The sequence below is a fragment of the Notolabrus celidotus genome, chromosome 3 (assembly GCF_009762535.1).
Source record: "Notolabrus celidotus isolate fNotCel1 chromosome 3, fNotCel1.pri, whole genome shotgun sequence".
NCBI classification, from domain to species: domain Eukaryota; kingdom Metazoa; phylum Chordata; class Actinopteri; order Labriformes; family Labridae; genus Notolabrus; species Notolabrus celidotus.
The window spans coordinates 1,363,385-1,435,008 of record NC_048274.1 but is presented as its reverse complement, the minus strand read 5'-3'; the positions used below and the strand labels follow the sequence as shown (position 1 = coordinate 1,435,008).

Below are 71,624 nucleotides of genomic sequence, written 5' to 3'. Positions count from 1 at the left end.
AATGTATTGTGAAAGGAAAACTCAAAGAAGAGCTGTAGAAAGACAAAGATGAGAACCGTACAACTCTGCAGCCACTTAAAGGCACAATAAGGAGATTTTATCTGTAAAATGAGATCAAAAGCAACAAGATTAGTTATTATTTCGTTTTGCTGAATTTTAGTGTCTGTGTTTGATATTCATCACTCACCCTGAAGTGTTTCTGTTTAGAGCTCTGCTGGTAAAGTTTGTAAGAAGTTATCTAGCAGGAGGAGTTTTCTCTCTTTAGATAATTCTCTTTTGACATCATGTTTTATCCTCATGGCTGATACTGCTGCAGATTATCAAACAGACGTATTCTGTTGAAGTTTAAGACAGAGAAACTCTACAACCTGGGCCCGTATGCACGTCCAGCCATTACACAAACAGGACCGTTAGTCTTAATGTACCGTTTTGGAACGGCCCATTTGGCCGTAGCGTTAGCCGCATGCACGACTGCAAATAATTGTCCAAGTAACTAATTGCACCATTAAAGCGAGGCTGGTGCAAAACGTCATATGTCCAGGGAACCTCCTGGAAAACCCAGATTCAACAAATTCAAACTGAGCATGCCTACTACGCGTAAACAACAATAAACATGGCGAGCGGTCCCACTGTGACTGAGAGAAGATCAAGAAGAAATGGACATTTGGTTTTTAGAATATAGAATGAACAAACATCTGTTATCAGCAAATCAATCCTCAAAGAGAACAAACAAGGAGAAAGGGAAAGTCTGGATTCAGATCTTGAACCGGGTCAATGCGTGTGGTGTTTCTGAGTAGAAGACCTACAAAATAAAATCAGCAACATGAAAGCGGCTTTGAGCAACAAGCACCGCCACCAACGTGGTCCAGGTGGAGGACTACCTGTCCCCCCCATTGAAGGATGAGGACTTGTTAAAGGAGTTGTTTGTGAAGGATTCACTTCACGGTGTTGCTGGTAGGTTACCTCAGAATTATGTGGCGTCTCCTAAATCTAAATTTGTTGTATATTTCAGCATCGTCAGACTTTTCCAAAGGATTCGTTCGATCCCTAAATATCCGTTGTCTTCGTATATTTCCTCTTAAACGGTAACGCATAAGCACGATGTCCTCCATCCTTTAAACAGCCTAACAGGTGAGGTACTCCTGCTGTTAGCACCTGTAATGGTGGGGTCTACCGCCATTAAAGTTAATGCTTTGTTGGGGCGTTAACCTGGCTCATGCAGACTGCAGGGTTCCCACGCGTCCTGGAAAAACTGGAAAACCTGGAAAACAGTTGTCTAGTTTTCCAGTCCTGGAAAATGGGAGAAAAAGTAAAAAGTCCTGGAAAATCACAGATTGTCCTGGAAAATTATTCCAACATGACTGCATGCGACCTGACAGGGTTAAAAAAACACATCCCCATTCAACATTTGTGGCCATTTTTGTCATTCAGGTCTATATAGGTCAATTTATGCACTGATCCTCTGATTATTAATATTTATTTATTTCAGTAAGGCAGCTCCCAGATTCCTTTGCTGGCTCTTTAGTTTTTTATTTAGCTCATTTTATATATTTTGAGAAAAGAGAAAGCTGAGATGAGAGTTGCCCATCATTGTTACTTGGTTGCACTAATAAAGTGAAGTGCTGTACATCTATGGTTGCATTATTCTATAATCAATTTGCCATCATTTTTAAGCATGTAAGAGATGATTTCATGGATAGCCATAGACTGCACGTCTTTCAATGTAGACTTCCACTGAGAGGAACATATTAGACTATTTAGGAACTAAATTAGGAACTACATTTAGACTGTCATACCAGCTTGATCATCACTGATCTCTGAAAAAGAGTGGGAACCCTGAGACTGCTAAGCTTTTCTTTTTTTCACCATTAGTACAAACGGCCCGTTTTCATCGCTAATGGCTGGACGTGCAGACGGGCGCAGGGCTTTGCTAGCTAAAAGAGCTAAACGGCTAAGAACAGAATTGAATTTTTAGTGAATGCTTCACTGCTCTTTGAGGACTAAAGAGTTAAACTGTGTGCATATTTACGTTATTCAGACAATTATTCGGACACCGCAGCTCACGTCATGACACCGTGGCTGTGACGGGTAACATTAAACCGATTTGTCTGCTCACCTTTTGTAAGCTAGCTAACATGACCTCATCACTCCGAATCCTGCAAAAAGTTGTCCTCAACAAATGCATGCTTCAGATAGAGACACATGTTCACCACAGAGGGTGATGCTGCTCATGGGAAATGCACTCTTTATTCTGGAACAAAAACTGTACCGTCTTTGTCCAGAGGGGGCATGAAAGTGTCTCCCTGTGCCTTTAAATTCTACAAGGACATGTAGTCTTTGGAGTTTTTCTTCTTCAACAGAAAAGAGAGTTTTTTTTGTTCACTGATGCTGCAATATGTGCAAGAGGGATGTTGTTTGGTAATGTACTGTAAGGAGAATTGTGATGATGAATTTAAGGGAGAAAAGGCACCTCTCTTGAGCCATGACCACCTTCCCCACGTCTCATCAAAAAAAACACCGGAGCAGTGACCCGAATCAAATATTCAGGACCTCAAACTCCCCCGAAAAGAAAAGAAAAGAAAAGAAAAGAGAAAACGAGCCTCAACAGTTTTCTTTATCCAGGTCACGGCATCGAGGCTCTCTGTTAGTCCGCCTCACTTGAGTCCTGCTTCAGTTTGAAACACTTCCTCTCTGGAGAGACTGAAACAGGATCAATGTGCTGCTTGTTGACGTACCTGTGACAGGTGTTTCTGCTCCCGGAGACAGATCTTCTGATGTGATTTTCCTGAGTGACTCTGTAGTGAGTTAGAGTTAATTATAACATTTAAAGAGTGAATAACAAGCCGCAGACTTTATGCTGCAATTATTTTTAACAAGTCCCGTCACGTATCCCACACACAGCCTCCGTCTGCCTCATGCAGAGCTTGGAATTACTGAAGCTTCACTTTAACACAGTTAATTCTATTACCACATGCAAGAGGGTGCAGACCAAATCTTAATGATGAGTGTTAATCCTCTGTGAGAACTCAGCTCCTGGAAAGGTCCTGAACTTGATGTTGTGGAGTAAAGATTCACAGCTGTCTCGTGGTTGAGATATTTTTGGTTTGACGTGAAATGTTAGAAAGCTTCAACCAAAGTCTGGAGGCTTGACCTGAATATATTTATTAGATTACTACCATCCACACATCCAACATGAGTCTGGTCCTGCTGGAGGTTTCTGCCTGTTAAAGGAAGTTTGTCCTTGCCACTGTAACTTGCTAAATGCTGCAAAGTGCTCTGCTCATGGTGGATTAAGATGAGATCAGACTGAGTCCTGTCTGTAAGATGGGACTGGATCTGATCCTGTCTTGATGTTGGGTCTTTGTTAATAATAGAACATAGAGTACGGTCTAGACCGGCTCTGTTTGGAAAGAGTCTGAGGAGAGCGTTTGTTGGGATTTGGTGCTTTATAAATAAAGATTGATGGATTTCAAAGTCTTGAAAGTGGAAACTCGTCACTTGTAAAAGTAGTTCTACCCCAACCAGGAGAAATGATCAGATCAATTCTTCACATGGCTGATGATGTGGATATCAAATGGCTTAAACTAACCCTCTCTATCGCTTTCCAAATGGGCCACATTGGACTAATCTTCTCTGGATGAGGTGTTCACATGAAGCATTTGTGCATACGCAGAAAGTTTGCACATGTGAACTAAAGAAGCTCTCTGTTCATGTTTGTACGAAGGTGCACTACAAAAAAAACATCTAAATGGTGAAGCTGCGGTATTTCTGGCTCCCATCTTGCAGGGTTTGATGAACACAAAGCAATCCTAAATTCACCAAAGTCTGGAGGCTTGACCTGAATATATTTATTAGATTATGGTAGGGTGGGGGATTTAGATGTCTTAATCTAGAAATCAAATGAATGCAATGAATCGTACTTTATGATCTTAACGTTTAGATTTATTATTCTAATAACTGCTGAAGTGCTGCACCTGTGTGGTCTCAAACCATGACTTAGAGGGAGGAGACAGCTGCAGAGTGCTTCTTCTGTTAAGTGCAAGGTTTCACTAGGAGGATCACGCCACACAAGGATATAAGTTTGAAACTTTTTATGAATTATTTGTGCGTAGTGTGGCCCAGCAGAAGGAGAATCAAGATGGGGGTTCCGTCTCAGCATTATCCTGTTGAGCTGATCTTGACCCAGGTTGTACCTGGAAGTAGACAAGGGCATAGAAGAAGCTAGCACAAGTTGAGTAGAAGGGGGTAAGGAAAAAGGGTAATTGAAGTAGAGAAAGGTGAGGGAGGGAGGGTTGAAGAATCAGAGACAAACAGTTGGAGTAGGCTGGCTGCGTTTAAGTAGGCTTGTCAGTGAGGGTGTGGTTTAGGCGTGGTCCTGCTCCCCAATTTAAGTTAACACCTTAACTTCATTTATTTTTAGTTATTTAAATGATAGCACTGTTAGACATTATAAAAAGCACAGGGATGCATGCACAAAATGTCAATATGGTGTGCAGTTTTTGGCGTCCAGCGATCCCCCGTTAATGCAACAGCATTTGCCCTTTTCAGGAGTTCCACTTTGTTTGCTTTCTCTGCTTCATACTGGTCCTTTATGAAAGTATAGATCCCAGTGATGGGGATGTCCCCTTGTATCAGAGCCACTGGTCTCTTAAGTAGCGCTCTGCCTTGTTGTGTGACGTGGCTGTTATCAGTCTGATTAGCTGCACCTGTACGCTTCGCTCGTTTGTGGAAGCTCAAACTCTTTAGTGATGTTTTGATTTCGTTTGACTCAAAGTGCAGATTACTTCAGAGACACACTGTTGTCGCTGCGTCATTGTACATGTGTGTGTGTTTCACATCAAGTAAAAAAAAGACGCAGCTGTCACGACGAACCTCTACATATTGCTCCTCTGCTTCCCCCTGCATCACAGATTGCATTCTCCTCCTCTCTCGTGTGACTTTGAATGTCTGTATTTAATTCATTAATGCATTTATTTATTTATCTACCATCCACACATCCAACATGAGTCTGGTCCTGCTGGAGGTTTCTGCCTGTTAAAGGAAGTTTGTCCTTGCCACTGTAACTTGCTAAATGCTGCAAAGTGCTCTGCTCATGGTGGATTAAGATGAGATCAGACTGAGTCCTGTCTGTAAGATGGGACTGGATCTGATCCTGTCTTGATGTTGGGTCTTTGTTAATAATAGAACATAGAGTACGGTCTAGACCGGCTCTGTTTGGAAAGAGTCTGAGGAGAACGTTTGTTGGGATTTGGTGCTTTATAAATAAAGATTGATGGATTTCAAGGTCTTGAAAGTGGAAACTCGTCACTTGTAAAAGTAGTTTAACCCCAACCAGGAGAAATCAATTCTTCACATGGCTGATGATGTGGATATCAAATGGCTTAAACTAACCCTCTCTATCGCTTTCCAAATGGGCCACATTGGACTAATCTTCTCTGGATGAGGTGTTCACATGAAGCATTTGTGCATACGCAGAAAGTTTGCACATGTGAACTAAAGAAGCTCTCTGTTCATGTTTGTACGAAGGTGCACTACAAAAAAAACATCTAAATGGTGAAGCTGCGGTATTTCTGGCTCACATCTTGCAGGGTTTGATGAACACAAAGCAATCCTAAATTCACCAAAGTTTGAAATCAATTCAGTAACAGAGCGGCTGCAGAGATCTTTGCACTGAAATTGATTTCTCCTTCATTTTGCACCACAGCGGAGCCTTGCTGATATTCTGAAAAAGACTCCAGAGTGAGGCGGGAGAAACTAATTGCATGAAAGACCTTCCATAAATCAGCTGAGGATAGCAGCAGTTTGATCTCTGAAATATTTCTAAGACCCAAGAAGATTTGCCACACAACAGTTATGGTGTGTTTTCCTGAAAACAAGATGAATATTTAAGAAGAATCGTTTCTTAGCCACAAGAGGAATCCAGTCTTTAATTTCAAAGAGTTTGGAGGTGTTGTTGATTTTTCCTGAGGAGACTCAGTCAGAAATTGAACGTTCGTGACCTTACCTCTGCTGTAAAATCGCCAGTTTGCTCCATATGAATCTAAATGTGGGCCATTTGCAAAGGCAGTTTATAGCTGGTGTCGAGTCCACCTCTGCAAACAAGCAGAACGCTCAAAGCAGATGGAGGTCTGTTTGTTCTGAGCCTGCCTGTCTTATAACCACAACATGCAGCCCACACAGGACCCAGATACCACGGGACATTACTGAACGACTGCAGGTGAGTGTGTTTAAAAAAGCAGGGACTGCTGTGTGGAACTTCAAGAGAAACAGAGTCAGACTGTTTCAGCATTTACTTCACACCTCCAGGTTTGGATTACTGCGAGTGTCTGATATGAATAAGCTCCGAGTGGAAAAATCATGACAGCTCTGCAGCACAGGATGACTTTGAGTTACACAGGGAGTCATCTGATAATCCCTCTGTTGCATCACTTATCTGTCTCCTGCAACACCCTGGAAATCTCACAAACATGCACACATTGCACTCCTCTTGGCTTGACTCTGAATCCTTCCTTCTGTGTGCCAAAATTAACCTTCACTTAATCCTCCTGAACTTCTTGACCTGGAGGTGTGACTGAGGGCACGGTTTCTGCGTGCAGACTCAGACTAAAGCATTTCAAAGTAATTAGGCTTGTTAAATTGGAAGGCTTTAGGATGTTTCTTCCAGGTACACTATTAAACAGCAGCAGGGAGTGCAAAGTTAGCATGGCCAATCAGTAAAAATGTCTAGTTCAAGGTGAAAAAGTGCCAGAATAATCTCTTTTAGGTGGTTTTCTTACGGTGTGCTCACATGGAATTGAGATCAGTTTTCACCCCAGTACAACTGCAGAGAGAATCAATGGAATTATATTAAGGTTTGGATTTATGCAACGATATATTTGCATTTTTAGGAGTTGAAAAAAAAAGATGTGGTGCATTGTTTCAGGTGACATTACACACACATTGCAGTGATGCAGTTAAGCTTAAAGCAGAAGGCAAGACGCTTACATTTTGCAATTCTGCAAGAGCCCTCTAATGAAGTTTTTGCCATCACTCCACCTTTATATTTACACACTGAACTGTGCAACAGTGTGATATTAGTGTCCCGGCATGTTGGTGTCCACATCCCCAACTGTCTTTCCCCCCATTCTGCCTGCTATGACCTCTGACAGAGGTTCAGGGGAAGAACAACCTCACCTCACCTATCTGCCATCAGGTGGATTGCAGACGAGGCCAACTCGTCCAACTGGGGTGGGAATATCTCGCTTTTAACTGGCAATGTGTCACTGTAATGAATTTCTAGCTATTCCTGGTTTGGGGAAGCTTATTAGGGGACCGGCCGTAGCTCCTGGGATCAATGACGAACCCCCCTTAAAGGTGACATATCATGCAAAATCGACTTTTTAATGGTTCTCTACCTGAAATATGTGTCCCTGTCTACAAACCCCCCGAGAATGAAAAGAATCCATTCTGCCCCTGTTCTGATTTCTCCACCTTTCTGTAAATGTGTGCTGAAACCAGCCGTTTCAGTTTTCAGTGTTTTTCATACGTCACAACGCCATCCGGTCTGTAACAGGAAGTCAGAGCTCGGAGCTTGTTCAGCCCATAGACTGTATAAAATACAACTCAACCCCTCCTCCGTTTTTCATTCCCTGCACACATGTGTGCTAACAAGGAGCTTAGGAGGGAGGCATGCTAGTTGTAGGCTGTCTTAATAAACACAAAGGTTGGTTTGACTCCCCACGTCTGCAGATTTGAAGATCTAGTGGATTATTTTTTTATTTATCATGAAAAAGTGCTAGCGCTAGTTAGCATAGCCACATAGCTACATGTGTAGCTGTGTACCAAGACACACGTCGACATACTGACAAATAAAACAACAAGAAACACTAAATCTGTGACCAATGGTTCAGAAAGGTCCTGCTGCAGGCGCCTCTCCGTCAGGATCAGATTCTGGATCAGATTCAGAGGGTTGAAGTAACGCGGGTCTGTGAGCAGCCGTGTATATTCAGCCAACATGTAAACATTAGATCAACGTGCTGGAGAGCCGAGGCCACACCCACTTCCTGAGGGGGCGTGGTCAGAGGGAAAACAGAGTGTTCTGAGGAGGACTGAAGAAGAGGGTTTTACAGGCAGACCAAAATCTGATTTCAAAGTGTTTTTTTGAGCATAAACTTTAAAGACATGTTTTGGGGACCTCTTAGACCAATATATGTTGATGAAAAATGCGTAAGAGCCCTGTGTATAGTAGGATAGGATAAAAGGTGAGAGGGCGGGGTCATGGAATCTGGGAACCAAGGGGAAGAGAGGTATAGGTTTGAATTTATAAGAGAGCCAGAAGAGGCGTAGTTGAGGTGTGGTCCTGCTCCTGAAACTCTGCTGTCATCACTTAGATATCTGATATCCAGCGAGTCATTCTTGTCACAATGTTCGATCAGCGTGAAGATCCCCTGGTGGTTGCGTATGATGTGATGAACAACAGACCGAGGTTCATTCATCTGGACACGGAGAAGGATCTCAAGCTGTCAGAAATATAGTCAGGGTCCAGACACTTCAGTACAATCAACAAATAAACTCTAAAACTTACAGGAAAACAATGCAGGTGTGCTGGAACAGGAGCCATATCATCTCTATGTTTTGAGTGAGCTGGTGTCGTTGGAGGGGTTTCTGTCTGAGACAGGTCTACAGAGAGAAACAGGATGAAATAAAAGCATGAATGACCTTTTTCCAGATCCACATAATATCAAAGTGACTTGATTGTGGTAATAGTTCTCTCTCTTCCATTCTCCTGTCCAAACACTGAATTTTGTGCTTTGTTCTTATGTAACTGGAGAACGTTTGTTGAGATCCAGCTTTTGACCTGACTATATTTCTAACTGGTAACATTCAGCGCAAAGTAGCTCCATGCAGCCCCTCTCATGTTAGCTTGTTACCTTCAGAACATCCTGTTCACAGAAAGTGGAGCAGGGCAGAGGAGTCATAAATGGGACAAAGATAAAAGCAGATTATTTTTAAGGCATGATAAATGGATTAAGTATGAGTAAGTGGACCCTGCTCTTCCTCTGGTGGATTCGTCCCTGTGTGATCTGTGCTGGAAAATGGCGGCTCCGAGAAGAGGCTCTTATTTCTAAGAAAGCGACTGACTAAGAGGCAGGTATTGATTACTGCAGATCACACAAACATGTCTTTGCTTCTCCAGCAGAAGAAGAAGAAGAAGAGTGTGGAGGCCTGTGATGAGAGAGGTTGTTTACATTGTCAGAGCATTTTTACTGCACTCACACTTTTAATCCCAAAGCGGCCGAGCCGCCGTCGCTGACTGACGTTTGTGTATTTGGTTGTTACAATCAGACGCATAATGAGCTCAGTGTGCCGCCTCTCTCGTCTCTCGGCTGTCACTTGTGGATCGAACCCTGCCGGCTCAGACATCAGGTTGCTGCCAGAGCTGTTACTCTTCCTCGTCTCTCTTTCTCTTTCCATCTCTATCTCTCTGCAGTCGTTTCAGGTGAGTTGACAGGATTCTGCTCCGGCTTTTCTTTGTGCTCAGACTCGTGGCAGGGAGAAGACGTTTACAGGACGGATTAGAGTTCAGAGGGATGGATCTCCTCTGTTGTGTGCTTCAGTTGACAAGGCCGGTTTACACCTCAAAATCTCTCTCTCTTTTGTGTCTCTTCTTTATTTCTCTCCATCCATCCATCCATCCATCCATCCATCCATCCATCCATCCGGTCCCCCAGGCTGGTCCTGTGTGTCCACAGCTGAGCGGGCAGCTGACAGCACGGTGACAAGTGTTGAGGATGGGAGGATGAGGAGCAGTGGAGGGAGGGTGGCTAATGAGAGGGATGGCAGCAGCAGGGGTCTGTCACTGCACCTCCAGATAACAGCTCCCCCCGTCACACTTTGATACCAGTCCCCAGTGACCCGCTCTCTATCTTCTGCTTGTACCAGGAGGCGGGCGTGGGGGGGCTTATTAGCCACATGTGATTTATTTTTTTCTTTGAGCTCTTGTGACGAGAGGAAGAAGAGGAGGAAGAGGAGGAGGAGCAGAGGAGGGTGTTGTCAGGCCAGGAGTGGATCAAAAATAGAAAAGCAGAAACACGAAAACAATCCAATGAGGAGAATCTGACGGCGGGGTTAAATTGTTTTCTGGAGGAGCGACCAATCGGGTTCTCCTCGCAGAATATCACCACCGCCTGAGTGATGAAAAATGCAGGATATCATGAACAGAGAGCTTCAGACGAAGGAGACATAAACAGAATTTATGATGCAGAAAACATCATAAATGTCACAGTAAGCTTATAAAAAATGTATATTTAAAATGTGGATGAAATATGTGTCGTAACATTTGATGTTTAAGACGTCTAAAAAGTGCAACGTCCTTCACACCACTGTGACCAGTGTACCTTTGCAGACGCAGAGAGAGGTAGTTTATTGTTCAACAGTTTTTAACCCAGATGATGTCGCTTCATGCATCCATTACTGCCACCATCAACCACTGTACGAGACCGGGCGCCACTTCAAACTCTCCATTTGTTTTGTAGAGCATGAAGCAACGTGGACCAGGCTGCAGGAGACACTTTGAGGCAGTTTTTCCTCCATCGTTAGGACACAATCATGATTGTAAAGAAGTTAAGACAATTAAGACAAGTGACTAGCAGAGGTGACTTCAAGCAAACTGGGTCTCCCCACAAATATGAAGACTACTGTAGGCTGTGCTAGACCAGTGGTTCTCAAAGTGGGGTCCTGGGACCCCTGGGGGTCCGTGTACCATAACGTGGGGGTCCGTGAAATAATTAGAACACATTTCTAATAAATGATAAAATTGTGCTGTCATTAAAAACAGCATATCCACCGTTGTTATGATACCATTTGGTGGCTGAAGGGATATGTGAGTCTTGTTACTGTTAATTTTCTGAAAGCGTTTCAGATCAATTACTTGAAAAGTATAAATGCTGTCATGTTGAGTCCACAAGGAATGAAATGACCCTCTGTTTTAAAGGATACAAGTGGGATTTACTTGATTCAAATTGAAGTGTTATCTGTTTATCACTATGGTACAGGTCTGAAGGATTTACATTGATGAGTTTTACTATACAAATAGTTCCAAGGGCAAATACGAGTGCAAATGGTAGTAAGCATGTGCTTATAATTGTAATTGAGGGGGTCCTTGGAAAATGTTCTCACCTGTAAGGGGTCCCTGGCTCCAAAATGTTTGAGAACCCCTGTGCTAGACTACCATACTGGTACTAGAAGGAGGTATACAGCTGCACAGACACTCCACATTGCACTGAATGAGAATTATCCTGCAGGAAATCAGTTCAATCCTTCCTCAAAAACAGACTTTACAGGACATTATATAACCAAGACAGACATTTATTTTATAATAGGCATGGTACACTCTATGCTAACATGTGATGACCATGTGTTATCTCTGTTTATTGCAGTCTGTAGGTGCAGGACTGGATTTAGTGTCAGAAGTTTTGTCACATTCATTACAAAAAACAAAAAGCAGACTACAATAAAACTGATTTAGTGAACAAAACAGAGACAAAACAAAACGTACTTTTAAAGAAATCCACAGAAAAAAAACACAAAACGATCAGACTCAGATGAGACAACGAGACACAGGTGGCACTAATGAGAGTGCAATCAAACTGGAGGGAAACATGTGTGCAGGATGTAGATACACAGGGGTAAGAACTTCAAAATAAAACAGTAAACAGAAGGCCAAATTAAGAAACATGAGGAAATACACACACAAGGACTAAATAACATGAGACATGAAACACAGAAGAAAGACAACAAATAACAAAGTAAGAACAGTAAATAAATCTTTACAAAAGCAACTCGTGACTAGTTTTTCTGGATTTCTCTGTAGTCCAAACATGTTGCACCGGCATCTCAGCGAGGAATTGGCAGGAAAACAGTCCATGTGGAGAGACAAGAGGCTGAAGTGTAACTGTGTGTTTTCATTGTGCTTATTTAAAATGTACTCAACCAAGGAAACCTCACTGAGATGAAAAATCGATGTTACAAGAGAGTCCGAACCCAAAGTTAAGGACACACAACACATGATTATGAAGAGGTCAACACTGCCTGGGTCATCTGTCAAAGCATTGACAACCTGATGCATCCTCCTCCAACCTCTTCAATCTACTCTTTAAAGGTGACATATCATGCAAAATGTTCTTTTTAATGGTTCTCTACCTGAAATCTGTGTCCCTGTCTACAAACCCCCCGAGAATGAAAAGAATCCATTCTGCCCCTGTTCTGATTTCTCCACCTTTCTGTAAATGTGTGTGAAACGAGTCGTTTCAGACTTCCGTTTTTTTGTTACGTAACAACAATATCCGATCTGTCACGGAGTCAGAGCTCGGAGCTTGTTCAGCCCATAGACTGTATAAAATAATACTGAAACCCCTCCTCCGTTTTTCATTCCCTGCACACATGTGTGCTAACAAGGAGCTTAGGAGGGAGGCATGCTAGTTGTAGGCTGTCTTAATAAACACAAAGGTCGGTTTTACTCTCCACGTCTGCAGATTTGAAGATCTAGTGGATGATTTTTATTTATTATGGATAAGTGCTAGCGCTAGTTAGCATAGCTACATAGCTACATGTCGTAGCTGTGTACCAAGACACACGTCGACATACTGACAAATAAAACAACAAGAAACACTAAATCTGTGACCAATGGTTCAGAAAGGTCCTGCTGCAGGCGCCTCTCCATCAGGATCAGATTCTGGATCAGATTCAGAGGGTTGAAGTAACGTGGGTCTGTGAGCAGCCGTGTATATTCAGCCAACATGTAAACATTAGATCAACGTGCTGGACAGCCGAGGCACATCCACTTCCTGAGGGGGCGTGGTCAGAGAGAAAACAGACTGTTCTGAGGAGGACTGAAGAAGAGGGTTTTTCAGGCAGACCAAAATCTGATTTCAAAGTGTTTTTTTGAGCATAAACTTTAAAGACATGTTTTGGGGACCTCTTAGACCAATATATGTTGATGAAAAAAGCGTGATATGTCACCTTCAACAACAGATTCAGAGGTCAGGGTGGAATAGTTGCTCAGTAGGGAGCTTAAAATAATCCTTACACAGGCACTAATGGTTAAACTCCCACTGCAAGAAATAGAGCAGTGATCAGGGCTTCTGGACTGAGATGAACCTTCAATACTTATTCATCTTTACTATGCATGCATTAGAGATCTCAAGTCAGGAGGTGATTGTGGATTTGAGTTTCTGGAAGGAGAAGTGTTGAGTATAAAGGGGATGAACATTTTTGCATTTTGATTTTAGAGGATCTTACTCCTGGTATTTTGTCCTCACACCTGCCTTCAATACGAACTCATACGTCGTCTTTTATTTCAGTAAACAGCCGACAGTATCCGTCTCCACTTTCTGATTATCCCGTCGGCTGCGTTTGAGCTCAGCAGGTGAGACACTGAACAACAAATTGATCCTGATAGGAGCTCTGCTGACATCAATGTGAGTGTTTGTAAGTGGGTGTGTGATAAACGGTCAGACTGTAAAGTGTGGTAGATGAAAGCGGCGTCTAAATGTAGTCCAAATACGCTTGATCCCTCGACAGGAACTTGAAAGAACTCAAATTCACTGAAGCATCTTTTTATTTGTGTCATGAGGAGAGTGAGGAGGGAATGCAGAACGTATACCGGGTGAAAATCTGAGTCAGTCCTTCAAAATAAATTTAAAGGCACCGTATTTTGTCCGCTGTGTAGAATTTAAAGGTGACATATCACGCTTTTTTCATCAACATATATTGGTCTAAGAGGTCCCCAGAACATGTCTTTAAAGTTTATGCTAAAAAAAATACTTTGAAATCAGATTTTGGTCTGCCTGAAAAACCCTCTTCTTCAGCCCTCCTCAGAACAGTCTGTTTTCTCTCTGACCACGCCCCCTCAGGAAGTGGGTGTGGCCTCAGCTCTCCAGCTAGTTGATCTAATGTTTACATGTTGGCTGAATATACACGGCTGCTCACAGACCCGCGTTACTTCAACCCTCTGAATCTGATCCAGAATCTGATCCTGACGGAGAGGCGCCTGCAGCAGGACCTTTCTGAACCATTGGTCACAGATTCTGTGTTTCTTGTTGTTTTATTTGTCAGTATGTCGACATGTGTCTTGGTACACAGCTACCAACATGTAGCTATGTGGCTATGCTAACTAGCGCTAGCACTTATCCATGATAAATAAAAATCATCCACTAGATCTTCAAATCTGCAGACGTGGGGAGTAAAACCGACCTTTGTGTTTATTAAGACAGCCTACAACTAGCATGCCTCCCTCCTAAGCTCCTTGTTAGCACACATGTGTGCAGGGAATGAAAAACGGAGAAGGGGTTGAGTTGTATTTTATACAGTCTATGGGCTGAACAAGCTCTGAGCTCTGACTTCCTGTTACAGACCGGATGGCGTTGTGACGTATGAAAAACACTGAAAACTGAAACGGCTGGTTTCAGCACACATTTACAGAAAGGTGGAGAAATCAGAACAGGGGCAGAATGGATTCTTTTACTTTTTGGGGGGTTTGTAGACAGGGACACAGATTTCAGGTAGAGAACCATTAAAAAGTCCATTTTGCATGATATGTCACCTTTAAATCCTCCTCTTTCCAGTTAGTCCCAGATAAAATGTTGGAACAGCTGTTTTTAAGACAAAACCTCCTCTGTGGATGTTTCTTCTGAAGCAGAGGTAGTGTGAAGACATCCTGCAGCAGCCTTAGGTTTTTATAAATAAAAACTTTGAGGCCAGAAAAGGTATTTTAGGTAAGACTCCTGGGACATGCTGTCAGTTCTCTTGCCCAGAAACCTCAGACTCCTCCGTGCTTTCGTCTGCACACATGCCAGATTATATTAAATGTATGATTCTGGAATCGGCATCCTCTAAAGACATTTCTGCACATTTAAAACCCTCCTCTCGTGGTTTCAGGGACTTCTGTTTCCCCTCTTCTGAAAATGGTCTTAATCTTAACAATAGACTGACCACTTTGAAGTCCGTCCTCCTTCTAAGTGCACATTTTGATATTGACTCCGAGCCAGAGGTGTGAACTTTAGTCCCCACGCTCCCTTTAGAAGCCTGGGCTTTGATTCTGCCCTCCCAGCAGGTAGAAGTCTCACTCGGACGGCTTCAAAACGCCAGATTCAACCTCCAACCGTCCTGGAAAAGCTGAGCAGCAGCGGCGTCCATCGTTAAGGAGAGCTTTGAGAGAATTTAAAGGCATGAGAGGGAAGCAGGTCTGTTGTGTTTTCTCTCAAATGAAGTGAAGGAAGATGCAGAAAGGAGAGTTTGTTCTTGAAAACCCTGGAAGGGGTTTGAGTTGGACTGAAGGATCCAGGTAGAACAACTATTGATTTCTATTCTTCCTCAAACTGCAGCGCTCGATAGATGTGAAAGGTCACTGAGGTCTGCTTTGGGGAGTTGTGCACTTACTATGTGTGTCCTACAGTGTGCTAACCTACATAGATTTTTTTATCCAGTCTGAGGTTTATAAAATGTGGTGTGAGTGAGCTGGTAGCTCTAACATCATACTGACAGCACTATAGGGATGGTAGCCATCGTTTAGATCAGGGGTCCCAAACACAACCCCCCAAATGAGTTTGATACACTTGTAGTGATACTGGAATTACAATTGTCATGATGTGCCTTTGGAAAGGTGTGTTCACTTCAGACATCTGGATCTGTGGTTATTCAGACAAGATCATAGTCACTGGTTGTCCATGTGTCCTCAGGCAGAAACCGCTCACACCTCTCTCTAAATGATTTGGACGGATATAAAAAAAATGCAGGAAATCGAATCAGTCGTAGTGAAAGTATCATCTGATATACTATTTGATGTAAGTTCCTATCAGCAGCTGTGGTCATGAGCTTAGGTTGGAGTTGGTAAAGGCAGTGGGTTCCCAAACTTTTCTGCAGGGTCTCCTTTGTAGATGTTAATATTTTTAAGTCTCCCCCTCATCAGACTCATCAACACATGAACAAACATCCAAAACTAGCTTTGAAAAGAAACTCCTGTACCTTCAGAAGCATTTGGAACATTGTCCGAACCAAAACCAACAAGCCACTTTTACCAAAGAAGCAATTAATGGTGCAACTCCCAAGTTTCTTTAAGTGTGGGCGGCACCACTGAGACCGGAAGAACACGAGGGTAAGGTATCACTCGTCATAATTCCTTGTCTTGGGTTTGGTGGTTATTAGGAATGATATTCGATTCTTCATCAGTCTTACGTGTATCAGGCAGTCCTTTCAGAAAACTGGTCTTTCTTTGCTTTCTTTTGTTTTCTTGCAGCCCTCCAATCATAATTCCAGGCCCTCCTTGGGGTCGTATCCCCCAGAGAGGCGACCCCTATAGGAGGTATCAGCCAGGGTTAAGGCTTTTGATAAAGATGCCTTATAACAGGCATTTAACCTCCAGGTAGATCCAGGATTTGCTGGAGGATTTACTGAACTCTCTCTGCAGGACCTGGTTCTTGCATATCTTAAATGCAAGAACCAGCAGAGGTCAAAACCAGGCAGTTGGCCTCGCGGTTTAGGCGCATGCTCCAAATACAGAGACTGTACTTCTTGTCAGCTCCCCACATTTCCTGTCACTCTTTAGCTGTCCTATCCAAAAAAGCTGAGAAATACAGCTTTAAAAAAGGCAGGTAAACAGAGAAGGCAAACTTCACCAGGTGAGGCCATATGTTGAACAGGCACGCAGGATCAAGCTGGAGCCTTGAGGTCCTCCTATACCCCTTTTCGACTGAGGCAGTTTCAGGGCCGGTTCGGAGCCGGCGCTCAATTGAGAACCAGTTTTTCGTGTTTCGACTGCGAGTTAACCGGCTCCCGGCTGTGAAAACCAGTTCCAGAGCGGCTTCAACTCTTTGCTGCACTAGAACCGCGAACCTCTTACGTCAGGGGCGAGGAGCGGGGTTGCCGTGATCAAAAACACAAACCAAACGTGTTTCCTCCATCGTCCTGCAGCGAAAGAATAAAAGAGACTAATGGATTCCAAGGCGAAGCAGCAGTCGGTCGGCTGAGGAGACTGCCGTTGTCCGCCATCGTTGTTGTTGTGAGGGAGAGTTTGCGCTATGGCTGCTGGGAAAAGCGGTCACATAAATCTGACGTCATGACGTGCCTCTTCCACGGGCTCGAGCGGGCGGAACAACAAACGGGTGCCGTGTTGAGTTCAACCAGCTCCAAACCAGCCCGGAAATACAACCCAGTTCGTGTTGGTCAAAAAGATGTACTAGAGGAGCTTGAAGAGCCTTGAAGGGGTGAGAGTCACACGAGCTAGCTCACTCACCAGGACACAGCCTTAGACAGATTGAATTGGATGGAGGGACATTTAATAGAAAGGTGCACAACTGGCTCTCCGTTTGGCCTCTGTAAATCTAAACCATCCTCCATGTTGACAGATGTCAGTGGAGTCTTGACTTTGAGCTGCTGGTGGATCCAGAGAAGGTGTGGATGAAATCAGAAAAGGTCTTTGGGCATCATTGGCTCAGGAACAGTAATGGCTCTACCAAATATCAGAGCATTTCTTACAATAGTTTTGGAGATATTTCAGTCTCAGAAAATAAGATGAAAGACGACCTAAAAACAAAACAGGAGCAGTATTTCTTGGAACACCTCCTCTCCTTCCTGTTTTTCACTCCAGCAAATAACTTCCACAAATAAGAGCCCATGCAGAAACACAGTTCTGATGTTTGAAGCTTAAAAACTATCAGCAGAACCATTTCACACCAACATTCAATTATTATTATACAGCAAGACATCCACAGGAGAGGAGGAAGAGAAGCTTCATTCACTCGCAGCAGTTACCTCTCTTTCTCTCTCTTTCTCTCTCTCTCTCTCTCTCTCTCTCTCTCTCTCTCTCTCTCTCTCTCGTTACTGTTGCTATCACAACAGTTTCAGTTCAACTGCATAATACAGATCGAGGTCAGGCGAGAAATTGCTGAAATGCGTTTTGGAAAAAGAACATAATCACAAACCGATGTAGCAGTAGGTGGCTCAGGGGAGCAGAACAGTGGAGTGAAAATGCAGAGCACAGTGATTTTGGGGGTCTTGTATTTTAGAACATTGGATCTGAAATGAAACAGCTTGGTGTGAGTAGTTTCTGCTTTTCATGTGTGGAAATCTAATGAACCGAGTAGTAAAAGCAGAGTCTGTGTTCCCTCCTGAAATGTGCAATAACCGCTTTAAAGCATTGTTTGGAGAGGTGTGCATCTTTCGTTTAGAAGGTGAACCTATCCCATTGTTGAATGATGATTTTAACACTTCTTTGTAAAGTTGAGAACACTTCCTTGTTTCTTAATGCTCTCCAGGAAACAAAACACAGGCCGGCTGCACAGACGAATGTTCTGACATTCTGTGTACGAATATATAAAAATACCCGAGCGTCTCACTTTGACAGTTTGGTGAAGAAATATAGAAACTTGCTACAACACAGAAATGTTAACTTGTCTGTCTCACTATGTCTTTGCAAAGTAAACTCCGAAACAAATCATTTAATTCCCTCAAGAGACAAAAAGAAAAGACGCAGGCCGATCAAACTAAGAGGAGACGCTGCTGCTCAGACAGGAGAGAGGAGACGTGTTGAATAAAGAATAATGTGATTGTCTGTGATTGTCACGTATGAACTGCACATGACGCTCAGAATCGGTTGTTATTGACACTCGCTCTGCATTTGACAGTTCTTGTTTGACTTTTTTTTGGAGCTTCTGGTGTGCTCTTTCAAAAAAAAAACACTGCATTTGATGATTTGTAAGTCAACTCAAATGTATTTTCGACATCACAAAGTTTGCACTCGTGACGACACTGTTGGGATGTGAACTGTAGCACAACGACCACTGGGACTTTGGTGATTTGCAACTAAGTCATGTTACATGGTCGTTTCTCTACGAAGTTTAAACACAAGAAGACTTTTTAATATGAAGTCTGCGCGTCTTGATTTCTCAGGTGGAGACTGCAGATTGCTTAGGCAAATGCAGAAGTTTCTTCCTTGTAAACCAACTGTTACTAACTGGCAAGCCACATAAGCTCAGGACCATAGACTGTAAATAAAAAATGGACAGCGTTGCTCCGCCTCTTCCCGTTGTACAGTTCTGAAGCCAAAAAATCCCTCTCCTGGGCGCTGCCATTGTGCAGCCAGAGCCTGTGAAGCCTTTGTAATAAGCTCCGCCCTACAGCGTAACGTCATAAGACGCTGTGTGTTTGAAGTTTGAAGTTTGGTTCTACGGCGGCTGTGAATCAAAGGAAACCCGGAAGTAAAACCCCGTTTTTTAAACTCTAATAACTAACGAAAAAGAAACTTTTCAGAAAAAAGAGGCCTTGGACACAAAACAGTCAAATACTAACTACATATCACCACAGCATACGGATGTGAGAAACATTTGTACCACGTGCATTTATTTTTTAAAGTTTGACTGCTCCCCCATTCAAATGAATGGGGGAGCCGGATTTTTTGACCTATACTGCAGCCAGCCACCAGGGGGCAGTCACACTGCTGAAAGCCTCACCACCAGGGCCGTATCCGGCACGCTTGCTCAGGACAGTGTTGCCAACTCCTCAGTGAGGAAAGTAGCTATTGGCTATCCTAAAAGTCGCCCAATGACGTCATCGCCTAATTTGCATAATCAGAATTGTAATAGACGCTGTCAGAGAGACGTGTTATGTCGAGGGAGAGACATAAAGAGGTTAAAAAATACCCTAAATATATTTATAACTACATTTAAGAGCCTAAAAAAATCAAAGTAAGCGTTTAATTTTTCAAAAATATAATTTTCAAGATATTTATTGTATACAATCTACATTAACAATCTAAATGGATCAGCCAGCGGTGTCTTCGTACATGCGCGATTCATTTGCAGTCCGGACACGGAGGGGTTAACATCTCTGCTCTGACTGCAGCTACGAGGGACTGCAGAGTCTACAAAAGTCTCAAATAAAACCAGAGAAAGTCGCTAGATTTGTCGCTTTTTTGAAAAAGAGTCACTACAGGGGTCTGAAAACTTGCTAAAAATAGCAATAAAGTCGCTAAGTTGGCAACACTGGCTCAGGATAGTTGCATGAAAGGTGAAAGTTTACGCACAGAGTCCTGCAAGATTAAAAATGCAAAGCACAGAATGCAGGATAGGCAAGGTGCATAACTTTAAAACCTGGCCATCCAACTATTTGTAGTGTATTTTTACCAATCTAGGACTGGTGCCCTCAGATCTTTGACATTGAGATCGGTAACCATCTGGCACGATTTGAGATAGTTTAGAGCTAATCTGATGTCGTAAATCCAGGAACCAGCAGAGGTCAAAACCAGGCAAACTATAGTCCTTTTTGCAGCAGACACTTTGATGCACGTCTTCCCCCACTCTCTGCTCCCCACATTTCCTGTCTCTCTTCACCTGTCCTATCCAGGCACCCAGGATCAGGTGAAACAGGACAGGATGGGGACAGAGTGACAGACAATGTAAGCGCTGTGAGGAAACTGTGATTGACAATGTGCGTAATATGGAAGTGACCGTGTGTGAGGCAGGGTTTCAGCTGCTCATAAAGTGCTTTTCACACACGGTAAACCTTGAAACTGAAACTGGCCTCTGTGTGTCACTCGTTTGTAAAGGCGGGAGAGATGCACGGCTACGAGATCAAATGTTATGGCAGATAAAACTACTGGATCGTCACCTGGAGCAGCAGCTTGAAGACTGTGTTTGCACTTTGAGTATTGAGAGAGTACAGCTTTGATGATGGTTTGCACTTAAAAAATAAGACAGAGAGCCTTCAATCTGTGGGAAGATGTCAGAAGGTCACACAGCTTCACTCAGAAGTTCACAGAGGTCATGTTATCATGTCTGCAGAGACGCAACTTTTGATCTTAGATTAGTAGAAATCTGACTTTTGCATGGTCTGTTTTGGGGGCCGAGCGACATGCAGAGTTCATGACAGATGTGTTATCTCCTTTAAGTTGATGGTTAACACGTGAACACATCTTTCAGTTGTAAGTCCACCCGATGATCTAAGCCAAATATTCACTCTCGTCTCTTCTAGCCTCCAGGACTTAGACTCCATCAACTCCTGGGGGAACTATCTGGCTCTTTAACTGCTAAATGCTCCGCTGTGCTCTCTAGATAGTTTCAAACTGTGTCTTTCTTTCTTTTTGAAGTGAAGACAGCTGCCTGCTGAAGACACAAAGGAGCCTATGGGAGTAATGAAAGTGAACTGGGACGTTGAAGTGGGTCGGGCGGCTGAACATCGAGCTGAAAGTTGACATAAAACTCTGAAACACCATCAGGAAATTCAGCAGTGTTCCTCTGCAGGAGAGACATCACTTGTTTTGATTTTGTCAGACTATTTCATGCTCAACATTTGCAATTTGCAGATTTAATGCAACACAGTTCAGACTTTAACGATATGAGCGGGATGTAAAAATCAGTCTGCACACTTTCTGACAACACTTGAGTTTTCAGGAAGGAAAATGTGGATCCTTGATGACAGAATAACTCCCTGAAATAACATTCTGATGGCGTCTCGCTGAGGAAGAGGACAGGTTGTGCTTTAATCTGCATTTCTATTCTTGTTGATGACATTACGCTCAGGAAGAGACGGAAAAGCACTATCATGAGTAAGCACAACAGTCAGTTTCCGCCGCCTGTTGTTGCTTAGTCATATGGTTTGATGAGCATCCCTGCTGGTTAAGACGAAGTGTCAGAGGCAGTGATTGTTTTCAGGATCCAGCTGAGGGTTTGGACCGGCTCTCGTGGTTTCTCCGTGTGCTGCAGTTCTTACAGAAGTGATTTTCTGAAAGGCGATTTTTCTCAGATGGCGGTTTGAGAGGAGAGAGCAGCAGCAGCATCCACTCGCCCCCCCCCCCCTCTTTGTTGTTCAGAGACAAGCGGGGGGTTTGGCCTTGAGCTGGAGCTTCACAATGGATGTTTGTCTGAACTCATAAAGCACAAGATATTTCATCCACTGAGTGTGGGTAAACATGGCCCTGAATGGAGACGTATGTCCTCACAACGTGGACACAGGCACAGAGAGGAAGTATGATCCATCTCATGTGGACGAGACACCTGACTGAAACATATTATCCTCCTCACACAAAGCTTCTGCTGATGGAGGTGGTATATATTCAGGAAGGTAAGCTGCTCTCTTACATGAGGTGTAATGAGAGGATTCACACTGAACAGTCCCTCCAGGAAGTTGCGATTTCGCGATCGCAACTATCAACGCAAATTCAACCAATCAGCGCGATTTTTTCACGGCCCTGCAATTTTTTACAATCACCGCAACTTTCCTGCAAATTTGACCAATTACATCAATCTCAGCCCCTGCACGTCATCGGTTTTGTCATCAATTTGACTTCCTTGGAACATAAACGTAAGTCCTCACTTGATCGGCACTTTTCAACAATAAAACACGCACAGAGAACGGGTGAAAAGAGGGGACGGCAGGCAGGACAAGTGACCATGACAACGTTATTATTTATAGATTGAGGGGCTCAGTGTTAGCTTGGTCTCTACCTGCAGCAGGTGTGCTTTATGAACCAGCTCTCCTCACCTCCATGCATCTGTCTCATCTTCATTGATGATTTTTACCCCCCGGTGTGCGTTAGTGACAAAGACACAACCGGGGGACGTCTGTTTACTATTTGATGTTTGACGTTGTTGCCGTGGTTACCGTAAAAAGCTCTGCATCTACAGCTTGATTTAATCCAGTTTGGTGAAACATCAGACACATTTAGTAAGTTTGGATCAACTCCTCATCATCAAAGATGCAGATTCATTTCAGAGTGCCGTGAACTGACTGTGCATCAGTCGCTGCGAGGTGCATTCAGGGACCGTCGTAAATGTGCAATACAGTCCTTTCATGGCATTTTTCTGTGAATCAAGAGAATCAAAATACAGTCAGTGGCCACATCAAGAATGCTTTCTAAAAAGAACTGTAATTTAGCGTATTTACTTGCCCCTGAGATGTTATTGGGGGAAAAAAGCAAAAAAAAAATAATCGCAACTTTCACCGCAATTTTTTCAAAAAGCGGTCGCAAATTCAGGCTTTTTGGGGACGCAACAATCACAAAAAAATCCTGCGAAATCCTGGAGGGACTGACTGAAGTCACGTTAATGCTGAACCACGGTTACTTCATTTCCATCCCATTCAGAGTTACCAGGGACCGTCACAGGGCCAGGACTCCGGGTCTGTTGGACGGCCATTTATTTCAAACACAAGAGCATCTCCAGGATTAATTAACACATTGTTTTGGATTTGTTACGCATGACCAGAATCAAAAAGCGACAGTGTGACTCAATGGAAAATATATGTCAGAGCGATTTCATGACAAACACTCAGCCCGGTCACCTCGTTATAATTCTTCTGTCTCCTGTTACTACGAGGGTTTCAGGGTGGGGACTATCGCCTGTATGTAAAGGCAGAAAACAAGTGTCCTACCTCACCCAGCACACAAAACTGAAGCAAATGTATCTTCAACAACAGAGGCTGACAGTTTAGGCTAGTGAGGTTATAAGAGCTGGAGTCCACACAGTAGGGATCGGCTGATTGGAGCCATGGTGTTGACGACCAGCAAAACAGCAAAGAGCCCTCTAGTTGATTGAGTCCAGGAGTGTCATAGCTTCTTGAGTGAGTTTAAAGATCATTTCAGTGACTCTTGTGCTCGTCTTCTCTCACTGTTTCTCTTCTCGTCTGCTAATCTGAAAATGAAAATTCTGCAGGTGCTGCATTCATCAACAGAACAGCTTTTTTAAATCATGTAATAAATAATTTAAACTAAGGCATACTATGGTTACAGAAACCATGTCTGTGAAAAAGTATATCACACGTATTTTGATTTTTCAGATTGATCCATGTCTTATCTGTTAACATGGAGGAGGCGGGCCTATGATCTATACAGCATCCAGCCAGTAGGGGGAGCTCCAAATGTTTTGACTTCCCTTTAGGATCTGTCATTTGGACTAAGTTTTGATGCATCTATTGCAGGATGATTGACTAACAGACTAAATGATGCACAAAGCAAAACTAGCCTAATATGGAAAGCCTTTTTGACTCATTGGTGATTTATTTTCCTGTCTTTTTTTCCAGAAAGGGTTCTTTCACCCAAAAAATGGCTTTATAGTCTATGGACAGCACATCCATCATTATGTTTTAATTTGTCATGTGATAAAGTCAATACAAATTTCATTTAAAAGAATAATAATAATCTATTGGTTAAGATGTTGGTGCAATTCCTCACAAATAAGCAGGGAACAAGACACTAGATAAAGCTGCAACCTCTTATGTTGAAAATAAGAAGGCGATTTGAAAGTGTGAAATACTGCAGTTCCTCAAGTGTCCACTAGAGGCTGGTTCCAATAGGCCAAAATAATCCCATTTGAGCCTCATATTAAAATGCATGTACAATTAAGTATTATTTTTCTTCTATACCTCACTGTTGCTGCACGGTGGTGCAGTGGGTAGCGCTGTTGCCTCACAGCTAGAAGGTTCCTGGTTCCACGGCCGGGCGGGTGCCTTTCTGTGTGGAGTTTGCATGTTCTCCCCGTGCATGCGTGAGTTCTCTCCGGGTTCTCCGGCTTCCTCCCACAGTCCAAAAACATGCTCAGGTTGATTGATCACTCTAAATTGCCCGTAGGTGTGAGTGTGTGCATGAATGGTTGTCTGTCTCTCTGTGTTAGCCCTGTGATGGGTTGGCGACTTGTCCAGGGTGTACCCTGCCTTCCACCCGAAGCCAGCTGGGATAGGCTCCAGCCCCCCGTGACCCCTAACGGGATAAGCGGTCAAGATAATGGATGGATGGACCTCACTGTTGATCATTTCAAGGCTCAGAATTAAGCGTACATTTGCATAAGTGGGGGTGTGTCTAGTTGTCTGGCATTGTAGCTGTTAGCCAAGAGGCTTAGGCCCACTTAGTTAGCTTCAGTTAGCTTTTCCACTATGTGACAGCCATCTTTTTAGCTTCTTCCGAAACCAAAGGGTGAGGTCACTAAGATTACATTCATGCTTCTTACAGTCTATGCTCTGCAAGCTGTCCTCAATATGACTCCACATGGGTTGTTTACCTCTGTAGCTACCGGATGGTGTGTAATGCATTCAGGATGCATTTATCCAGCAACCCAACATAACCAAACAGGAACTTAGAACATTTAAATGTATATGTATGTTGCAGATAATGCATCTTATACACAAATTGTATGTTTGTCATGCTAAATATGTATTCAAACAACTCTTAGAGGCCATATTCAGTGAAGTAAAAAGCTACCAGTCAATGACAGGTAAGGATGCTGATACTGTGTGCCTTTATCTGTCATTGCACGGCAGTATGAACTTGAAACATGAAGTGTGTTTACCTTCAGTTGTAAATACAATGAGCAAATAAAAAAAACACCATCAGCTTATATTTCATAGGTGTAATTTAAAGCTATAATATCCTTGTTTTATGTAAATGAAGAAGCAGAGAACAATCATTAGTGTGCCTGTGTTTGCGTGTGCGTGCCTCCATGCATGAGTGTTTCTTTGTTATTTTGGTTCCTGTGCAGAGGCAGTCATGCTCATCTATACAATGGAACAATAGTTCTCTGTGTGGCTTTGATCTAATGAGAGAGGGAGAGAGAGAGAGAGAGAGAGAGAGAGAGAGAGAGAGAGAGAGAGAGGGAGGAAAGCAGAGAGAAATAGAGTTACACTTGGATCCTGCTGATAGAGAAACAGCCTCTCCAAGAACTGATAATGCTCGGCTTTACCAAAGAGCTTACAATAGAAATTGAACCGTGTGGTTTAGAAGAATGATACCACTATTTTACAGCAGAGCATGGTTGTTGGCCTGTCAATCAAAGTAAATTACAGCAGAGGCTGGAAAGAGAGGGAGATAGAAAAACATCAGTGTTCTGCCCTCAGTGTGCGTGCAGCTTTGTGCACAATGCAGCGCTCTTTAAATAAAGGTCAAACACAGGCTCTGGCCTTCGAGTGCACCGCGCAATTTTGCAGACAGTGTTGTAAAATATGTGATTACAGTCTTTACATGGCAGAAAGAAGAGCTTATTTTAACCATGCAATCATTGATCACTGATACAATATGCATGCATCTGTCCTCCCTGATTTCACACAAATTTCTGAACTCTCATTGGTGTCAAAGTTTGTATAAAGTTGTCTTCTTATTTACACAGCATTCAAGAGTTCTCCCACTCTGGATTTAGCCCTTCATAGTACTTTATCTGAACTCATGAGATATTTGATGCTGGGGACTTTACCAAACATACGTTTTAGATCAAACAGTGGACCATCGTCCTCCCGTCTCCCCTGCGGCACCATGCTGACTTTAGAGGTCCAGCTTTGACGTGATTCAGATCTCACTCGTCTGACAGAAGTTGTTCTGTGAACCTCAGTGACTCAGTATCCTCCTCAGTGGCTCTCCTTCGTGTCGTACCTCAGGGCTCTAGTCTCAGACCTTTCCTCTGTCCCTCTCTCCAACACGGTAGGTCTCAGCAGATGTGTGTCTAACATGAGTCTGGTCCTGCTGGAGGTTTCTGCCTGTTAAAAGAAGTTTGTCCTTGCCACTGTAACTTGCTAAATGCTGCAAAGTGCTCTGCTCATGGTGGATTAAGATGAGATCAGACTGAGTCCTGTCTGGAAGATGGGACTGGATCTGATCCGGTCTTGATGTTGGGTCTTTGTTAAAGGTGACATATCACGCTTTTTTCATCAACATATATTGGTCTAAGAGGTCCCCAAAACATGTCTTTAAAGTTTATGCTCATAAAAACACTTTGAAATCAGATTTTGGTCTGCCTGAAAAACCCTCTTCTTCAGTCCTCCTCAGAACAGTCTGTTTTCTCTCTGACCACGCCCCCTCAGGAAGTGGGTGTGGCCTCGGCTGTCCAGCACGTTGATCTAATGTTTACATGTTGGCTGAATATACACGGCTGCTCAGAGATCGGGTTACTTCAACCCTCTGAATCTGATCCAGAATCTGATCCTGACGGAGAGGTGCCTGCAGCAGGACCTTTCTGAAGGATTGGTCACAGATTTAGTGTTTCTTGTTGTTTTATTTGTCAGCATGTCGACGTGTGTCTTGGTACACAGCTACCAACATGTAGCTATGTGGCTATGCTAACTAGTGCTAGCACTTATCCATGATAAATAAAAATCATCCACTAGATCTTCAAATCTGCAGACGTGGGGAGTAAAACCGACCTCTGCCAGAAAGACAGCAGGACCTTTCTGAAGGATTGGTCACAGATTCTGTGTTACTTGTTGCTTTATTTGTCAGTATGTCGACGTATGTCTTGGTGCACAATTACAGCTACAGCTACAGCTACAGCTACAGCTACAGCTACAGCTACAGCTACAGCTACAGCTACAGCTACAGCTACAGCTACAGCTACGACATGTAGCTATGCTAACTAGCGCTAGCACTTATCCATGATAAATAAAAATCATCCACTAGATCTTCAAATCTGCAGACGTGGGGAGTCAAACCGACCTTTGTGTTTATTAAGACAGCCTACAACTAGCATGCCTCCCTCCTAAGCTCCTTGTTAGCACACATGTGTGCAGGGAATGAAAAACGGAGGAGGGGTTGAGTTGTATTTTATACAGTCTATGGGCTGAACAAGCTCCGAGCTCTGACTTCCTGTTACAGACCGGATATTGTTGTTACGTAACAAAAACACTGAAGTCTGAAACGGCTGGTTTCAGCACACATTTACAGAAAGGTGGAGAAATCAGAACAGGGGCAGAATGGATTTTTTTACTTTTCAGGGGGGTTTGTAGACAGGGACACATATTTCAGGTAGAGAACCATTAAAAAGTCCATTTTGCATGATATGTCACCTTTAATAATAGTGTCCTATATTTACCGTCCATGATATGAAGATGTAGAAGGAACTTCATGACACTGGCTTGCTTATGTGGTAATAAGTTTATTACAAAAATAACAACACCAGTATTGAACAAGCACTGAGGATGCTGGGAGGACAACTTGCCAATCTGTGTCTCTCCTCGAAGGCTGCTGGACACAGCTTTTTATAGGTTGAAGATGTTAACATGACACACACACACACACACACACACACACACACACACACACACACACACACACACACACACACATGGACAACTGGATATTCTCTTGATGTCTGGTTTGCATTATTACTTGACCCCAGCTCTGCAGACATAGGGTTTCAGACTGTTACAATAATCATATTATAGTAGAGGAGCCCCCATCTAATCATTTCCTGGTCCCATTCTAAACAACACAGACTTCACCTTCCATGGTTTCATGTCAGATACCTCAATAGAGCATAGAGTACGGTGTAGACCGGTACCAGTACAGTCTAGATTTTTCGTGGGTAGGCTCCCCTCAAGGTCTGTTGTACGCAAGTTTCTTCCCATCTATGCAGATGACACTCATATTTAGATTCCACCTGGACCCTTGTTGTTGAATGATAAGGTGTGGTCATCTCTTATTCTCACCCAGGATCAGGTTTTTCCCTTTAGGAATATATTAAGTAGCAAATGATGAATGTGGAAACTTTAAAAGGATTTTATTAACCTTATAATCAGAACCGACTTCTTCAACATGCATCTGGCTGTCCGCTGGAACAAGTCGACTGTTGCCCTCCCATTCAGCCAAAAACAAGTCCATCAAAGATTATTTATCATCAACTTTCTTATTGACAAAATCAACACTCCTTAAAGTTAACAACCTCAGCGGACTCACTCTGCTTTCTTAGTTTTAGCAGACATTATTTCAGCCTGAAGCACGTTTCATCCTGTTCTTGATACATATGTCATAAGACTTGTGATGCACACCTCTATTTATGACTCTGCAAGCCAGCACTCCTTACTAATATCCCTTATGTTCAGTGTAATTTAAAACGTGACTCTAAGCCAAAACCCAGAGTAATAATTCTCTCTCTCTCGTCTACGTCGATGTGTGAAAACTCTGCAGAGCCCGTCGAGGTTTAAATGGTCTTTTGAGGCGTTTACAGGATTGTGTTTCAGAGCGAGCGCTGCCACAGGAGGAAATCTATAAAAGCATTTTAACAGGCACTCAGAGCAAAACTTACAGGTAACAGAAACGGGTAATCCTCCGAGCTGGAGAGCGGCTGTTTCGCTTCAGTCTGAGGGGCTAATGTGTTTGTTATCACAGGGAGCAGGTAGCCCAGCATGGAGGACAGAATCACCAACACATGCAAGACCTCAAAGGGTCTGTCCCTTCTGCATCATGCATACACACCAAGCATAAGAGGAACACACCATGCATACTGATCTCACTTAGAGGAAAACAAACCGTCAAAATAAGGACGACAAAACAAAATAATCATGCATGTGTATTTGTGTTTGCACATAGTTCTGAAAATGCACTCTAACAGGGAGATATGCAGCAAGAAGAGTACAAAAGCACACATCGCCACCCACACATCAAAGTTATATCGGCCACACACACACACACACACACATTTGCTGTGCATCCAGTCCCCAACAGACGTGGAAATAATACCAACACAGCCAAATAACTTCCCACATATTAAGCTTCTATTCTTAATCCACTCTCTCGAGAAATTTCACCACATTTGTCCATCTTTCTCTCTCGCATCATCTCCTCCTCTTCTTTTCTTCCATCTCCTTCTGTCCCCTCTTTCATCCCCGTCTCAATCATCAGCTATTGATCTGTCCCCAGGGGGAGAAACCAGCCCTCTATTTTTAGTCTAAGAGAAGATCACAGAGAGAGCCACAACCTGAAGAGAGATTGAGTCGAGCTCAGATGCAGCCGATTCTGCGAGGTGCTGCTTAATTTGATTTCAGGGCGATATCCAAGAAGAGCCGATTGAAACGAAAGCCTTTAGAGTAACGTGGCTGCAGCCGATGTTCTGCTGTCTTCCACGCTTATATGCAAATGTGGTCTACTTTTTAATAAAAGTTTGCATTTTAACTTAAATTCAAAAGTTAGATGGAGCTTCAGGCGTGGAGGAATAATTATCTTCGAGTTTGAAACACTTTTTTAAAAGCGTTAAAAAATGCATGAAGGCCAATCTGAAAATAAGGCTGGCTCTGAAATCTTAAACACTCTGACCTTTAGGAGACAAAGGGGTGCAGCTGACAGGGATCCACCTGCCTGCAAAACACACAAACAACTGATGGTGTTTGCAGATACCGTCCTCCCCGTGTCTCCCTGCACACTCTCCTCTTTTCCTTAAGGGCACATCAATCCTCAAAGCCGGAGCGGACTGACTCAGAATGTCAAACACTGTCACAGAGATGGTGTTGATACCAGAGATCAGATGACAGTGTGTGATGGATGAAATAATTACTCTATGGTGGAAGCAGAGCGGCTGCTGCGTGAGGAGGAGAGTAGATGATGATTCCAGAAACACCGTCTCAGTGCTCGTTAAAGGATTACCTCTCTGGATTATTTTCAGTTCATTGTCCTTACATTTTAATGTAGAGTATTTTGTGTTTCCAAGAATGTGACCACTACAGTTAGTGTGGTCTTTTTAAATTTTCACACAAGTCTTGCAAAACACTCAAAGAAATCATTTGTTGGGTGAACATTAGGGGTGAGCCCGACTAAGGATTTGCTTAGTTGAATCTGATTCATCAGATTTTGTCCATAGTGGATGAATAGTGGAATGTTTGTTGTTTTTCCTTATTGACCCAAAGTCTGCATGATGGTGACCGCATGACAATATTACACATAACCCTTTACAATTAAGAGACTCATAGCTTAAAGTAAAAGAGACAACAGAATATTATAAGTATAAAACTTAGATTTTTTAAATCTATATTGCAAAAACAACGAGGTGATGAAGGAGAGAAAACTCAAATAAGGCCACCATTCGTTAAACATGGAACAACGCTCCACTATAGAGTAAGGAATCAGGAGATATTTAAACAGTGTTCACACAGCAGAGAGCAGCACTGCAGAGGGTAGTCTGTCCAACTTAAGACTAAACATTTGTATAATGTTCAAAATCAAACCTGAACCAGCTAAAGGGTTTTTAAATCTCTTAACAGAACCTTTTAAAACAGTCTTTCATCTCGTCTTTGTCCGCTTGAGTCTTTTCAAATTGTACGTGAGGAAAACCATCGTGTGTACGGGCAGAAGTGCGCTCCTGTCTTTGTTGAATGTAAATCCTGTCTGTGAGAATATCCTCTCTGATGGTGTGGAGGTGGATGGGATGCTGTTGATTGTTTTTGAGGCTTCGGACAGCTTTGGGTATCCCTCCTGGTTCTTTTGGCCCCGTACAGTTTTTGTGTGGTCCGGTAATCCTTGATCTCACAGCCCTCTTCATGAAGCTGCTCCTCATCTTCATCACTAGTTTTTAGGATCAACTGAAGTTTTATTTCCTGACATTTTGAGCTGCCATGAACGTAGAAAGATTTAAAGACCAGCTGAGGAACGTCTGCTCCACAGGTCCTGCTAAATGGGAGAGTCCACCTTTAATTACCAGGGGAGATTTAATTACCACTTTAAGGAGATTTAACACTTCAAGAGCTGTTCTCAGAATTACATTAAATAAGTCTATATTTATTTCAAAACAGGATATGAGACACTATTTTTACTGGAAACAGGAACATAATGTAAAATTAGACATTGAGCACCCCCATGGTTTGAATGGAATGATCCACGTTTCATATGCAAATATTCAACTAAGACTCGTTAGAACGAATCGTCCAATATTCAACTATTTGGGGTCACTTCTAGTGAACATAATAAAATAATGGAAAGAATGTCCACCTAATTAAAATGCTTTCATTTAGCAAGACACAATTTTGTTGAACCAACTAATTGTAAATATATTGAGTGAACATCAAGTATTGACGTTACTTATTTGCAATGTTTAGGTCCAACTTAATTTTAAATGGTACAATAACACTAATGAATCATGCTGACTGAACAAAACTAAAGTAAGTTCAATCCATCCGTTATCTTGACCACTTGTCCCTTCATGGGGAGCTGGAGCCAATCCCAGCTGACTTTGGGCGGAAGGCAGGGTACACCCTGGACAGGCCGCCAACCAATCACAGGGCTAACACAGAGAGACAGACAACCATTCACACACTCACTCACACCTACGGGCAATTTAGAGTGATCAATTAACCTGGTGAGCATGTTTTTGGACTGCAGGGGGAAGTACCCGGAGAGAACCTACGCATGCACGGGGAGAACATGCAGACTCCACACAGAAGGACTCGAACCCAGTTAGGCATCAGCGCTACCCACTGCACCACCGTGCAATCATCAGAAATGATTTGAACTGTGAGACAAACCTTTTTATCACGTGAAAATAAACTCTCAATTAGTAATTATTGAGAAAATAAGACATTTTTGACATATCAAGAACGTTTACATTTAGCAGTTTAAACCTGCCGACTTAGTTTACCCCCAGTTGGCATCAAGTTTGGAAAGAGACCACAAAACAGACTGGGTTTGTTGGAATAGAACTCTATTCCCCAGAGAAGGCAAACAATGACAAACAAAAAATATGGATGTTGCCTTCCGCCCGAAGCCAGCTGGGATAGGCTCCAGCCTCCAGTGACCCCTAACGGGATAAGCGGTCAAGATAATGGATGGATGGATGGACTTGGTAACCTTTAAAATAAGTGCTTACTGATTAAGACATTCCTCCACCGTAGATGTCTAGATGTCGCACGTTGCTGCCCCCTTCTGCTCTGGAGAGGAACTGCAGATGGGATTCCTACCTAAACCCTTTAGGTTGTGTTGCAATAAAGCAGTCTTGTAGTTTGAAGGATTTTGCATGTCGTGTTAAAACTACATGATTTAAAAATGTTTAACCACTAAACATGAATTAATATAATAGAAGCTACATGTTATACTTATGTTGATAAAACAGACACCCATGTTGCTTTTTTTTGAGTGTAGGTACCAGTCGAAAGTCAGAAGCTGCAGAATTGTGTTTCGGTTACTGGTCAACTTTGTGTTTTTCCCATCGAGCATTGAACCAGATGTTGACCCTTCTTCATGTGTGGTGAACACACACACACACTCACACACACACAGCAGCAGCAGCACTTCGTCGTGCATCAGAGCTGTGGGGAGTCACTGGTCCGTGCAGACAGTGACTGCTCGCCTGAGACCACTTTGCTGCGGCTGACCTCCCTAAGATCAGGGTCCACCTGATAACACAGCTGCCAGGACCCACTGAGGCGTGCTCAGCCTTCATCTTCAGGAGACAACGGCACTTCATTCTTTTTATTCAGTTAATCTGGTTTAGAACAAAATGAAAACCACGTAACGAACACAGACGGGGTTCACGCTGCGCTCGCTTTGCAAACATGTCTTAGTGCTTTCTGAGATTCTTTGTGTTTCAAAGAATAATGAATCACTTCCTGTGGATTTCCCTGAAAGGTTTTTATCTTCTAAGAAGTCGATATTGACACGGCTCTCACACTGAAACATTTTGATGGAATAATTGTTGAAATATTTATCGGTTAAGTTGCTTTAAAAGAAAAAGAATCTCCTCAGGCGTCGTGAAAACTTTTCTTCAAAAGCCATCACTGGTCTGCTGCTCCGTCTTTTCAGTCTCTGCTCACAGAGAGGATCAAGAGCTGTCAGTGTCAGTCAGTCAGTCCTCCAATTTGACCCGGGATGAAATGTGCCGACGGATCGTGATATGTGTAGAAACTTTTGATGGATGCTGTGCGGCGTGTACGGATATCCAGGGAGCTCAGATAATGAATCATAGTGACTCCTGTCCATCGATTCTTACTGTGTTTGATTTTAATGAGTACTTTGTTGAGATTTTAAAAATGTCAATCAATCATCAATCAATCTTTATTTGTATAGCGCCAAATCACAACAAACGTTATCTCAAGACGCTTTTACAAACAGAGCAGGTCTAGACCACTCTATGTCAAATTATGAACAGAGACCCAACACCAAGACAGGATAAGACTCAGTCTGACCCCACCTTAATCCATCATGAGCATTGCACATCGCAGTATTTAGCTAGTTACAGTGGTGAGGAAAAACTTCCTTTTAACAGGCAGAAACCTCCAGCAGGACCAGACTCATGTTAGACAGCCATCATGCCTCGACTGAGTTGGGTCTGGAAAGACAGATAGAGGGGAGTAAGAGAGAGAAGTGATAGTGATGAGACGAGTCGTAGAAGCTGTTGCCGCTGGAGTCCAGCACGTCCGTATCAGCTGGAGTCCAGATCGTCCGCAGCAGGAGGACGTCTACGGCAGCTCAGAGGAATCTACGAGACAATGGAGCTCAGGGACTCCAGAAAGGTCTATGGTTAGTAACTTTAATGGGACAGGCAGAGTTAAAGTAAGTGATGAAGGGGTTGGGGGGAAGAAGGTGAGCTAGGATCCCAGTGTGTCAGTGTGCCAGTTCCCCCGGCAGTCTAGGCCTATAGCAGCATGACAAAAGCTGGTCCAAGCCTGATCCAGCTCTAACTATAAGCTTTATCAAAAAGGAAAGTTTTAAGTCTACTCTTAAAAGTGGAGAGGGTGTCTGCCTCCCGGACCCTGACTGGTAGATGATTCCAAAGGAGAGGGGCCTGATAACTGAAGGTTCTACCTCCCACACTACTTTTAGAGATTTTAGGTACAACTAGCAAGCCTGCATGTTGGGAGTGTAGAGTTCTAGAGGGGTAATAGGGCACTATGAGCTCTTTAAGATACGAGGGTGTCTGATTTTTAAGGGCTTTGTAGGTTAAAAGAAGGATTTTAAATTCTATTCTACATTTTATTGGGAGCCAGTGTAGAGAAGCTAACACTGGAGAAATGTGCTCCCTCTTCCTAGTTTTAGTCAATACTCGAGCTGCGGCGTTTTGAACTAGCTGAAGAATCTTTAGAGACTTATTGGGGCAGCCTGATAAGAGGGAGTTACAGTAATCTAACCTGGAGGTCATGGTTTGATTTTAAGTGAATTTCTGGCTTGAGGTTTTCAGTTTTATATAAATGGTTATGGATACAGTGTCTCCCCATGTGGTAGCTAATCTGTCCTAGTTTAGATTTGAGAAGCTGCCCTGAGGAGGTAACTCATGTTATTGCAAAAGAGATGAAAACAGATTCTTCCTTATTCAGTAAACAAAGGTGATAAAAGTATTGCAAATGTATGTGTGAGGATATTTCTACAGCCTTGTGCTAATTAAGAGTCATAAGAAATCCCTCATGAAAGCACCTCTCCTGGATTAATTGCTTGAGTATGACCAACAGCAGACTTACAGACAATCAATCAATCAGACTTTATTTATAAAGCGCTTTCATACGATGACATTGTCAAAGTGCTGTACATAAAAAACAACTTAAAATATAATGAATTATAAAAAGACAGATATATATAAAAATAAAAAGACCCCCTGGTCCTAACCCTAACACCAGCCTCGATCACAAACCCACCCCACAATCCTAATAATAATAATAATAATACCTAAGTTTTATATAGCGCTTTTACAAGAACTCAAAGACGCTTTACAAGAGAGACAATAAATAAATACAATAAAGACATATAAGACAAGAAGACGACAAGGGAAGAGGTGGAATAATGAATAAGTGGGGAATGCCTGTTTGAAAAGGTAAGTTTTTAACTGTTTCTTAAATGAATGAAGTGAGTCAGAAACACGGATGTGTGGGGGGAGAGAGTTGCAGAGGGTGGGGGGCGGCTATGGCAAAGGCCCGGTCCCCCAAGGTACGGTGCTTGGATTTATCCTAAGGTTAAGAACACAATAAATGCAACAACAATAATAAAAACAATGAAAATAAAATAAATAAATAAAAAATAAGTTTCTAAACGAACTGAGGAAAAACTGGAGGGAAAAATAAGATGTTAAAACTCAACACAGGAAATTAAACTCACCAAAATAAAATACTTTTTTTTTTTTTTTTTTTTAACGTTTTTATTAGACTCAGCCAACATCACAAAACAACAATGCAGCCATCAGACTCAGAGACAAAACAGATATAAACAAGATTTTTGAAAACACCTAGTCCATTGTCAGGAAGTAAAGATATGAATAAAACTGTTAGAAGAATAAAACTCAGTTAAAGGGGAGACTAAAAAGGTCTACAGTGTGTGAAATGATTGCGTTGACGATGCTTTGGAGTATCTTTGTAGCATCTGAAGAGGAGTCAGTTTTGTAGAGTGATGGTTGGCTGATGAGTTATTGACCCATGGAGGGCGTATGAAGACTCTTTGAAAAAAGTCTGTGTGCAGTTAAACGTTTTACCTGATACCTACCCAGCAGTGTCGTCCTCAGGCATCAGAGATAACAGTACAGAAATAATCATCTTCTCATTAATAGATTATTGATTTTTGTTATGTAGTAGCATCATTTATCCGTCTCTCCACTATCATCTCTCTCTCTCTTCATCTCCCTCTATCCCTCTCTCCAACTCGGTCTCAGCAGATGTGTGTCTAACATGAGTCTGGTCCTGCTGGAGGTTTCTGCCTGTTAAAGGAAGTTTGTCCTTGCCACTGTAACTTGCTAAATGCTGCAAAGTGCTCTGCTCATGGTGGATTAAGATGAGATCAGACTGAGTCCTGTCTGTAAGAGGGGACTGGATCTGATCCGGTCTTGATGTTGGGTCTTTGTTAATAATAGAACATAGAGTCCGGTATAGACCTGCTTTGTTTGGAAGGAGTCTGAGGAGAACATGTGTTGTGATTTGGCGCTTTATAAATAAAGATTGATTGATTTTTAATGTCAGTATTTTAGGGCCTGTGTCCACTGACAGCATTTTTTGCACTGTTTTTTGTCACCACACACGAATTTTCGCTCTCAGTCGAAAATTTTCAACTTTTGGAAAACCTTTAATATCACTGTGTCAACAACTACATCTGAGGTCTGTACAGAGAAGGAACCACCTTGTTTTGGGGGGTAACATATCTGGTTCTTGAGCTGCTTCTAATTTGTAAAATGCCATTGAATAAAAGCAAACAGGAAGGATATGGAGCATCTTAGACTCCCAAAGGAAGAGGAAGTGCTAAAACAGTAAGTGCTAAGTGCTCTGATATTGGGGTCATAGGTGCTGCCAGCAAAAATGCTGCTAGTGTACACAGGCCCTGAATCAGTCAGTATTTGCCCTTAGCATGTCCTCCTGTATGAAATAAGACAATTTCAGTGTTTGATCTTCAAAAGGATGAGGACACTGAGCTCCCTGAAGTCTACTTTACTGTATGTTGCGAGCATGGTGGACTATAAGTAGCTGATGGATCTGAAGACACGTCCATGTCTAAGTGCTAAACTCAGAGGAACCGGCTGGTTTGGACATCAGGTCGCTCAACCAGCTTTGTTAAAGTAATCCTCGCAGCAGCGCTGGTGACATGCGAGGGTTTATGCTAATGTGTGTTGACATATAGATGTTTGTATATCATATCTCTGCAGGATCAAGTCGTATCTTGCTAACATTTGTTTTGTAAAGTACAGCAGTCTGCAGCAATGTTGATTACTTTCCCCCCAGAAAGAGTAAACAAATCAACATCCCTGACAGGCCGCGCAGATGGTGCCAACAACAAAAGCATTTATTGAATCACGCTCAGAATAAACTCAGGATATGTCACCGTCCTGATGCTGCAGATAAGACTGAGGCTCATTTAGCCTCTGAGGATCCGCATGGAGGACCTGCAGTAAGCCGCTGGGCAGAGTAGACTAGTTTGGGATTCTGGTCCCGTGAGGTTTGTTGCTTTGACCTTGTGAGCAAAGTCACTGATGAATAGATTTCCACAGGATAAGCACACACTCATCTGGTTCCTTCACTTTGTGATCCCACAGTAAGGTTTGCCGGCCTGTGTTTAAGCATATGGCTTCATGATAAAACGCCTTTGGTCACATTGTGTTTACATAAACTGTGATTAGCTGGAAGGTGATTCAATTACATTAAGGAATGAAGAGCAGCTGTTTGAAATTAATCTTTAATATCCTCTAAAACAAGTATCACTAACAGCTTTCATTAGAGTCTCTAATGCCCAGGTTCAGAGCGGCTCAGTGATGCAGAGTGTGTTTCACTGAAACACACCGGTCTTTAAATGAGTCCTGTCTCACTTTTGAGAGTTTGCACTCCTGTGGCATTATGCAAACTGACTATTTTTCAGGTAGGCCATGAAGTCAAGCTCCGCCCACAGAACATCAGCTGCTCTTCCAATCAGCAAAGAGCAAAATCAGCGTCCTGTTTAAACTGCTCTGCCTGCCTTCTCTTGCAACTGTAACCCTCCTCCATCCCAGCTCCTCCTTCTTTCTGCTGCGTCTGATTTCACCAGTGTCATATGTATTGTCACTGATGCTCTGTTCTGTACTCAGGGGGTCTTTGCTGATGCTCTCCCTGCCTTGGCTTTTCAGAATCAGAATCAGAATCAGAATTACTTTATTTATCCCAGGCAGGGAAATTCGGTCATTACAGAGCTCTATAAACAGTATGTAAGAAAGTCAAAGTATTAACAGAAGAAGGAATAAAATAAGGGCTGCACGGTGGTGCGGTGGGTAGCGCTGTTGCCTCGCAGCGAGAAGGTCCCTGGTTTGAGTCCCCGGTAAGGCGGGTGCCTTTCTGTGTGGAGTTTGCATGTTCTCCCCGTGCATGTGTGGGTTCTCTCTGGCTTCCTCCCACAGTCTGAAAACATGCTCACCAGGTTAACTGGTCTCTCTAAATTGCCCGTAGGTGTGAGTGTATGTGTGAATGGTTGTCTATCTTTCCTTGTTTAACCTGTGATAGGTTGGCGACCTGTCCAGGGTGTACCCTGCCTTCCACCTGAAGTCAGCTTGGATGGGCTCCAGCCCCCGTGACCCCGAAACATGATACGTGGTAAAGATAGAGGATGGATGGAATAAAATAAGATATTTATACGAATAATATAAAAGTATATACAAAAGCGGTGGGAATTAAAGTATTATATACAAAGTTATGTTTTGAAAATAGAGGGGAGGTGTGCTCTCCCCGCCTCAGGCTTTGCATTCCACACACATATGTGGAAGGGAAAGGATCTCCCAGAGCAGAGCCATACTGCCAAATATAACTTATTGCATGCAAGGAATGAATTCTATTGACGAGAGTTGCATAAAATATTTAATATCTCAGAATCTGGATATTTTTTATCCCACATATCTTAAAGTGTGACCCATATATGATGGAATCTGTTCTGAACATCGTCCATCCACAGCATTATAAAATATCATAATTGGAGCACATCTGAGCTACAGAATGGCACCACTTCAATACTATTAGAATATAGAGTAATGATGTTTTTGCAGATATGACTGATGTCATATTTTGAATGCCACATGTCACATTTCTGATGTCAGCTTGGTATCTTTATACTTTAATGACAAAGAGTGACGATATCCTGCAGATTTGGTTACACTCAAGCCAAATACTGAGGCCGTTTACTTCAAGATATGGCATGAGACAAATCTGGACACATTTTATTATACTAGGGGAGTTCTGCTCAGTATTTGTCCTCATATAAAGCTCCAGATATGCTCTGGATATGATCCAGATTCTTGGGGTTTTGGTGCAGTGACTTCTTACGTCGTCTTAACTCGGCGTCCTGCTGACATTTCACCAGGAGGCTGACGAGATAAAGTCCTGCTGATGGCGTTCAAACATGCAGCTGTTCTTAAAGTCCTGTCATTCTTATTTGTTTTTACATCATATAAACTCATGCAAACTGAAATCCAGTGAAGTGGTTGTTACATGTATGTGTCAGACTTTACATGATTTATTAATGTACTGGTTTAAAACGGTGCATGTAGAAGAAGAAGACACAACGAGGGGACATTTAGATTTTTAAAACATGCAAACCAGAGGACTCTCCTTGCATGGATTAATCCTGCTGAAGTCTCTTCTGTTCCGCTGTGCTCTGTTCCTCCTCTCCGTGCTTTGCTCCCATGGGTGCTCATTATGAGCGAGGTTTGTTTGATCTATTCTTTGTTACTGTTTGAACCTGAAGCGTCACACTGAGTCTCTGAGGAGTTCGGTCTGTCGACACGACGAGGAGAAACTGCTGCCATTACCCACACAAACAAACATTCTTTCAGTGCGCAGCCTGTCGTTATACCAACAAGCCTGGCTGATGCATTATCAGCGTCCCTTTTTCTATTGTTTCAGGCAACAGAAAGAAAAACATTCATTAAAGCTAAATGATATTTGCGGTGAGTAAATAGTGCAGTGCGCTCTCACAGAATGGATTTCTCCCTCTGCTGCAGCGGGACGAGCAATAAGACAAAAACGATCAGTCGAGCCTCAGTGCCTTAAGTACAATGAATCTCTATAATTAGTTTCCATTTAAGGAGGTCGATTCAGTATAAACATACAAGAAGGCGTTCAGCTCCAACAGTAAATAACTTGGAGGCCCGGGCGGTGACGCACTGCGACTGAGAGGAAAGTTAAAAAAACAAACATGCAACACATTTAAATACCATCACAGCGTGTTCACGGCGTCTTCTCTCAGCGATGATGAAACCCTTCAGGCTGTCAGACTCCAACATGGCACCATGAGCGGTGATTCATGTAGTTATGTAAATACTCGGATGAGTCTGACACACATGCACGTTTTCATCCGCCAAGAATGTTTCATGAACAACACGACTTCATTTGCTTTAATGTTTTTCTCCAACAAGACAAATTAAAATATATATTAAACATGAGGGGAATAAACATGACATGAATCCAACCAACTATGATGCATGCATGAAGAAGAAGAAGAAGAAGAACAGAAAGGCTGCAGGGTTCTTAAAGCCTGCCTCCTCTATTATAACAGATGGAGCATGAAAATCAAAACACACGTCAAAAACAACTCCATTGACAGCTCCTTTGACCAATGAGGCTCCTGCAGCGCTGTAGGCACCAGATCATCAGAGTAAGGTGCCGTGTCCGTTGAGGGTTTTTTTATGAGCTGAGAGGACTGACGACCTTAATGTCAGAGCGCTTCTCACCTGTGTTTACTGTTGCTCACTTACGAAAGTCTTCCTGTAGTACTTCCTTTCCCTAAGTAGTTACTGTTACCCAGAGGAAAATGTTACTTCTAAGTCTCTGGAGACAAAACTGAGATTCTCACTTCAGCCTCATTCAAGTTTCAAATTGTTCTCATTCGTCTCTCCTTAGTGTCTCCTAAAATTCACTAGGAGAAATAGTTGAGACCATGACATGAGTCTTATTTGAGTCTTAAATGAGAGATCTCATTAATGGCTCATTTTCTTTTCCTTTTTTTAAATATATTTTTGGCCTTTTTGCCTTTATTTGACAGGACAGCTGAAGAGAGACAGGAAATGTGGGGAGTAGTGAGCGGGGGACGACATGCAGGAAATGGTCGACCGGCCAGGAATCGAACCAGCAACCCCCGCAACAAGGACTGTAGCCTCTGTATGTGGGGCGCTTAGACCCCTAGGCCACCAGCGGCCAACAGAATGCGCCCCTTTAATTGTAATAATCTGGCTAAATCTGGTCAGCCCTTTTGCGGCCCATATTTTAAATAAATGGTCGGTCATACCTGGGATGAAATCTCTATCTTTAGCAGTTTCTCTCAAATCCACTAAATCTTTGTGAAGTGGTTTTGTTCCAAACAGACTTGTAAAGGAAGGACCATACTGTGAAGTCAAAGGAGAGATCATAAATATCTGATCTTGCAAGTGGTTCAAATGTTTTAATGAGAATTGTAAGTTTGTGGATAATTACATTGAAATCTTAATTTTGCAGGGCTCTATAAATGTTGATGAAAAGATGAGCTCAGGCTCTTTCTTTGCTCCATCTGAGCTCAACTTGAGACACAAAAACTGAGTCTGACAAAAACAAATGGATGAGGTTAGATTGAGACAATTGAGAGAGCTCCCTGATTTCTCCACCTGAGCTCAAAAGGAGTCACAACACTTGAGAAATACCTGAGAATCATTTCAGACTTTGACCAGATCTCCTTTTGAACTGAAAGGGAGACTAAGCTCAGACTTTTTACAACTTTTTTTCTGGAGGCAAGAATGAGAAACAGGAGACATAAGCTATAGTCTCATTTTGCTTTCAAACAGATCTCATTGTTGTCTAGGAGACAGAAATGAAACACTTTTGAGATCTCCTCTCTAAATTTCTTTTCCTATGGGTAGCTCTGTTTTCAAATACTGCAAATCAAGAAACTGTAAAAACTATTGATATGAATCATGACATAGCATTAGTAACAACTCTAAACTAGGAAGTTGTAACTCGAAAAAATGAGTGTGATAGCTTTTCTCCTCCATACAGGCCTCCGCCGTTGTTGTTTACAAAGTTGATATCAGAAGTTCCGCCCCTTCTTGATTCTGATTGGTCGGTGTTCCAGAAGTGATATTGATGAGTGCAGCGGTGTTCTAAAAGATGGAAATGCTGAATCACATTTGGTTTAAATAGAAAATAGGCCCGGCCAGCACAAAAAACACCCGTAGTGGACAAAAGAGGAACAGTGAGAGTAACGAACACTGACACAAGTTATTGACCTTTCTGTAACGGCCGCTTCAAATCAATGCAAGAATCTGTTCTGCTGCAGACTGCTCTCACCTGAGGGAGCTGTGACGTTTCATCAGTAAGTTAAATGAGTGTTTGGGTTAGCGGTTGAGGCGTGAAGTCAACACAGCAGCTGCAGCAGACTCTGTGATGTAAAGTGGCGTCACCAGCGCAACATATCAGGATCTGTTTATGGGGTTATTTTGGCTTCACTTTTAAAACAAAGTAGGAGACACGTCATACTTCTTTATACAAATTAATTGTATTCCAACTGTGAAGATTCAAGCTTCTATAACACAAGCCCAGAGATGCAATATAGCAAAGTTTCAGGAGCAGGACCACACATCAACCAGCTCTCCTATAAAGTCAGACCTACTTTTCTTCTTCTTCCCTTTCGTTCTCACATTCTGCATCCCTCTCTCCTAGTTCTAGTCTTTCTCTCTTTCCTCCTCTAAAGGGGTTTTGTTGTGCCTGGGAGATTGTCATGTTGCATCCTGTTGATGATGTAATCCTCACTGGTGAATAAAAAAAATATGTAAAGTAGTTGTTTTTTTACCCGTCCAATCAGATCAGCCGAACAATATTCAAACAGTCCAGTGTGTTTTCTTTTTACCTTGACATCTTTCGACTGCAAACTTCCTGCCGTCTTCCTCTGAAGTCACGTGATGTTGTTGTGACTTGATCATCAGCTGGTTTATAGAGGTTTGGTCGTCCTACCTGAACTGATGAACCAGGATGAGGAGACCTTCATGCTGTCACTCACCTTGGATGCTGTCATAGGACTGTCAGAGAAAAGGGGGCGTGGCCATCCTGCTTCTTCAGGTGCTTCAGAGGAAGACTGCAGGAAGTTTGTAGTCGAAAGATGTCGGTAGGGAGGAACATTGAACAGTTTGGACTAATAATGCAAACACCATCAATGAATGGGGTTTCTGCACAGCTCATACCTGATGCAGTGAGCTCCTTTGAAAAGCTCCTCTTTCCTCCAGGAGGCATTTAATTGATGAAGGAGGACCTCAGGCATGTCTCTGCGTCTCTGGCTGACGGAGAGAATACAGAGGGACGTGTGCTTCTCTGAGTGGAGAGTAATCAGGACAGTCAAAACCTGAACATCCTGTGTGGCCTTTAGGATAAGAGGGTAAAACAAACTGTAAAAGAAGCAGCTGCTGGTAACGACCTACATCTCTGACCTGATGATGAAGGTGATGAAGGAGCCGCTACACCTCCTCACACAGTCATATATTCACCTCCTCATGTTCTCTTCATGTCGGCCGATAAACTGCTGAGCTTCTCCTCCGGGTCGAGCACTGACAGCTCCACCTGTGTGTGTGTGCGTGTGTGTGTGTGTGTGTGTGTGTGTGTGTGTGTGTGTGTGTGTGTGTGTGTGTCGGCTTCCTGCTGCTTCATTAGAGGAGGACAATGAGACTATGAGAACGCTTGTCTCCGTTAATAAAAGACACATTAATACCTCCTCTGCTGCTGAGGGCGATCTGCTTGAAGACTCAAACACAGCACAGGGTGTGTGTGTGTGTGTGTGTGTGTGTGTGTGTTTAATTGCAGCCTATTTTGTGTGTTTTTGTGATGTGCAAATGAATGCTTGCTCTATTATGTTATCAGTATAAGTACACGTGCATTTGTGGCTTCAGTGTTCAAAGACCGGTGAAGTTGCACGCTGGAGTCCTGAAGCGGGCCACCTGGGTTTGATTCCTACCTGCAGGTCATAATGCAGCTCCTTCCCTGCATGTCTCTCTCTCTCTCTCTCTCTCTCTCTCTCTCTCTCTCTCTCTCTCTCTCTCTCTCTCTCTCTCTCTCTCTCTCTCTCTCTCTCTCTCTCTCGGTTTCCTGCTCCATCTTCTGTCCTCTCCTCTCAGAATAAAGGCTTAAAAACTTTTTTTAAAAAGATGCCGTCAGCCTGCAAGATTAAAAAACCATCCATTACACGAAGCAGATTTTAAAAGCGATGTCAGATCTTTAATCTCGTCTCTTTGCTCTTTGATTGGATTGTTCCTCAATGAAACCAAATTGAATCAATTTCACAGGCTGTTACATCTTATTCTCATCGCTCTGTAACTTCACAGGTTACCTCTCTGTCTGCACTAGTTCACTCCAAAAGTGAAGACCGGTGTCTGAGCAGAAACTTAAATAATGCACGGAGGATAATAAAAGACTCAAATATGATGAATCAGAGTATTAGTAAAAACAAACGGGGACAACTCTTCTGTTTAAACGTGATGGATTGACAGCGAGCGCTCTGATCTGTGATGACCAGACGTGAGCAATGAGCGATGAAATGATGTTGGATTAGCTCACATTAGATTCAATTAGCCTGAAATGTTTCCCCCAGAGAGAGATCTACTGCTCACATAATGAACATGCTGAATCACACAGATCGATTAGCACCAGAACACACACACACACACACACACACACACACACACACACACACACACACACACACACACACACACACACAGTTCAGCACTTTTTCAGCACAAAGACGAGAGAGTATTGTTCCCAAATATCAGAGGTGACCTGCTGAACTGAAGACGGATTAGAAGTGTTACAAACAGTAAAGTCATTGAGCGACAAAGTTAAGAGGATGTGAAGTTTTTTTATAAAGATTGGTTGAAGGAGGCACGTGATGATAGTAAGAGTGCTGCTGGATCTGCAGGGGGAGGTTTATGTTTGTGTTGCATCTGAAAATGTTGCTAAAAGAAGCGGCTTTCTGACGCAAAGTAAAGCACGGAAACATGTCTACATAAAGCGTTTGTTACGTTATGTTACGTTACGTTATATTACGTTACGTTATGTTACGTTACGTTACGTTACGTTATGTTACGATACGTTATGTTACGTTACATTATGTTACGTTACGTTATGTTACGATATGTTATGTTACGTTACGTTATGTTACGATACGTTATGTTACGTTACATTATGTTACGTTACGTTATGTTACGTTGAGTTATGTTACGTTGCGTTATGTTACGTTACGTTATGTTACGATACGTTAAATAATGTTGCGTTATGTTACGTTACGTTATGTTACGATACATTATGTTACGATATGTAACATAATGTTGCGTTATGTTACGTTACGTAATGTTGCGTTATGTTACGTTACGTAATGTTACGTTATGTTACGATACGTTACATAATGTTGCGTTATGTTACGTTATGTTATGTTACGTTACGTTATGTTACGATACGTTATGTTACGATACGTTACATAATGTTGTGTTATGTTACGTTACGTAATGTTGCGTTATGTTACGTTACGTAATGTTGCGTTATGTTACGTTACGTTATGTTACGTTACGTTATGTTACGTTACGTTATGTTACGATACGTTACATAATGTTGCGTTATGTTACGTTACGTAATGTTGCGTTATGTTACGTTACGTTATGTTACGTTACGTTATGTTACGATACGTTATGTTACGATACGTTACATAATGTTGCGTTATGTTACGTTACGTAATGTTGCGTTATGTTACGTTACGTAATGTTGCGTTATGTTACGTTATGTTACATAACACTACGTTATGTTATGTTACATAACGTTACGTTTCATTCTGCTATGTTACGTTACGTCAAATTATGTTACGTTACGTTATGTTACATAACATTACGTTATGTTATGTTACGTTACATAATGTTACGTTACATTATGTTACGTTACGTTATTTTACGTTACTGTACATTATGTTACGTTATGATATGTTATGTTAGATATGTTATGTTAGATATGTTACGTTACAATATGTTACATTACATTATGTTATGTTACGATTTGTTACGTTACGATGTTATGTTGTGTTACGTTACATTATGTTAAGTTATGTTGTGTTGTTAAGTTTAGTTGTAAAGTTACGTTGTTAAGTTACGTTGTTAAGTTACGTTACGTTGTTACGTTACGTTGAATGCTTGTGTCAGGCTCTATTAAAATCACTTAAATTATGTAGTAAAACACACTTAAAACACTTAAGCCTCTTCCACAGTGTCGAAAACCTGCACTGTTTCTACTGGCCTGCAGGGGGCGACTTCACTTGTTGTAAAAATAGATCTCAGAGAAAATATACCGACTTCTGTCCGGATTTATTACCTCAGTAAATGTTTTCCTTGTGAGTTTACGGTCTGAAAAGAAAGTCTTCTACAATAAAGCATGATTGTTGTTTTAGAGTATAATAGACGTGTTTTAAGGCTTGGCTACCTTATAGATGATAGGGTGCTTCATATGATGCTCACCAATCAACCAGGATTAAGCCGTTCAAATGCACCTTGTCCTCCAGACATGCTCACCTCTGGTTCTAACACACACATTATGTCACACAACAGGAAGAAGGAGAAGAATGCACTGTGGCTAATATTTCTTTGTAATGTTTCTGCAGACACGATGCTGCTCCCAGCGAGCCTCCTGATCGGCCTGCTGTGCCTGAGCCACGAGGGCGGTGTCTGGGGTTTTGCCCGTCTGCAGGACGAGGTGGAGCTGCGGTCTGCTTTCTCAGTGGCACGCACCAACAGCATGGAGGGCGGGCCCAAGATGATCGTGACCTTTGACGCTGTTTACGTCAACATCGGAGGAGATTTCGACCCCAAGGCCGGCATGCTGCGCTGCCGTATCCCCGGGGCTTACTACTTCTCCTTCACGGTGGGGAAGTTCCCTCACAAAGACCTGTCTGTGATGCTGATGAAGAACAGGAACGAGGTGCAGGCCATCGTGTACGAGGAGAACGCAGGAGAGGAGAGGAAGGTATGCTTCAGACCTTCATGATCCCTCTGAAAAAAGAGAACTTTAACATTTCCAGCCTTTACATTTTATCTGTGTAAAAACTCCTGGGTGTCTTCTGTGTCAGACAGAAGTTCCAGACAGAAGAGGTGGAACAACGTTTCCATCCATGCATCAAAGTTTCAGTGTGAATCCAAATCCTAAAGCCGTGTTATTTTTCTGGTTGGCGTCTGTCTTCATCTTGAAGACACGCAGTGTAGTGACTCGCTCACTGCTGCCACACATACTCAAAACATGTGGATTAAAAAGCCCCGTTACAAAAATACAGCACCGCTCTATATATGAGCAACAGCTCAAAAACGAACTAACCTAAACTAAAATACTACATTTTATATTTGCTAGTGTTTTCATCAAACCTCAGCATCATCCTTGGTTTTATGCGACCTTTAACTTGACAGTAATGATGCTTTTTGGCGGGATCACAAGTGGTATCACATTGGATGATCAGATACTAAAATAAAAATGGCTGCTCTGGTTGAATCAGTCTAATGTTACGTCATAGACTGTATAAATCATGGACGCAGTCTCAGTGACGTCACCTGTTGGTTTCTGAAGATGTGTCATGAAGCCCAACAATGTAGTGATGTGTCATGATCAAAGTCTGCAGCTCTGAGAGTCGATGCTTTATAGTGAATCAGAAGAGCCGGCTCGCATCCAGAGAGAGAGCCGGCTCCCAGCTTGTTCCTTTCTCTGCTTAGCTCTCTCAGTGCTCAGCCCCAGCTCTGCTCACAGCAGAACTTTGTTTTGATTGGTCAGCATGGCGGCCATGCGGCCAATCACATGTGAGGATATAGGATACAGGTGATGGAGGAGAGGCTGTGTATCGTGGCTTCATCTGTTCCTTCTGAGAGGGTTAGGGTTAGGGTTCTTCTCACAGACCGGGCAAATACTCACTGAGAGGAGAAACCGGATCAGACCATCCAAGCTGAGGCATCTGATTTTACTCAATGACAACCTGAGGACATTAATAATGTTTGCTCCAGTTTGGTCCTGGTTCTGTTTGCTTGAGTTTGGTTCTGGTTCTGGTTCTGTTTGCTTGAGTTTGGTTCTGGTTCTGTTTGCTTGAGTTTGGTTCTGGTTCTGGTTCTGTTTGCTTGAGTTTGGTTCTGGTTCTGTTTGTTTGAGTTCGGTTCTAGTTCTGTTCGGTTCTGGTTCTGTACGGTTTTGGTTTGGTTCTGGTTTGGTTCTGGTTTGGTTCTGGTTTGGTTCTGGTTCGGTTCTGGTTCAGTTTGGTTCTTGTTCGGTTTGGTTCTGGTTCGGTTCTGGTTTGGTTCGGTTCTGGTTTGGTTCTGGTCCGGTTCTGGTTCAGTTTGGTTCTTGTTCGGTTTGGTTCTGGTTCGGTTCTGGTTTGGTTCGGTTCTGGTTTGGTTCTGGTTTGGTTCTGGTTTGGTTCTGGTCCGGTTCTGGTTCAGTTTGGTTCTTGTTCGGTTTGGTTCTGGTTCGGTTCTGGTTCGGTTCTGGTTTGGTTCTGGTTTGGTTCTGGTTCCGTTCTGGTTCTGTTTGGTTCTGGTTTGGTTCTGGTTTGGTTCTGGTTCGGTTCTGGTTCGGTTCTGGTTTGGTTCTGGTTCGGTTCTGGTTTGGTTCTGGTTTGTTTTGTTTTGGTTCTGGTTCGGTTCTGGTTCGGTCCTGGTTCGGTCCTGGTTCGGTCCTGGTTCGGTTTGGTTCTGGTCCAGTTTGGTTCTGGTTCTGTTTGCTTGAGTTTGGTTCTGGTTCTAACCCTAACCCTAACCCTAACTCTAACCCTAACCCTAATCATAACCCTAACCCTAATCCCAACCCTAACCCTAAACCTAACCCTAATCCTAACCCTAACCCTAATCCTAACCCTAACCCTAACCCTAACCCTAACCCTAATCCTAACCCTAATCCTAACCCTAACCCTAATCATAACCTTAACCCTAATCCCAACCCTAACCCTAATCATAACCCTAACCCTAACTCTAACCCTAACCCTAATCCTAACCCTAACCCTAATCATAACCCTAACCCTAACTCTAACCCTAACCCTAATCATAACCCTAACCCTAATCCCAACCCTAACCCTAAACCTAACCCTAATCCTAACCCTAACCCTAAACCTAACCCTAACCCTAACCCTAACCCTAATCCTAACCCTAACCCTAACCCTAACCCTAATCCTAACCCTAACCCTAATCATAACCTTAACCCTAATCCCAACCCTAACCCTAACCCTAATCCTAACCCTAACCCTAACCCTAATCCTAATCCTAACCCTAACCCTAACCCTAACCCTAATCCTAACCCTAACCCTAACCCTAATCCTAACCCTAACCCTAATCATAACCCTAACCCTAACCCTAACCCTAATCCTAACCCTAACCCTAATCCTAACCCTAACCCTAATCCTAACCCTAACCCTAATCCTAACCCTAACCCTAACCCTAACCCTAATCCTAACCCTAACCCTAACCCTAATCCTAACCCTAACCCTAACCCTAATCATAACCCTAACCCTAACCCTAACCCTAACCCTAACCGTAATCCTAATCCTAACCCTAACCCAAATCCTAACCCTAACCCTAACCCTAATCCTAACCCTAACCCTACAAAACCATTTACAGCATTTCTTCATCACTCAGCATCCTGAGCACCAAATCCTCTCCTCGCCTACAAATCAAAACAGGGAAGGGGTGGGACTTCTGATGTCAACTTCAGAGAGGAAACTAACCCGCCGTGTTTTGGCGGTTGTAATTTTGAGGGCTAGAGCTGCTGCTAATGCCAGAATAAGATTCCTTTCTTTCAAATATTCTTTGATTAAAGCAGATACAGAGAGACTTAACCTGGCAACAGTGGGAAGCGCTTCGAGGTTGAGGTTGTGGGTATGGTCAGCAAAAAAAAGTCATCAGTGGACACAGGCCCTCATTCTGCTGTAACAATCAACATTTTATTCCTGCTTTTGGTTGCAGCCTCTAGTGGCCATGTGATGAACTGCAGGTTTTTTCACAGGGGATTGCTGCTTTTGTAAATTCAAATTCAAAGTGTAACGACTTCTTGAGTATCAAACGATTAGTTCAACATTTCAGGAAACAACAGCAGACACATCGGCTTCTTCAGCCTTTAAAGTGCCAGTCCAGCTATTTCCCCCTTCCTTCATTTCCCTTAAAATGTTAAGCTAAACTAACTCTTTTATCATTTGACTACAGATTCCATCCACCTCTGCCTCAAAGAGAAATCTGTAATCAGATGGATTTCACTCTCTAAGGAAATGTTAACAGAGGTCTTTGTAGTGTCAAACCCTCCGGCTGAGACACAATGCTGCGTCTCTTATCACAGAGTGTGTTTGTGTTGTGGTGAAAGAAAGCAGAGCGGATTACACACCAGATTCCCCTGAATGAAGAGCTGTGTGAGGTAGATGATTGGATTATGTTGGGTGTGAGTCACCTGGTTGTGGATTAGTGTCTGTGCTGATGAAGTCTTCTTCCCTCCTCAGGTGCAGAGTCAGAGCGTGATGCTGCAGCTGGACTTTGGGGACACCGTCTGGCTCCGTCTGCACGGTGACCCCCGCTACGCGCTCTACAGCAACACGGGACACTACACCACCTTCAACGGATACCTCGTCTACCCCGACACCTACGGCTACCAGACGCACCACCACCACCAGCATCCAGACTCCAACTCCCAGCAGCCCCTGCAGGAGAACAACCCCCAGGCAGACTACAACCACGACACAGAGCACTTCAAGTCTGCAGCAAGAGACACGCAGGAGGAGAAGGAACCACAACATGCAGAGGAAGAGGAGGACGATGACGGCGATGAAGAGGAGGACCAGAGATCTGCCTTCTCTGTCGGGCGCACCCAAAGCATTGTGGGAGTGGACCAGGTGGGCTTGCCGCAGCACCAGCCGGTCAGCTTTGACACCGCCTTCGTCAACATCGGCGAGGACTTCAACGTCACAGAGGGCGTGTTCACCTGCCGCATCCCCGGTGCGTACTACTTCTCCTTCAACGTGGGGAAGCTGCCTCAGAAGACGCTCTCGGTCAAGCTGATGAAGAACCGCCTGGAGGTGCAGGCGATGATCTACGACGACAGCCAGGGCGAGAAAGCCCTGCAGAGTCAGAGCCTGATGCTGTCGTTGAAACCGGGGGACACGGTGTGGCTGTACTCGCACCAGAGGGACGGCTTCGGGGCGTACAGCAACCACGCCAAGTACATCACCTTCACCGGCTTCCTGGTTTACCCAGACTTCCCCACGACCGCCACCGCCACTTCCACCTCCACCAACACGCCCGCCAGCAGCCACTCATATGCAGAAAAGAAACCCTAGCTGCAGCTCGCTTAATGCAGACTGAACTGACGGAGGAATTCATGCAAAGTGGAAAAGTCCAGAGTCCATGAGAGGAGTTGTGATGAAAGCACTCATTATGAATGTTGTTTTGTGGTTTTCTTTGAAGCTTCCTCTTCATATGAATTCCTTGGCAGAGTCAGAGACCTTGAACCTCGAGTGCAGAGCTTTAAATGAAAATCTTTTTCATTTTCAAGCTAATGGCTTCCCGGGAAATAACTTCATCGCACTCAAATGTGGCCCTGAAGGACAGTAATGTGAACTCTGGTAGAATATTTCAGCCTGAAATGAAAATTCAGTCATTACCTGCTCACCCCCCGTGTCAGCTAAACTCTTCATTAACTGAGTGTGAAAGCCAAAATGCACAGTTACCGTCAGGTTCTCATGTCAGGGGGAACGATTTCCTCTCTTTACATCACAAAGAAAACATCAGTGCGCCGTGATTACAGAGAAGTTACTGCAGCATGGGTGCAAAGTGAAAACACCTCCTCTCAAAGGAAGGTGGCTCCTTCATAGCTGCAGTGTAATCTTTCAGAGCAAATGTATCCGATCACTGGAGATGCTTCGTTTCACCACTGACAGACTCAGATTGCATGAAATATCCAACATTAGAGAAACAACTGCTGCAGAGACAGACCTTTATATTGTTTAAGAACTCCACTACAAAAGAAAGAAGGAGAAACAAACACCACAAAGAGTTTGCATGCTGTTATTACAGATAATAATATATAATATAATGTCCAGCTCATCACTGCTCTTTTAACGCTGCCCAAAAACTGTCTTTCTGAGTGAAGTCCTTGGCACTCTCCCTGAAACATCCTCCGCTGCCAAAAGAAGCCTCGTGAGGATGACGCACATCAAACTATTTATTCTTTTTGGTGTCGTCGTCGACCTCAGATAGCTCTTTAAACGACACGAGGAAGCTGTAGAGGAGTTTTAACAGCATGTGCACCTCTAGAAATAGAGTTTTCAGTCACTGTCAGGCCCTCTCCTGGCAACATGTAGAGCTGTGTGCACCACACTCTGTCACAGTCACAGTCCCTCATATAGAGCGCCAGTGTGGAAGATGGGAAACTGACTCACATGACACAGTATATGGAATATCTGGCGGCTGATGTTTTCATTCTTTAACACGTCTTATATTCAAAAGCCACACGTCTCTAAACATTTGTGCACTCCTCAAAGCCTCCACACATTTAGAGGAACAGTTGTTTTATCCTCCAGGAAACTCCAGCTTGGACAGCTAGTCTCTCAGTGCAGCAAAGACCCCGCCTGAGGGTTTTCCTCCTGGGTTTACACCGGGTATGTCAGTGTGATTTATATCTGAACATGATCTAAAGAAGGAAATAATGCACGCTGATCCAGTCCAGATTTATTTGTGTAGCACCTTTCAGGCAGACAAACATGCAGCCCAAAGTGCTTCACATACTCTACCAGTCAAAAGTTTGGAAACACCTTCTCATTCAAGGGTTTGTATTTATTTTAATTATTGTAAACACTGTATATTAATACTGAAGACATCAAAACTATGAAAGAACATATATGGAATTATTTAATTTTTAAAAAGTGTTTAACAAAGCAGAATATGTTTCATATTTTAGATTCTGTAAAGTGGAATCTAAAATTCTCCTTCATGACAGCTTTGCACACTCTTGGTATTCTCTCAGTCCACTTCATGAAGTGGTCTCCTGGACTGGTTTCTAATGAACATGAGCCTTGTCAAGAGTTCATTTGTAGAATGACTTGCCTTCTTAATGTGTTTGAGACCATCAGTTGTGTTGTTCAGAGGTAGGGTTAGCACACATTGGATAGTCCTGTTTGACTACTGTTGTAATCCAGATTATGGTAAAACCAGATTATGTCATAGTTTTGATGTCTTCAGTATTAATCTACAATGTTGGAAATAATTAGAATAAATAAAAATGAATGAGAAGGTGTGTCCAAACTTTTGACTGGTAGTGTAGAACAAACAGACAGAAGAGTTACAGATTTTAATAAAATGCTTTAAAAAGAAAATTAAAAGGGGGCGCTGTTGGCCTAGCGGTTTTAGGCGTGCGCCCTGTGTATAGAGGCTTACGTCCTTGTCGTGTCACAGTAGTCGCAGGTTCAACTCCAGGCTCTACCATTTGCTGCAGGTCTTCCCCCTCTCTATACTCCCCACATTTCCTGTCTCTCTCCAGCTTTCCTATCAAAATAAAATAATAATAATAATATAATATAATATAATATTATTATTATTTTCTTCATTATTATTATTATTATTATTATTATTATTATAGAACAGTTAAAACAAGTTTAAAAAAAGAATGGAGTAAACTAATATGAGTGAAAATTTTCAAAAAATAATTGATATAATACCTGCCAAAAATAAGTAAATAAACAAACAAATAAAATACAAATTGAATAAAATAAAAATAAAATATATAGTTAAAAATAATAATAAAATGTAGAGCATTTACTCCAAATTAAAAGCTTTATTTTAGTTTTAAAAATACAAATGTAAAATGTGACATTATCCTGATCTGATGGATCTTATTGAGGTGCAAATATATTAAATGTAGCATACTAGAGCTTTGTTATTAGTCTGCTCTGACCTCTGAGCTCTGAGCTCTGACCTCTGACCTCTACCTCTGAGATCAGATCTCACTTCAGATAATAAGGCTGTATTAAATATTACAGGAGTAAAAGCAGAAGCTCTGCCGATCTTAAATCCAATAACTCTCCACATAGAGCTCAGATTTAATAACAAGCTGGGTGAAAACTTCTTAGAGTCACAGTCTGAGTCTGTCAGCGGCAAAACAAGAACTGAGTCCACAAACTTTAATTGGCCCATTTGCATTCAAGGATTACATTTCTGCTGTTACAGCAACTTTTTTTAAGGAGTAACTCCAACACTCATTGTGCTTATTAGTCATTTAAACTCCAGAGGATATTTTAAAAAGAGGGCAGAGTTTAAGCTGACACTCAGGTGAGGGAGTCATGGCTCAGTCTTCATGTCAGAGTGAAGTGTCTCTGTGTGTTCGTCCTCCTCGTCTCAGACTCGGTGTTTCTGCTCGTGTGTAAAAAGGTCCTTTCTTTGTGTCTTCTGAGGCATGTGAAAACAATATGCACTGTGTGTTTTGTGTCTCCTCTTTACTCTGAAGTGTTCCTCGGTCACAGCGGGAGCAGAGGACGACAGGACGGACTGACACAGTTCTGTTAAAAAGTGCAGACTGCTTAACCCCCCACTACCCTGCACAGACTGTTGACCACATGCCGCCTCTGGGCCTGCCGAGATCTGGACCCTAATTTGATTTCTAATTTAAGCAGCGTTTAACTCATTTTCTTCAGATGGCGACCGCTGTGGGGAAAATTGAACTGCTTCTCTCCGGCCCGCTGTAACGTGCATGTCTGTTTAATTTCACGCCGCCGGGAGGAAGATGATGCTGTTCAAATTGTGATGAACCTCGACTTTATGAAATCCCCTTCCTCTGTTGGAGAGGCGCCGTGTGAAGTGATACTTCACTGTGATTTAACATTGACATTTTGTATTAGAGTGAAGTGGTGTGAGTTCCTGAGTAGTGAAATTCTGATATGAACCGTTGTTTTAACGAATCAATGAGCTGCACAGAGATCAATTTATGTCTTTGAAACTGAAGCATTGAAAGATTAACTCAGAGAGAAAGAGAGCTCCACATTTCAGCAGCACTAACAAACTTTAAAGCGTCTTTCAGCTCTTTGTTTTGGTTTCACAGCTGATAGATGCAGAAGTACAAAACAAATGCATCACCTGGATTGCACTTAAAATTAGTGCTGCAAAAAACCACAGATGCATCAACATCAAACCAGTTGGTGGAGACCAAAAACAGAGCTTAAAGCACAGTGAGCATTGAACTTACTCTCACAGGAAGCACAAATGCGCAAAACAAAAACAATATATGAGAAGTAAGCATCGCTCAGAGCACAAGTTTCCAACTCTGGGGTCAAGTAGGAGATATATTTGAATGGTAGCGAAATGGTTGATTATGTAAACATAATTCATTCTTTAAAGGATTTTTTTCGGGGGACTTTATTTTCTCTGTAGACGTTCTCTGAGAGGAGAGAAATCTCTGAAGTCATGGCGACTTCTGAAGAGGTGTCTCAAGCTGTAAGCGTCCCCAAAAGGACTCCTGGAGTTCACACAGGGAGCAACATGGTCTTTATTAGTGTGTTTAAAAGCTCTTATTGAAATTAAATACCACAAAAAAGCAAATAGAAAGTGATGGTGTACTCTTGTATTCAAACTTTTCCTCTTACGCTGAGGAGCTGGGGTGAAGTGGGTTGCAGCTTGGGAGCCGGAGACTCGCGGGTCCTTGAGGAAGTTAAAGAAATTCAGACACATGAAAGTTTCAGAGTTATTTAAGTGGCTGGGTGTCTGCCCAGTAATCAAGTGTATAAGGAAAAGCTATGTTTTCATAATTTTGTTAACATTCACCATGACCCAAATACAGATGAGTATGGAAAACAGATCCCGGTCTGCAGCCTGGTGTGTGTCAGTTTGAGGAACCTTGACACAAGAACAATTAAAGCTCCAGTAAGGAATTTTTGACAGGTTATGAAACAAACTCAAGTAATTAAGAATTCCTCTTTATAGCCTGCCATTAACTTTGATTATAGTTAATTATTAGGGCCTGAGCACCTACAAGGTCCTCTTGTTACCCTGAGGAATTATCCTTATTCTTCATCTGCCCCCTAGATCGCATTTTTGGAGCCTTTAACATGCATGAAAGCGCGCAAATTTATGGCCTAGTGAAAATTTTTAAAATTGATGGGTCTCCCAAAAAATGTGCTCACTAGCACCCCCTAAAATTTTTCAAAAAAACCCTCCCCATAGAGGTTATTTTGAGCTACATGCATGAGAATGAATACACATATTCAAAGGCTCTCACACCCATATCCGAAACTCAACAGGAAGAGCGCCACCTAGCTTTTAAAATTCAAAATGGCACCCAAATAAGGGTGCATACTTTGGAGATCTCCTCCTAGGGTTTTTCTCAAATTCAGTCCCAACAAGGCACATTCTATAGTAGACACATTGACGATCCAAAATCTTTCGAGGCATACCGTTCAGACTAAAATTGTGGGCTTGGCAGACTTTCAGGCAGTGCATGAAACGCACATGTCTCGCCATGAACAGGAAGTGGATTTGTGGAGGCTTTGAAAGCCCTGAAATCTCACCAAATCATCCGGCAGGTGGGTCATATGAGGCGGTGGCTGCAGGTGTGCGAGGCTTTAATTACTATTATTATGTTAATTCTGTTCAAAATTAAGAGAAGCGTCACCCACTGCTGCGTAGGGGAGACGCAGAAGTATAAATCAGCCTTAAAGGGTCCCCCTGCTCCAAGTCCAGGAAGAGATTTAATCCAAACATCCATAGAGATCCAGGGATTCCTTTCAGTTTAGGTTTCTGCGATGCATCTTACATGAAAGAGCAGAGTTTAGATACATCTTGTTATTTTAGATAACACTACTCAAGAGATAAGAGTTACCACTTTGTCCACAAGGGGGCGCCAAAATCAACACAAACCAAAATAATCCCTACTGGAGCTTTAAGACCCAGCAAATCACAATCACACAGTTAGATTCATCTTTACTTCATCTACGATCCATCAACACTTCCAAACAAACTGAGCTCCTCTGAGATGAGCGTGAACATGTGACCACGCCGCAGTCAGAGAGAAGGAAAGCTGAATTTCCGTCCTTCACCTCGCCGTGCTCTCCTGGTCAGCGGGGGGGAAATGGTCTCACACCTTCCCTGAAATCTAATAACAGCCCGTTATTCTCAGGAGTCACACTCTCAGCACGACTCCCCTCTCTCCTTCGCCACGCTACTAATCGACAATTTCCTGTCCTCTACGGCTGCAGCGACTTCTAAGAAAGTGCCAACACTCTGCACAATGAGATCATTTTCTTTTTCACAGTCTGGAATTAAACTGCGAGTGTGCCTCATTTTGAGTTAATAATGTACTCTGTCACAGTCGAACCCTCCGTGGTTTCTCCATTTCAGCCTCAGCGGTTTCACCTTCAGAGAGACGGGAGTGACGATGATCCGTCTGTGATGGTGAAACACTGAAGTCCTCCTCGGTGGTGTCAGAGGCTCTTTTTAATGCATGCGTGTAACTGAAAATACAGTGAGTAAAAAAAGAAGACGCCTGAGCTTCAGAGGCTCGGTCTCCACGTTAACTGTGATTCAGTGATTCTCTGTGCACTAACTGACTTTATGTTGGATGTTTCTGGTCTGTGCTTCTTACTTTTTGATTGAACTGACGGAGGATCTCTCTGTGTTTGTGACTCCAGCAGACGTGGGTCACCTTGACGGTTGTTTGGCTTTGCAAACGGCCCGACTCGATCAGCGACGTGTCCCAAAAACAAACCAGTGAAGAACAAATAACTAAAAGAAACCCTCTTGACCCGTGTCGTGTTTTCAGTAGTCTGGCTCTTGTTGACTCTTTGAAATGTTTTGAGTATTTCTTACGTGTAAAATGAATGCTTCGATGAAATGTTTGACAAAATAAAAACAGAGAAATGTAAAGATGGAGTTGTTGTTGCATTTTTAAAGTGAGATTCAGCATGCAGAGAAATGTACAGCTGCATGTTCCTGATGTCATATTCTGTGCAGCAGCGCCCCCTGCTGGGCGACTGCAGTATGTTAGATCTGTGCACCACAAGAGTAACAACATATCAGAGAGAGAGAGAGAGAGAGAGAGAGAGAGAGACAGAGAGAGAGAGAGAGAGAGAGAGAGAGAGAGAGAGAGAGACAGAGACAGAGAGAGAGAGAGAGAGAGAGAGAGAGAGAGAGAGGAGAGGGAGAGAGAGAGAGAGACAGAGAGAAATAGAGACAGAGAAAAATAGAGAGAGAAATAGAGAGAGACCGAGAAATAGAGAGAGAGAGAGAGAGAGAGAGAGAGAGAGAGGAGACAGACCGGACAGACATGACAGAGAGATGAGAAATAGAGAGAAATAGAGAGAGAGAGCAGAGAGAGAGAGAAAATAGAGAGAGAGAGAGATAGAGAGAGAAATAGAGAGAGAAATAGAGACAGAGAAATAGAGAGAGAGAGAGAGAGAGAGAGAAATAGAGAGAGAGAGAGAGAAATAGAGAGAGAGAGAGAGAAATAGAGAGAGAGAGAAAGAGAGAGAGAAATAGAGAGAGAGAGAGAAATAGAGAGAAATAGAGAGAGAGAGAGAGAGAGAGAAATAGAGAGAGAGAGAGAAATAGAGAGAGAGAGAGAGAAATAGAGAGAGAGAGAGAAATAGAGAGAGAGAGAGAGAAAGAGAGAGAGAGAAATAGAGAGAGAGAGAAATAGAGAGAGAGAGAGAAATAGAGAGAGAGAGAGAGAGAGAAATAGAGAGAGAGAGAGAGAAATAGAGAGAAATAGAGAGAGAGAGAAATAGAGAGAGAGAGAAATAGCTTTAATTCTTTCTCTTCTTTCCTTTTTGATAAAGCTTATAGTTAGAGCTGGATCAGGCTTGGACCAGGTCTTAGTTATGCTGCTATAGGCTTAGACTGACACACTGGGATCCTGTCTTTCCCTCTCTCTCCTCTCTGCCTGTCTCTCACTTTAACTCTTCCTGTCCCATTAAAGTTACTAACCATAGACCTTTCTGGAGTCCCTGAGCTCCCTTGTCTCGTAGGTTCCTCTGGATCTCTGCTGCTGTGGACGTGCCAGACTCCAGCTGCTACAACTACTACTATCCGTCTCCCCACTATCATCTCTCTCTCTCTCTTCATCTCCCTCTATCCCTCTCTCCAACACGGTCTCAGCAGATGTGTGTCTAACATGAGTCTGGTCCTGCTGGAGGTTTCTGCCTGTTAAAGGAAGTTTGTCCTTGCCACTGTAACTTGAAGGCTTTTCAACAGACGTAGGTTGTGAAAATCAGCATCATGTTCTTGTATCTTTTATTCACTACAGAAACCTAAGAGCATTAAACTCCTGATTTACTTAAACTGGCTGATTAACACACATGCAAACAAGTAAATAAAGAGTGTACCAGCTTTCTTGGTCTCATTGGGAATGTTTCAGTCTTGAATAAAACACCTCTCCACAGAAAATCTCTTTTAAGGTTGTTTTTATTTACATAAATATTTCAAGTGGGTTTGTTCAGGTGGGTTTGGGGATCCCAAAATGACTCAGACAGATCTGGTGATGAAACACGGGGGCATTATTTCTTCTCAGGGGCCTCTCCAGCCTCCAGTTTAGCCGGGGCCTCTTTGGACTCCCTGTGTGCGGGGAAAACCTCCCAGGGTGTGTTCAGGTCAAACTTCCTGAACTCCTGCGACAGCTCGACGGGCTCGGCCACCACACGCTTCATCTCGTCATCGTAACGCACCTGAGGAGGGAACGCGCTCTGTTAGCTCATCTTTAAATCTTAAGTCTGAGTGTATCTGAGGTTCCGATTATTAAAACATCTCAAAGGCTGAAGAAATGGAAATGTGCCAATTAAAGAACATCACTGAGTCATTCTCGTGATGATGTCCGGACCACATGATGCATTTTTAAAAAGCAGATTCATTATTCAGCCTTTGAGGAAATCGAAGCCGCCTCTGAAATGATTCTTTCTTGGCTCAAACTTAAAAAGGATTTCTCAAAGCTTGAGGGATCCCTGAACTCATTATCACGAGCTCGATAAATAAAGGAGTGAAAAACAAACAGAGGTTCACATCCTTAACGTCAGGGCACAGCTTCCCTCCCACCGGTCTCACTGACATCCTGCCAACATGTTTATTTTTAGAACGACACGAATGAATAACACGCTGATGATGACGCTGAAGGAGGCCGGACGAGCTCACCTCCACGTATCCAGAGAGGGGGAAGTCCTTCCTGAAGGGGTGACCCTCGAAACCGTAGTCTGTGAGGATGCGCCTCAGGTCCGGGTGGTTGGCGAAGAACACACCGAACATGTCCCATACCTGCAGAAACACACACGTTAGCACACATAGATCCTCTATTTGTATCTGTGAGAAGAGAGTTCTGGGATTTTAGATCTGGATTTCATCAGCTGGCATGAGTTTGAATGCTTACAGTAAAGGATGCTGCATTCTAGAGTGGCCCAGAACATAAGCACTGACCCTCTCTGTTTGGTGTAATACAACTCTTCATCCTGCTTTTATTCTTTTGCTGATATCTACCAACCCCTGAACTCCTCTCTCAGCTGAACACAGAAAGATGACACCTTTCTCATGCTCGTGCTGATTCAAAGTGGAGACGAGTGCTTCCAAAATGTACGGGGTGAAGTCAGGAGCAACTTGTTGATAAAACTATGTTATCAGAATCAATGACAGAAGAGAGCAGTGCTGTATTTAAGGGACCAGCCCACATATTGTCTGGAGTCAGTGGCTGAGAGGAGGTTGATGGACAAACTGAGAGCCATCCTGGACAACCCCTCTCACCCTCTCCATGATGAGCTGTGGCTGATGGGGAGCTCGTTCAGTCAGCGCATCATTCCACCACGGTGCAAGACTGAACGCTTCAGGCGCTCCTTTGTGCCCACCACCATCAGACTGTTGAACAGTAATGGAGGCCACAGACTGCACCATGCTGACCACTGACCACTTTTTTATCTTATTTTGTACTTATTGAAACTTCTTTCTTGATTGTACTTATGTCTGGGTTGCTGTAACAACTGAATTTCCCCCCTGGGGGATCAATAAAGTAATATCTTATCTTATCTTATCTTATCTTATCTTATTGTTAACGCTGAATACAGAGAGTAGTCCCGGTTGAGCTGCACAGTGCTTTTGGAAACCAAAAAACACCAGATCTCAGCACCCGTCTCTACCTCGTCATGTTTTTGTTTTGCCAGGGAGAGGCTCTGAATGTCATAACCGGTATATGTAAAGTTTGTGGACACTTAAAATGATGCTTTTAGTCATGCAGAGACTCACTGCCCTGAAGGTTCTTCACAGCCTGTTTCATAGCTGTAGGTTGAAGTTATCTAGTGGGGCAGTTTGAAAGCTTTTTTGTATGTTAAAGTCATTTAAGCCCAAAATATCTTAAAGGGGCCCATGTCTGCCCAAAAGGTAAAGCAGAGAATAAAAATGGTAGAAGTCAGCAGTCTAAACGTCCCACAACTTCAAATCTGTCCGTTCCTGGTCTGTACGCTGCTCTGCCCAGATTTAAAGCAGTCCTCTACGTGAGGTCCTGCACATTCAGAAGTGTATTTGTGCCCCTGTTTCATCTTTTTGAGTCACAGCTAAGTAAACAGTGTCACAAATCTTGGTCCTGGTCCTGCATGCTTGGACTCACCTCCCTCTCGTACCAGTTGGCAGCCTTGTGGACCGACACCGCAGAGTCCACGGGTGTTAACTCGTCCGTGTACGTCTTTATGCGGATTCGAGTGTTGTAGCGTAGAGACATCAGACTGTAAACGATCTGTGAAGCAGCAGACATAATTAATCACAACGAAGGCATTCAGACAGCTTTATGAGACCATATGAATCTCCGATTATCTTTGTTTAAATGTGACCATAAAACAGGACTTTAAAGCTCCTGTGAGGAACTTTCTGTTTGTGTTGACTTTGGCGCCCCCCTGTGGACTAAGTGATCTTGCTTATTTTGTCCCGTACATCTGTAAATGATGTTATCTCCTCCTGCTTTCAACTAACAGTCAACTATTTCACTCATTAAGAATATTTACTGCAGAAAAAGGGTTTTTCTTGACATGCTGTCAATCACCTCATCTGACACCTACCCTCTCACAGCGATTCAGGCTTTAAAATAACAAAACAGAAATGATCAATGCCTTTTCAAACAATCTTGTTTGCTTTTCTTGGTCATAAAGAGGCATCACTGTTCATTTCAGTCCATTTCATTACCACTCAAAAACTCCTCACAGGAGCTTTAAGGGGAGAGTGTGAGCATCAACCAGTCCTAGAAGAACTGGTAGTTCAGTGTGAAATTAAAGCTCATGATTGTTACAGAGTAGCTTCAGGCATTCATTAAAATCACAGTCATCATGTTTTATTTACTCCAGAGAGAGAAACAGTCAGATATATCTCAGTACTTCCGTCTTACGGCTGGATTCTCTTCACAGTTCGATCATTTTGTGTCTTAAAAAGTCATGACAGTTACCTCAAAGCGGTTCTGCCGTGACGGGATGTCGACAGCTGTCAGGTCGATCATGTTCCTGAACTGAGCGTTGGTGTGGTCCCTCATGAAGGTCAGTACAGGGATGACTCCATCAGGGTGGATCATCACCTCCAGCTCGTTATAACAGGTCACCTACGCACAAACCAACACACCTTTAAAGACATCTGCAGGTCTGTCATCGTCACCAATGAGATTACTTCACTTGTGTCAGCCTGATTCTGCAGACAACTAGCTTTTAAATAACTGAGGCATCTTAGCTGACTTAAACATTCATTATGCTCACAAACATTAAATCATGCTCACTAAAACTTTCTCCGTCATTTAAGAGGAAGATTACCGACCTGGACCTGCTGGACGTATTTGGGCATCATCTCTGACACGTACTCCCCGAACACTGTCAGCTGGTTGTGAGTGACGGCATCCTTGGGCCTGACGGTGGCTGCAGAGGACGGAGGAGAGACGAGGTCCATGAGAAGTCAGTAACACGGTGATCACTAGTTTCTAAAGCGTTGTGCTCCACGTTAACAGAACACTGAGATTCAGTCTGACACGGCTGTACCTGACATTTTGAGACTGATGGGGCAATGAGAAAATAATGATTCCTCCAGTCAGCCTTTATATCAACAGTTTCTTAACTTACATTTATTAAAGTCAGTGAGGATCAAATTTGTACCTCTGATTTAAGGTTACAGTCACAGAGCCACATATTCATGATCAATGGCTGTTAAAGCACAAAGTATTCAGCAGACTGCTCTGACTATATGGATCTAAAATTACATCTTAGCTGCAGGACAAAGACTTTTTACTGAGCGTGTGATGTCATTTCTAATAATTACCTAATTGAATATTTGTGAATAGTTATCAGTGACTATCCAATAGTATTTTTGCCTGAGACTCCCATAAATACTAACTATAGCTGTAAGACCTGACCGTGGTGAAAGTTAAGGCCAGGTAGGAGGACATGAAAAGGGTTCCTTTGCACCTGTTTACATTACATGTCATATCTAAAGGCTCCCTCAGATGTATTTGTATGCTTATAAGCTTTCTCTCTGTTACCATCCCCTTCATCACACAGGACCAAGCGGCAACCTCCGGTCTAAAAATATGAATCAATGCGGAAGTGTTAAAAGCTGCAGTTCATCGAGGATCCGCTTGAGGCTGGCTCCGAAAGTACCGGACGTCACATACACACGAATGGGAAAAAGACGATCTTTGCAGCATTAATAAACATGTTTACAGCCTGGTACAAAAGATGAGTGTAGTCTGGACAGCTCATTTCTCGATGTCCTATCACTGTGAGGGGGGGTGAATTTTTTCTAATTCAGCAATTTCGAAGATATTGAGATTACTAGTCTTCCAATGAGAGGCACAGCTGCCTGCAGGAACACTGCAGCTATTGGCTAGGAGGCTCAAAGCCCGCCTCTTTACGTCACACTGGCTCGACAGAAGCAATATGGCTGCCGCAGCCGATTGGCTTCAAAATGGCGTTCAGAAACAGATGGGTGACGTCACGGATACTACGTCCATATTTATACAATATATGCACAGGACCCATCACTGAGACCTGATTCTGTCACTTTTAGATGTGCGTTACCTGACTTGAAACACGGTTAAAGCTGCTGTTGGTAGGAATGGTGTAAAATATGTTACTTTTTTTCTGCTGGGTTTGGAGAAAAGGTCATAATGCCGATCTGTACTCATCGGTAAGTGGAGTAATTTGAGACTGCTGCAAAATCCCTGCGTTTTCCAATGCCTTTGTTTTAAGCAATGTTAATATTCCCCTTGTTCCCGTTATGACGGACCAATCATAGCTAATCTCCAATCCTCTGTCCTGATTGGTTAAGGGGTGTCCCCTATACATCCTCTGATTGGTTATGAGTCCGGCACTATCATGGCTGCACACGCCGATCTGTGTTGGGGGGCCAAGAGGAAATCTGGTTGGGAGGGATAGTGTTGACATTCGAAGTCCCTCTCTCTCAACAGATGTTTACTCTGTGACTACCAACAGCAGCTTTAAGTCTCAGCTTTGGAGGCACAATTCAGCAGCCAAATATGTTATATAAGTTCTAATCCTGCCTGGGTGGAAATATCTGGAACAAGCTTGGTTTGGAGAGAGATCATTGAGCTAACTTATAAAAGCCATGTCTGCAGCATCAGTTGGAGTGTACTCACGGGCTGTCTCAGTGGTGGTGCTCTGCAGCCTGGCCTGCTGCTGGAGGAGACATGAAGTCTTTGCAACTGTAAAAAACAGAGGAGTGTAAACACACCACAGACACCTGAGCTGCACGTTAACTAACATTATATACACAAAACACAGAGTCAGTCAAAGGAAAGTAAGTCTGGTATCCTCTCTGAGAACATAGCTGTGTCTTAATGTTGTCTTACTAAAGTCCATTAATGAGCAGAACGTGTTCATGAAGCCTGTTATTCAAACCACTGGAGGCTAACGTTAGCATTAGCTAGCTCGAAGGTCAAACAGGAAACATTTGATGATTATAAATGAGACAGCGTCGATTTAAAAGAGGAGTGGATGTAAACAGAACCAGAAAGCACCCTGTGATAAACAGATACATGTAATTAATGTGAGATTAGAGTCTTCTTACTGTTATAACTCCTTCCAAGTCCTCCGCGGACAAACCGCATAAACGAGGCCGCCATGTTGGATCTGCTGTCTGCAGAGAAACAGACTGTTGGTCCTCTATCGCCCCCTGCTGGTCGGAGGAGGAATCTGTTATAAGGATGTAAATACAAAACGTGCTTCTAAATTGAAGCTCATAGTTCAATGTATTAAAGTAGGAATGGAAATTAGACATTCAAGACTTCTTTTTTAGAAACTGAAGCTTTTAAATCAGAAGATTTTTCATAATATAATTTCAGAGTCGGCCCTGACTGTCTTGGTGACCTAGGCAAGATTTCAAATGATGCCCCTTGTATTGTAACAAACTCCACCAACTAACACATCACATATACACAAAACTGACAGCCTACTGCTGTGGACGTGCCAGACTCCAGCTGCTACAACTCCTACTATCCATCTCCCCACTATCATCTCTCTCTCTCTTCATCTCCCTCTCTCCCTCTCTCCAACAGGATCTCAGCAGAGGTGTGTCTAACATAAGTCTGGTCCTGCTGGGAGGTAGAACCTTCAGATATCAGGCCCCTTTCCTTTGGAATCATCCACCAGTCAAGGTCCGGGAGGCAGACACCCTCTCTACTTTTAAGAGTAGGCTTCAAACTTTCCTTTTTGATAAAGCTTATAGTTAGAGCTGGATCAGGCTTGGACCAGGTCTTAGTTATGCTGCTATAGGCTTAGACTGCCACACTGGGATCCTGTCTTTCCCTCTCTCTCCTCTCTCTGCCTGTCTCTCACTTTAACTCTTCCTGTCCCATTAAAGTTAATAACCATAGACCTTTCTGGAGTCCCTGAGCTCCCTTGTCTCGTAGGTTCCTCTGGATCTCTGCTGTAGATTCCTTTTTGGGGTCTGTTATTCATCCTTTCTTTCTTTCTTTCTTTCTTTCTTTCATTTCTGCTTTCATGCTTTCTTTACTTCTTTCTCTTTTTTCCTTTTTTATTTCTTCTTTCTTTCTTTCTTTCATTCCATACTTCTTTCTTTCTTCATCCTTTATGTCTCCTTTTCTTATCCCATCCATTCCTTTCTTCATTCCTTCACCATTTATTCTCCTCTTTGTCTTTCCTCTGGTCTCCCTCTCTTTTCTTAGACCTTTCTGGAGTCCCTGAGCTCCCTTGTCTCGTAGGTTCCTCTGGATCTCTGCCGTATATTCTTTTTTGGGGTCTGTTATTCATCCTTTCTTTTCTTCTTTCTTTCTTTCTTTCTTTCTCTTCTTCATCTCCCTCTATCCCTCTCTCCAACTCGATCTCAGCAGATGTGTGTCTAACATGAGTCTGGTCCTGCTGGAGGCAAGTTTGTCCTTGCCACTGTAACTTGCTAAATGCTGCAAAGTGCTCTGCTCATGGTGGATTAAGATGAGATCAGACTGAGTCCTATCTGTAAGATGGGACTGGATCTGATCCAGTCTTGATGTTGGGTCTTTGTTAGTAATAGAACATAGAGTACGGTCTAGACCTGCTCTGTTTGGAAAGGGTCTGAGGAGAACGTATGTTGGGATTTGGTGCTGTATGAATAAAGATTGATTGAAACGAAGTTAATGGTCAAAGTGGCTTTCAGGTTCTGGTCTTTCACTTGATTGCACTTCCTAAAGCGTGGACTTGGCTCCTTTTAATCTCTGGCTGAAATGGATTTGAACAAGCAGAGCTTTGCCGTCAGATTATCGTCTTAATCAATCCTGTAAGATCAGAACAGCTGCATGTACATGGATCAACATATAGCTGCACATATTGAAAAGAAAAGACCACCAGACTGTATTTATCTCACAAGTTTTATTTAAAATCAAAGTCTTCTGTTAAATAAAACATGTACACACAGCAACCATTCATACTAAACTATGAAATGAAACATCTCCTTCTCTGTGTGCCTCAGCACTCAGACTTCACCCCACACCCTGCAACCATTAAATAGAGTGTTTTGATGGTTTTCATCATGAACCGTGTTGCAAAGGGTTTTTGCAAAGCTGGAACAGAGCGACCTGTGGAGTAATCAAACTCTTCTAAGGTTCAGAGGTTTTAAAAAGTTTCCAAGTGTTTACATTCCTTCCACATAATTCTGAGCTTTAAGAACTCAAAGAACGAGAAGGAAATCTGCTGGTCAGGCACATAAAGGACAGAAGCTGCGATTTTGTTTGATGAGATTTAAACAAATCTCTAAAAAGATTCCCTGGAGAAACTGACTTTTCTTTGGAAGCAGATATGACTTTAATCAAATCATGGAAGTCAGTCTTTACCCAGTAAATAAACTTGAACTTGTTTTCATTAAGAATGGAGAAAAGCATCTGCTGGCATTCTCTTCAGTGAGTAAACACAAAGATATGGAGGATTTGTTCCGTCCAGTCATCCGTCTAATGAGGAAATGATGATCTGAGGTTGGACCCTCAGCTTCGCTCTCTCAGCTGGACTGTTCGCACACCTGCTCGTAGTATTTCCTCAGCATCTCCAGCTGAGCAGAGCGCACCAGGATGTGCGGTCGAACAGATGCCAGCTTCTGACAGGCCTCCTCGGGAGTCCAGCAGTGTAACTGTGAGAGGAACCAGTTTCATTAATTTAACAGGTTAGAAATTAAAATGAGCCCTCTTTATCTAAAGTACGTGTAAAAGAGTGCAACAGGAAGACGATAAACTGACCTTGATGAGGTACGCAGCAGCCAGTGTGGCGCTGCGGGAGCGTCCTGCCTTGCAGTGAACGTACACGCTGTTCCCCTGCTCACGGTGCTGCAGCGCAAACTCCACGCCTCGGTGCAAGTTCTCCAGAGAGGGAACGCCGGTGAGATCCACCGTACTCAACCTCAGCTGCTCCACCCCTGCAACCTGCCACTCCTGCAGCAGAACACATCAAAACAACGTCAGCCTGTCTGTGCTAAAGGGTTACAGTCTCTATCTAAGCAGCTCTAAGCATAGCGTTATGTTTGCATTTACAACTCTGTGGTGTTTCAGTGTCACGTCCAGTCAAAACAATCCATAGCTGCACCTCACAATGATTTTATAACAGGATCATCTCACATTATGTTGTAAAGTAATGCAACAGAAAAAGTGAAACATGTCCCAGAACACAAGACTACATCTTCAGATTGCTTTTTAAGTCCATAAAACAAAGACATCCAGTTTTCTGTGATATATGATAAAGATATAGAGTTTTAAAAAAGCTAATTATAGCATTTCTGCAAAGACTGATAACATTCCAGTTATCTTGAAGCTTCTGTTGGGTCACATTTTATTTCCTGTTAGATACTCATGTGAGTTCCTGATCTTGACTGGAGGGAAAAGTGAAGTAATCTCACCTCGGCTGTGTTGCAGAAATATTTGGTCTCGTACATCTCGTTCATGGTGATGACTCCTCGCACGTTTTCTGCTTCCACCAGCTTCAACACAAGAACAGGAAGGAGGACAGAGTCAGAGTCAGAGGTTCTTTCAAATCAATGCAATCACAATGTTTATATGACGTGTGTTGGAGCCATGAATTATCTGTAGTATCTGTTTCCTGAGGGTTAGGTTATTGTTTGTATATTTGTGTTGTTTGTTTATGATGTGGTTTATTGTGTGGTCACATTGATTAGGTAAATATCAGGTCTTATGGTCTTTTAAGACACCTGTTATCTTTAGTTTGGAGTAGGAGAGAGAGGGTGATCACTATTTTTCTTTGATGACTTTAATCATGAGTTTTGTTCACGTTTTCATGAGTTAAACATATTTTTCCCATTTCAGTGAAGTTGCTATAACATTTAAGTTGCATTCATGTGAGTTAGAGAGGAGGATCCACATGAAATTAATGCCTTTATGGCGATTATGGAATAATTTAAGTGACAGAAACAACTTTCTGTGATCACTAGAGACTTATGAAATTACTTAACTGTGTATAAAATCAACAGGCTTTATTTTTCCTCAAAGACTCTTTCTTCTGATTGGCTCATTCTGAAAGACCCTCAAGTTTACACTGAGCTGGGTAGATCAGCATTTTCCACTGATGCCCCTAAATCATGGAATACCCTACAACAGACTTTAAAGTTGATATCCATTCCCACTCTCTTGCAGAGTTTAAGACTTTGATCTCAGACCACTGTGTCTCAAATTATATCTGTTTTGATTCATCTATTGTTTTGTGAGTGATTGTGTGTTTGTTTGTTATTTCTGATGTGCCTGTGATCTCCACGACATTGGAAATGAGGGAAACCTAAATGTGTTTTTGAGAATAAATAAAGGTTTTGAATTGAATTGAATTAGGATGAATGTAACAGTTGCAATTCGTGAGACCTTGTGCATGAAACCTTCAGAATTTAAGATGCTAAACCTAGCTTGGACTTTTGATTCAAGAGATGCATCTATTCTAATAGCTGTTGCTTGTTAATCTACTTTTGACTTATTAAATATATCAAAAACATCTTATTATTATGTTATCACTGCAACCGAATCCTGATCATGCATGCATTATTTCCTCATGTTATTGTTTTCACAGTTCAACATGGTGTTGATGTTAGAGCTGCACCCAATTTCATCATTCCTGCTTATAGCATGTGCAATAAATCCATCACTAAAGTCTGAGTTTGTTGTAATTTAATACAACAATAACCTTGAATAATCACTTCCTGTCTTTACTTCTTCTATGGCCAAACTTTTGCACTATTTAGATGCAGTCATGTAAAGTTAAAGGAAGCTATCAGATACCTTAACATTCATTGGTGCAAATTTAGTGCTGAAAATAACCCTGAACAGCAAATGCATCTTTAACTGTGAGTTAAATCTAATATGCACAGACTGGTTTAACATCCCATATTTGTCTGATGTCGTGCAGGTTTCATACTTGGTCAATAAAGCTGATTCTAATGATGTTGTCATTGCAGCCAGTTTCATAATTCTGGCTTAATAACCCAATTATTAAGACTTAGCATTAATAATTCCCTCTCACGCCTTATTTTGTTTCCCCATAATTAAAACTGTACATTTAAATAAATGACCTTTAAAGAGTCAGACTGCAACAGGACAGAAACTATCACCATGCACATGAAACAGCAGGTATTAAGTTCTAATGTCCAGGTAACTTCACCTGTAGGTTACACTCATTGGTTACACTGAGAGAGAAGCAGACAGAGGACTGTGGATACTGGTCTAAGAGAGGCGGTCTGACCTGTTTCGTCATGGACCTGAACGGAAGAGCTCCCAGGACCACGGTCTCGTCCACTCGGTCGAACCACCGTCGTGAGGAGACCTTCTCCAGGGCGACATTGTAGGCTAAGGTCGGGTAGAAGAGCAGCCGGGCTAACGCTCCGGACATGACTGAGCTTCCTGTTCTTAAAGTCTGAAGGAAAGAGACTTTAGAGTCTGTTACTGTCTGAGACTACTCACCTTACTGAGAGGTGTGTTTGAAGTCTCACATGTTAACAGGTTCACATGTTTTAAATACTTTCACGGTTCCTCCCCGTTTGTTCCGGAACGACAGGACTTCCGGGTTGAATCCTTCAAAGTAAAATCGGTTTTTTTTTTAAACTTTTTTTTTAATTATTTATTTTTGTTTAATTTGTTGACACTCTATAGCTGTGTCTCAAGCTATAGAGTGTTGTATTACTTTTGATTAAAAATATAAAATCACAAAGACGATCATAAGAGTCTCCTGGTTAAGGCCCCAGCCAGCCACAATCACACAGTGGAAGAATACAATGAAGGAAAGGTTCCACATGGAGAGTACAACTGAGAGATTATGATTAAAAACTGATCTTTTCCAGATAAGGTGGGCACCTGTTGACTTTCTGATTGGCTGATTTGTGATTATTTTATTTTATTTGTTTATTTTTCTTTAAAGTTTACTGTATGGATTTCTATTATTGTTCTAATTACTATTTCCACAATTATTTTGATTTATTAATTCAACTTTTTGTTTATTATTAATATTTTTATTTTACTATTATCATTATTTTGCATGTATGTATGTATTCGCTTGTTTTTTTTTATTATCTTTTATTTATTTATTTTTACTTTCATACTATGGATTAGGTGTTTCCAAATGCCTTTGTTTTGCCTCTGTGTCTAATGGCTGCATTGTTGTTTTTTGACATGTTTGCTGAGTCTAATAAAAATGTTCAAATATATATATATATATATATAAATCATACTGTTTCAATAAAAAAAATATGACTCCAGAAAATTCCTTATATTAATTTTTAAATCATATTGACCTGTTACAATTTTTATGTATGGATTTATGATTAAATATCTGATTATACATCATTCCTGTACGATGAGAATTTATCTTATTTTAATTTCAGGGTCTTTTTTTAACAGATTTTATTTAAGATTTTACATCTTAAATGCATTTTTTGCCTTGTTTATATTTTGTTTAAATGTGGATTTTGTTCTCAAATCAATAAATATGTCTCAAACATTTTTATTTTATTACTTAACCCAGTTTGAACTGTAGAGCA

The 71,624-nt window shown here is 42.5% G+C and overlaps 3 protein-coding genes across 3 annotated transcripts; 1 reads left to right on the top strand and 2 right to left on the bottom strand.

Moving 5' to 3' along the window:
- Positions 1 to 46,782: 46,782 nt before the first annotated feature.
- Positions 46,783 to 51,461, top strand: c1qtnf4 (C1q and TNF related 4). Its single transcript, XM_034680668.1, has 2 exons — positions 46,783 to 47,139; positions 50,627 to 51,461. Exons 1-2 carry the CDS (start codon positions 46,783 to 46,785, stop codon positions 51,458 to 51,460), a joined length of 1,191 nt encoding a protein of 396 aa, XP_034536559.1. The 3' UTR covers position 51,461.
- Positions 51,462 to 59,546: 8,085 nt separating this feature from the next.
- Positions 59,547 to 65,339, bottom strand: ndufs3 (NADH:ubiquinone oxidoreductase core subunit S3). The gene is made up of 7 exons (XM_034680946.1): positions 65,187 to 65,339; positions 64,756 to 64,821; positions 62,925 to 63,022; positions 62,566 to 62,715; positions 61,741 to 61,866; positions 60,285 to 60,404; positions 59,547 to 59,824 (listed from the first exon to the last, which is right to left on the bottom strand). The coding sequence occupies exons 1-7, from the start codon at positions 65,239 to 65,241 to the stop codon at positions 59,657 to 59,659; spliced, it is 783 nt and encodes a 260-aa protein (XP_034536837.1). The 5' UTR covers positions 65,242 to 65,339; the 3' UTR covers positions 59,547 to 59,656.
- Positions 65,340 to 66,967: 1,628 nt separating this feature from the next.
- ptpmt1 (protein tyrosine phosphatase mitochondrial 1) lies at positions 66,968 to 70,667 on the bottom strand. Its single transcript, XM_034680906.1, has 4 exons — positions 70,334 to 70,667; positions 68,493 to 68,573; positions 67,840 to 68,031; positions 66,968 to 67,733 (listed from the first exon to the last, which is right to left on the bottom strand). The coding sequence occupies exons 1-4, from the start codon at positions 70,478 to 70,480 to the stop codon at positions 67,605 to 67,607; spliced, it is 549 nt and encodes a 182-aa protein (XP_034536797.1). The 5' UTR covers positions 70,481 to 70,667; the 3' UTR covers positions 66,968 to 67,604.
- Positions 70,668 to 71,624: the final 957 nt, after the last annotated feature.

What these genes read in the sequence shown, in the direction of transcription:
- ndufs3 (XM_034680946.1), bottom strand. Translation starts at nt 65,241, where the DNA reads ATGGCGGCCTCGTTTATGCGGTTTGTCCGCGGAGGACTTGGAAGGAGT. An exon ending in ACTTGGAAGGAGTTATAACA is followed by an intron (nt 64,822 to 65,186) that starts GTAAGAAGACTC and finishes TGTTTTTTACAG; the next exon opens with TTGCAAAGACTTCATGTCTC. An exon ending in AATACGTCCAGCAGGTCCAG is followed by an intron (nt 62,716 to 62,924) that starts GTCGGTAATCTT and finishes GTTTGTGCGTAG; the next exon opens with GTGACCTGTTATAACGAGCT.
- c1qtnf4 (XM_034680668.1), top strand. Translation starts at nt 46,783, where the DNA reads ATGCTGCTCCCAGCGAGCCTCCTGATCGGCCTGCTGTGCCTGAGCCAC. An exon ending in ACGCAGGAGAGGAGAGGAAG is followed by an intron (nt 47,140 to 50,626) that starts GTATGCTTCAGA and finishes TTCCCTCCTCAG; the next exon opens with GTGCAGAGTCAGAGCGTGAT.
- ptpmt1 (XM_034680906.1), bottom strand. Translation starts at nt 70,480, where the DNA reads ATGTCCGGAGCGTTAGCCCGGCTGCTCTTCTACCCGACCTTAGCCTAC. An exon ending in TCAGGTCCATGACGAAACAG is followed by an intron (nt 68,574 to 70,333) that starts GTCAGACCGCCT and finishes CTTGTGTTGAAG; the next exon opens with CTGGTGGAAGCAGAAAACGT. An exon ending in CTGCTGCGTACCTCATCAAG is followed by an intron (nt 67,734 to 67,839) that starts GTCAGTTTATCG and finishes TTCCTCTCACAG; the next exon opens with TTACACTGCTGGACTCCCGA.